General features: G+C 43.5%; 1 protein-coding gene across 1 annotated transcript; it reads left to right on the top strand.

Moving 5' to 3' along the window:
- Positions 1-35950: 35950 nt before the first annotated feature.
- Positions 35951-62204, top strand: ISX (intestine specific homeobox). Its single transcript, XM_037387895.1, has 5 exons — positions 35951-36122; positions 43902-44144; positions 56537-56688; positions 61190-61306; positions 61968-62204. The coding sequence occupies exons 1-5, from the start codon at positions 35951-35953 to the stop codon at positions 62202-62204; spliced, it is 921 nt and encodes a 306-aa protein (XP_037243792.1).
- Positions 62205-72089: the final 9885 nt, after the last annotated feature.

Genomic DNA, 72089 nt, shown 5'->3' with positions numbered 1-72089 from the left:
AATCCTGCTTTCTCCATCTTTCTGTGGGCATCTCCTAGGACAAGGTGCTACCTCCAGCTCCAGGCTGTGCTCACCTGGCTCAGCCCAGCAATGGCTCACACCCCGCGCCTCACAGCAGGCTCCCATCTGCCTGTGGAGACATGCTTTGAGTGACTGGTCATCACGCTGACACAAACAGTTCCAGCTCCTGATGGGCTTTATTGCATATACAGAATAGGTGGTGTACAGCACAGGATGGCTTTTTTTTCCTTCCACTCCTTAATCTGGAAGTGTCTTCCCCACCCTGTCTCAAAACTGTTCATCTCGCCCTCCTTCAGAAGCCTGCTCTGTGATCAAGGGAGCTTTGTGTCACATTTCACTGGTGCCCAGTTGAGGAATCCAGACTGGGATCACTGAAGAGGAAAACCTCCATTTGTTCTAAAGGCATCCCTCCAAATCTCATCACAAGCAATCAGACAAGCCTGGCAGAAAAAGCCTTTCCTTTTGTGTTATAAACAGAAAGAAATAATATAGCATCTAAGCTCCTAACCATGCTTAAATCTGTTTACTCTGATGTCTCCCTCAGCGCATGTCATCAACAAAAGATCTGTTAGTCTGAATATTTTTCTGTCTCTGACTATCTTCCTGTCTGTCTATTTTTAATTATATGAGCATTAGGTGATTGCTGCTGTAGATTAGGTTTATCTGAAAAACACCCACTGTGATGACTATATTTTCATACCTTAGCATAAGCCTTTTGGCCTAGTACAACATTAAAGTCATGAAATCCAGTACTCCAAAGGCAAGATATCCCAAAAAATAATGTTGCAGGTCTGCAACAGCAACTAATCTGTACCCGGACACTCTCTACGTTTGAAAGTAAAGCATTAACAAAAGCTATAAAATGACATCTTATGTATAACAAATTAATTTGGAATAGAATATAGTTCATGTGTTCAAACTACTCTGGTTAATATTGTGAAGTTATTTTTTGTCTGATGCTTAAGCAATTCCATACCACAACCCGAAGACTAGATTATCGACACACAATAAAAGAACTAGCACTGGTTTGTGAAGCCATGGCCAGCTGACCCTGGCTGGACACCAGGTGCTGACCAAAGCTGCTGTGTCACTCCCCTCTTCAGCAGAGAGAAAATAAAACAAAAGGCTCATGGGCCGAGAGATAAGGACAGGGAGATCACTCAGCAATTACCGTCGCAGGCAAAAAGACTCAACTCAGGAAAATGAATTTAATTTATTACCAATCAAAATCGGAGTAGGATTATGAAAAATAAAACCAATTCTTAAAACAACTTCCCCCATTCCTCCCTTCCTCCTGGGCTTAACTTCACTCCCGATTTCTCTACCTACCTCCTCCGAGGGGCGAAGGTGGACAGGGAACGGGGATTGTGGTCAGTTCATCATGTCTTGTCTCTGCTGCTCCTTCCCCCTCAGTGGGAGGACTCTCCACACTCTTGCCCTGGTCCAGTGTGGAGTCCCTCCCACAGGAGACAGACCTCCATGAACTTCTCCAACATCAGTCTTTCCCACAGGCTGCAGTTCTGCCTGAACTTCTCCAGCGTGGGTCCCTTCCATGGGGTGCAGTCCTTCAGGAACAGACTGCTCCAGTGTGGGTCCCCCGCAGGGTCACAAGTCCTGCTGGCAAACCTGCTCCAGCCTGGGTTCCTCTCTCCATAGGTCCACAGGTCCTGCCAGGAGCCAGTGCCAGCATGGGCTTCCCACAGGGTCACAGCCTCCTTTGGGCATCCACCTGCTCCAGCACAGGATCCTCCATGGGCTGCAGGTGGGTATTTGCTCCACCATGGACCTCCATTGGCTGCAGGGGTGCAGCCTGCTTCACCATGGGCTTCACCATGGGCTGCAGGGGCATCTCTGCTCCAGCACCTGGAGCACCTCCTGCCTCCTTCTGCACTGACCCTGGTGTCTGCAGGGTTGTTGCTTTCACAAATTCTCACTTCTCTCTTCTGACTGCTGCTGGTGTTGTGCAGTTGTGTTTGTTTCCCCTTCTCAAATATCCTATCCCAGAGGTGCTATCACCATCACCAATGGGCTCTACCTTGGCCAGCCAGGTCTGTCTTGGAGCCAGCTGGCACTGGCTCCATCTGACATTGGGGAAGCTTCTAGCAGCTTCTCACAGAAGCCACCCCTATAGCCCCCCCACTACCAAAACCTTGACACACCAAAGCCAATACAAAAGCTTATAAAGTCTGTGTCAGATGTGGAACAAACCCCAAAGGCAGTGACATTCATAAAGACAAAGAGCTGAACGTGAGCTGTTTGGGGCAGCAGAGCTAAAGCAGCCTTGGTGTATAACTGTAATAGAAGAGTGAATCATGCATGGAAAAGACTTCATCTCCTGTGCATGAGTAGTAAGCTAGGAGTCTTGAAGCAGATGTTCTGAATGTGGAAGCCCTTGCCTCTCCCTGGGGACAAACACAGAGCTCACACCCACTCCAGGTGAGGCAGGCAGTCCCATGCTCCTTGCTGAGTCCTTGAGGCACTGAGGAGCAAATCCTTGCCTGCTGGCACGGCAACAGCTTTCAAGTCAGCTCTGTCCCACACCAACAAGAGCTCATAAGAAATCAGAGCCCAGCCTGGAGCAGCTAACAGGTGATAGCTGAGTATCTGCAGGAGTTCGTAGGGTTGTTTGGTGTGTTCTTTGGGTTTTTTTTAATAAAAAAAAAACCCAACAAACAACCGAAAAACCAAACCAAAACAAAACAATAAACCCCAAACAAACCAAAACAAAACAAATGAACCAAAAACCAAAAAGCCCCACATGATACTGTTTACTATAAAAATATTAAAATTAAAAGTTCTGGCATGTTTAATGACTCACTATGAGCATCACTGACAGAAGAACACTGAAACATGTTCTACCACCCATTTGTTAGAAAGGTACTACAAAACTTAGGACAGGACAGAGAGAAGAGTCACAAAATGTAATTCAAAGACTAGGGCTGAAGAATGAACAAAAGAGCCTGCTGCCTTTCAGGGAAAGACTTAAGAAGCTCAATCTGTTTTAGTTAATCAAAAATAAGATTGAGAAGCAGTGTGGCTACAGGGTATAATTACCCACATGGAGAGAAAATACTGGCTACAAAAGGGATCTTTAATCTAGCAGAGAGAGAGACATAAAAAGAACAAATTACCAGAAGGTGAAGCCCAGCAAATCCAACGTAGTAATGGGACACAGCTTCTTAGGAGCACAGATGATTAATCGCTGGAACAAAATACCCAGTGAAACAATGGGTTCTCAATCTGTAGTCAGGTTGAATGTCTCTCTGTAAGACCTGCTTTCAGTGTGAGATGTCAGACTCCATAAGGACACTGCAGGTGAAAACCTATGGCCTGTGCTGCACCAGACCAATTTTGGACTCTTCTTTCATCTCACAACCACTTTCCCTCACCCGCTCTTCCACACAAATACCCTCAACTCCATACCAATAAAAACACTTTCTCACCCTAACTTTGCCACGTTTTCTGCTGTTTCTTCCATGGCCAGTGCTGGGAAGAAGGCTTGGATGCCCAGCCTTTTGCTGCTCCTGATCTCCATCCTCTCCTTGCCCTGGACATCTGCCCTTATTTTCCCCACACCATACTGTGACATCTCTCCAGTTCACTCCTTACAGCCTGCTCTGTTTCTCTTCATGCATCTCTACAGAAGCTGCCTGTGCTACCAAGCAGAAGGAACCAGGCAAGGAGCTCCAGGACAGAATCTTTCACTATCTGCTCCCACTCACAGGCCACCCATGTTTCCCTCATGAAACTGTCCTTCCTGCAGTGGCAGCTACCCTCTGAGGGACACACAGATCCAGAAACAGCTTCCCAGGCATAGCTACCTTTGTGCTACCACACATCTCACAGCATTTGGCCTCAGGGAAGTGTCTGCTCTGCCCCTGCTCTGCCTCCCCCTTCCCACACCAGCAGTCTGACCCAAGGCATGGGATTCAGTCTCACCACTGCTCCCACTCTCTATTTACCAAAGTAGTTATTCCTCTTTTTACATCCAACCCGCATACACCGCTTCTCTGGTAATATATTCACTGCCACAGTTAGAGCATTTGTAACCTGCAGAGCCCATGCCAGTCTGGAGACAGGAGGTTTCACTGAATTGATACAGCTTTGTAATAAAATGACCCACCTGCTGGCATTTCAGGGCCAAAGATGCTTTGGGGGTGGCTCCACTGGTGAAGCTCATTTGTCAAGAATGGTGCAAAGCTCCAGAGCCCCACCAGAATCCTCACGAAGCCTGGGCAACCAACTCACATTAATTTCTAAAAATGTTTTTTTTCCATCTTCAGCTTGAAAGGCCACTTTATCTCTTTCTCCCAGGAGTGGGACATGGCTAATGCAATCTATGCATTTTTCAGCATCAGCACGGATTATTAGAAGCAGCCATATCTGGTCCTCAGTTCAGGTTGGCATTCAATTCCAGCTGGTACAAAATGTTGCCTTCTGTATGGTTGAAGCCACTGCAGGCATGCAGAGCTTCTGCTGTAGTCCCTTCTCTAGCTCACAGGTAGTCTGTGACATCAGTTCAAAGTCTCATTTTTCAAAGAAGCTGAAGGATTGAATCCCTGCACCATGAAGGACCAAATTTCAATCTGTGACCTCTGTTGACAGCTAAGCTCCTCTGAGAACTGCCAACAAAACAACTCTGATCAAAGGGAAGTCTGTGCAAATTATTCGAGTGGGGAGCAAGTGCAGTCCCAAGCCTGGGGGGCTCTGAAGGTTGTCACTAGGCTTTCCTTGGAGACAACTTTACTGCCACCATTGACACAAACAATACAAAAACCTTTATTCTCCCCACCCCATGCCCTCATTCCCTCCTCCCCTCCAAAAAGAACAGTCAGCCATGCAGAGTGCTGACCCCAAAAAAAGGAAGCTGCCAGAGGCCCCACAAACTCTATGTGGGATTTAATGACTTTCTTTACATGAAAAAGTTCTTGGAGGCTGCACTACTGGATGTGATTTAAACTCTACAAAGAAGCAGGAGCACTTGACCCTGACTTTCTAGGTCAACTGTCAAAGAAATAACCCTAATTTCTTGCACTCTGGAAATGAATGCTGAATAAGACAACTGCACCGATGAGGAGCGCAGCTTATAGATGCAGATGAAGATAAACCACCCAACTCCAACTTAATTCTAACATCAAATACAGTTCCAGAGCTCACTCCAAAAGTAGTGTCACTATACCTGTGTCATTTTCAGTGCCCCGGGGAGAGCTATGTAAAGTGTTGCAACTGAAGAATTCACGTGCAAGCCTTGGGTTCTCCTGTGGCTTTCCTAACACCAAAATACCTGATCTTACACCTTAATTTTCCCTCCAGTGTTGGAAGGATTAGAGGGAGTCATGAAGGAGCAATAATTCAGTGGATTAAATATACATGCATGTGTGTATATATACAGAGAGAGAAAAAGAGAAACTGCAAAATCCATGAGCCAATTACAGCTTACTTTTTTCCACTTCCATCTTTTTCAATTTATAATGTAAAATAGGCCTTAAGCTCCAACTCCAAAATACTCATTGCAGTAATTCCCTCTAGCAATGAATCATTATATTCTGCTTGCATTCTCACTTCAAATGGGAGGTATCAAGCTGCAAACATAGAACTGGGGTTAAAGAAAGGTATTCCCATTTTGCTCAGAATGGCATTCCTGGAAGTATTTTCTGCCATGTAAAAGCTGTGAATTGTATTTGAAATTTTCACTGAAATTTCAGCGTGGAAAAATCTATTATTTCTGGAGCCTTTGTAGGTGATATTTTCTCTTGACTCCAGTATAAGGCATGCAGTAAGACCACAAAACCACAAATCGCAAAATCACTGAGTGCTGGTGGGAAGCAAGGAGAGGCTGCTGTGATGAAAAACTGAGAGATACCAAAAAAGGACCATCTTGGTAACAGGTGTGACCTCACTTGTGATGTCAGCAGCCAAATATTGGTGATAATCTTCCACTGAAAGTTAATAGAAATCAAGCATCAAAAGGTAAAAAATTGTATTAGGATCATGCTTGCAGCTGCATTCAGGATAACACACTGATGTTTTTGCCATGCTAACAACGCTAATCAATTAACAAATGTTCCAGGCCAGACTAGCAACTGAAAAAAGAGATGCTAATCCAGTCTCTGAAGTGCTGCAGTGCATGAAGTGTGGGCTCACTCCATATGTTCTCTCCCTCCTTGCAGAGTAAACGTCAGCGTTGCTTTTTGCATGTCTAATGACAGTTTTCTACAACCCACTGAGCCTAGGAAATATTAGAGGAGCTATGACTGATTAAATTCAACTGGAGTGAGGCCAACTCATCCCACCATTCTTCAAAATTGGTGGAGAACGTACACCAGTAAGAGGTGCAGGTAGTAAGTTTGGCAGCGCTAAACAAGGTTGTCACCCTGCTTAAAGATTTCCCCAAAGAGGCAGTCCCACGTGTGTTTGTGCCTCAGCCCCTGCCACTCCACCATCCCAGGCCTTAACACTTGTTGCTGGCCCCTGCACTACACCCATCCTCACCCTGATCTCCCTACAATTGGATTAAGTACTTTACAGAGCAAATAAATTACAGGAGGCTATGAATCATGAAGCTATTATTCCTTCAAGGGTTCCTGTTCTAATTCAGAGCAGAAACCTTCTAATGATGCCATCAGCTGCAAGAAAGGAAGCCTGAGTCATCATAGTCCCTGGATATAATGATACGTGTGCAATACACAATTGCCTTTTTGTTTAGATAAGCTGGATTTGTTACTCGTGAGCTCTCTGACTGCCTGTAAAGAGGAGGAATTGCTTTGATACTTGCCTCCACTGCAAGCTGAGAGCCAACGTGCTGTAATGCACCCACTCTTTTCCTTCCACTTAAGTGCTGCGAGATGGATCACAAATGGCAATTTGCAAATCATGAAAAATGTGCCTTGTTTGTGCCCAGCACAGTTCTATCATGCACCTACTCCATCTCCACAGACCCCAGCCCATCTCCCTCCCTGCCTTCCTTACTAGGAGTGGTTATGTGAGTCAGGAACGCAACAGCTCACGCACAGGCTTTCCATGCTCAGCTCTGCCATGTGGCTCTGCTGTCTCTATGGTCCAGTACTGGGAGAGGTCATAGCAGCTACAGCACCAAACTTGTGGGCTGGCATCCTCAGATTGGCATTCAAAACATGTGCTAAGGGCCCATGAACTCCATGTCTCATGGGAAGAGGAGGTCAGTATGTCAGAACAGCCTGAATATGGCACTGAGCAATGTAGTGAGCATGTGGCTGAACGGGGCTTAACACTTTGGGGTTTTCTGTTTTTTGAGAGAGTAGGAGTGGTCTCCCCAGCACTACAGGGAGAAGTTCCCATTCCCTCTTTCCAAGGATGTAAAGTAAGTTTGCCCCTATCCAGTGGTGGCTTTGGGGCATCCTTTTCCTGGTGGAAAGCCCAAGTTTGCTTCCCTGCCTAGTAAAGACAGAATCATATCTATCTTTCTTTCTCAACAGTTGAGTTGCTTAAAAGTGTGCCCATCTTCAAGGCTTTCCCAGCCATTATCCAACATAGGGCACAAGGCAGATGGGAATGGTCAATCATCAGGACAGACAGAAAGGAAGTACAAGGGACTGTTGCTCTCTACTCCACTGATCAGAGCATTTGCCTGGGCGGGGAGAATATCTGGATTTGGCACTTTACCCTAAACAGTTGTTGAAACAGTAGGTAACAGTTTCCCAAGGCAGAGCTAATTAGCTTGGTCACATTAATATGACTCGAATGCCTTCAAACTGGAGCTGGCATCTCAATGCGGTGCTGCATTGTGGAGACACCCAAATGGCAAACAGCTGTCTCCAATGCCTCTAGGCAAGTCCATCATTGTTATAGGAAGTGCCATACAACAGAAGAGGACAGAGCATGTATGGAAAACATACATGTTTTTCCTTTGCTCAGATTCCCCAAGTGAGTGGCAGTGCTCCAACAGACCCTCTGATACATGCTTCTAGGGGTCTTCTAAAAAATATGTACTCATGTCTTTCATAAGCTTAACTGCATTTTGTTAAGCAAATCCTTGCTTACTACTTACCTTTCAATGTCTGTTGCTTACTTCTTGCCTTTTAATGTCTGTTGCTAACTTATTGTCTCTTGTCTGCACCTCCTTTTGCAGACGCCCACAAGAGTTGCTCAGAGACTGGGAGGCAATGCCCAGTAGAAAAATTTTCCCTACCTTTTCCTTGCAGTAGGCAGCTTCTCGACCACCTTTAATAGCTGTGGGATTGGACCCCTTTTTGTTAGTGTTTTGACCAGGCTTGCCAAAAGCTTCAGCGTAGGAATTGCAAATGTTCATCTTTTGATCAACTGCCAAATGCTTCTTCAGAAACAAGGAGAGGGCTGGCTGTTTAGTGAAGCCAGCCTGCATGCTGAACTGCAGCTTTTCAGTGCCCACATTTTAGATTGCACCCTTGTTCAGAGTGCGGCAACCAGAGGCCATAAATTACAGAAAGCTATGAAGCACAATCCCAAAAAAATCAGAATAAAATTCAGGAGTATTTTTCTTCCCTGCCCTGCGTATGTTTCCTATAGATCACAGCAGTAAGAAAGAAGCATGTACACCCTAAGAACAGTCCTTCTTTTGCTGAGAGTCTAAGTCCTTCAAACCTGTTTTAAATTGTTAAAGCATTTGAGATGTAGCCAGGTCATTATGCACTGAGATAAGTTATAGGGTATGTAAATAATAAAAATAAAAATATAAGTGTGTAACCCTATTTTATAAAGACCTGCTTTCCATACAGGTTGTACGCATTGTGGTCATTCTGTTGGAGCCAAGGGAACTGCTCAGAGCGTGCAAAGTTAAGCATTTGTGTAAGCCCTTCCAAGATCAGGGTTTTAAGGCAAAATTAGGGATAAAAAAAGGATGAAGAAAAAGCCTTTACAGTGTGTGGTTGGTATGGGATTTTCAAATATTCATATCTCAGTTAAATAAAAATCAATTTCCTTCACAATAAGGCTGGGCATTGCAACTTAGGCATAGCTATTTCCATGGTAAATCACAGTTATCAACTGTCAGCCATTTTGCCTGTAAGAGTTGTTGAAAAGGGTCAGGAGATACAATGGGAGAAATATATTCTTCTTCTCATTCTCACTAGAAAATGGTCTGAATACTTTATATGTACACTTTTCAAAACTATTCACCAAGCATGGCAAATTTTAGCCTAGAAGGTGGATGTTTCAAAGGCTACAACTATTGGAAAATACAGTTTTATAATAAAAAATATTTTTCCATCTTAAATACAGAACTAGTTGTCACTTACCTTAATACCTGGTATATGGTTTTGTAAACACACAAATAACATATAATTTTGAATCTTGTACTTTGATTCTAGGCTTTTAAGATTTCTAGGAAGAAAAAAGTAACCAAATATGAAGGAATATGATGCGAATTCAAGGGCATTTTTCCATTCAGTTCTAAAGCACAAGAAGCATAAAGGTATCAGGGTTCGCACGTGCTGTAAGAACTGATAAGGCATTGGCTTACTTGGTTTACAGTGGGGTCATTCTGCTATAATCTTGCAAGAATTTTAAAGTGATAAATGTAAAGGAGTTTCTCATGCCTTTTTCTACACTAAACAAGAGACCCCAACATCACAAACCGTATTCTTCAATTTGGGCACAGGTCTCTGCTGTGTTGCAAAAGCTTCTTTGGAAGATCAGCTCTAACAGCAAAGGAAAAAAACAGTGCCTTAAACTCCAGAAGGAAAGCTAGTATTCTGTCTCTGAGAAAGAAGCCCTCACCACCACAGAAAGCAAACACTCATCCTCACACCGAACTCCATCTGGTTAGTGCTCAAACTAATTTAAATCTTTGGGGGGTTTTTACACTGCAGTGTTCCAGCTAAGTTATTTTCTGTAGTCACAAGAGTCAATACACCTGCTGAAGTCAGTGGAAAACCTCCTACCAACTGAATGGGAAGTGGTCGATCTTACGATGAACGCTGGGGGTGATAGGATGAACAGTGTGAAATGGCAGCAGATACGTTGGTTACATGTGTCACAGCCACAGTTAATCACAGTAGGATTTGGCTCACTGTGGTATCCTGAGGTTGTATCTGTATGTCTGTATACATGTAGCTGAACATGACTTTTAGTCCTCTGGTCATGATAGCTCCCCTACTTCAAGGTGATGTTCTGCCCGCTACTTGTTATGAACCCATACAGTATTTGGTAGGAATTCTTTTTTTTAATTTTAATGGAAGGTACAGTGTGATTCCTTGCGGCAGGAGATCTGCTCCATAGGAAAGCTTGGTCCTTTGGAAACATAGGATTGCAGGAGCGGGCTGGAAATTAGGACCATGCGTGGCAATCAGTTAGCTGAGGGGAATGTGCTCAAGCTTGTAGGTCACTAACCCTGGGAGGACAGGGAGTGTGAATAGACACAACGATTAACATGATGAGTCATGCTGAGAGAGCATAGGGGAGTGGGGGACGGATGGGCCAAGGAAAGGTAACACCTTACTGTTAATTGATGGTAGTTAACCACCAATCGGGGATTGCCTAGTATGCAATGCTTAGCTTCAAGAACCAATCTGTGCAAAATGTGCAGCTTCTGAAAGTATATATAAACTCGTGTTTCTGTACAATAAATAGACATTTGCTTGCATCAAGCTGCGTCCTGTCTCTCCATCGCAGCATAGGATGGCCACTTTTCAGAATCACACACAAACTTCAGCTTCTGCCAGATACAGTTTCTCAGCCAGAACCAAAGTAGCTATGGAGAAATGACAGAAATGGCAACAAGCTTGACTGTCCTTCCTAATGACTCGGCAGTACACAGGACCAGAGGATATAATTCTAAATCTGCTCCAGGGAAACAGAACTTGCCTTCATTTGCTTTGTATGTCAGGAGAGAAATGCTACCTTCTTTGTCAAGATATGTAAGTCCACCTGAAGTGCCAAAGATTTTCTCTGCTGATCTTTGATTCCCTGTTCTCTCAGAATAAATGTATTCTGTAATGTCAAAGAAAAATGTAATTCTTGGCCATTTGCACATTGGCCCGAATAACAATTTCATGCAGATAGGTGTGAAATACAGGAGCTGACACAGTAGAGCTGCAGTCCGCCTAGTCCACTGTCCTACACCTGACAGTCATGGATGCACAGTTGTATCTAAGGAGGCAGCCCCAGTCCCACCCTCAGCTCAGAACCATTGCACCTTTCTTCCAACAATGCCTCAAAGCTTTCACAGGCACTGGGGATCTCACACCCTGCCTGCACGAGAGCTGCATCCCTCGCTTATATTATGCAAACAGTGGTCTCACAGACTCACTGCCAGGTGACAGGATGGCAGGGAAAATACTTTTTCAGAACAGAGGTTCACAACCAAAAGAAGAAATATCACACTGTACAACCTTTGGCAGGTACCACAGTAGCAGCCATAACACTACAGCTGTCAGTAGCATTTTTTTGCTCTCCACTAGACCTTGTACTGCTTTGGAGTGGCTAAGGTGGTAATAATGGCACCTCTGTTGCCATCTGGGAGTATGAGGAGTTTAGCATGTGGCAGACTTTGCACGGATGCAAAGTGACATTCAAGTCAGATCTAGCCCTAGGGTAGAGAAACAGAAAGTCAATTCAGGCAAATAATATTGAGTGATTTTAATACATTTGTTGTTCTTAGTCTTTTTTTTATCCTTGTTGGTATAATTGATCCTTTAGAAATTAAAAAGGAAAGATTCAGCAAATTCATTTTGGGTTATAATGAATAACAGCTTTTGGGATGATTGCAAAGTGACTGAATTAGGACAAAATATAAATTTGCAGATGCACACAGAGAAAAAGAATAAGGAGAAATGGAAATTATGAAGTAACATTTATGATTTATGAAAAATTCTTCATTTTACTGCTAATCATAATGGACTCCTGCTGCTTATAACCTTATTGTAATCAAAGGGGTATATTCATTTCTTGCATAGTTATGTGCACATAACTCCTATTGAAGCTAATAAGTGTTATGTGCTTGCTGTGAGGGGCAAAGAGGTGCCACACAATTAAATCATTTGCTATAGCTGCATTGTAAATGGTAAAAACAGCCTAGAATGTTATAGTTATAGATAACATTGCCCATTTTTAATTTTAAAAAGGATGTATAGCATTGGCCCTTTGGCCTTGTGCTTAGGGGAAGACAGAAATGGTCACAGGCATTGGAGACAGTCGAAGAGTAGGTTTCTGTGCATGGTTGAGCTCTCCACAGGCTTCCAGCAAGTCTTGCTACATGATGTAAGGAGACTACTTAACCAATTTTCAAAAAAACTTTCTATGGGTGCCTGCAGGGCTGAGTAAAAGTAAAAAGTAAAAAAAAAAAGCTTCACCATGCCATGGAAGAATTGGATCTTGGTGGGACCAGACACCTTGCTGAAAATACCATAGGTTGCAACTCTGAAGAAACAGCAGAAATGTCTGCATTGATCAGCAGGAAATGAACATCCTCTTTTCAAGGGTATTAAGGAACCTGCAAGTAATTGCATATCTTGGTTTGTTATATTTTAGATGTGATCCATTGGTCAGGGTCTGACATGAGAGCTCAAACCAGTGGCAGGCATTCACCTGGAACAGTTATTTATGTGTTCCTTTCTGGGAAAAGTGTGTGCAGTTTCGCTTTGACAGTGTAACCACAGCTGCAGGTAAACTGGAAGAGGATCATATTTATATATAAATAGTGCCATTTTGGACATATCATTTCAATTTGGTATGGCAGGCTGAGTTGATCTTTCAATATTAAAAGCCAAAATGGGGTAGCATAGCTATTTGATTACAGCTAAAAGTTCTTTTGATAATGCTTAACCAAAATACTTCCATCGTGCTGACAGATCATTTCACACAAGGTGATGCAGATGGAGTTAATACATCCTAAAAAAATACTTGGATTTTGGTAAATTATTAATTTCTAAAATAAAACCAAGTAATAGTCTCCAGTCCTACAGCAGTATTTTCCAAACTTTTGTGTTTCCTGAAAGTAAACAATATAAAAAGAAAATAATGAAAACTTCACAAACCTGGACAAGGGACTATGCGCTTAGATATAACAGATAGTGAAGAAACAACTCATCATAGTACAGTTTAATGTGTATAGAAGTGTTTGAAGGACCGCTATCTCAGACTGCTGTGCTTCACACAGTCCCAGGATGTCCTGACATGAGTATTCGTGAATACAGCAGTCACAGGGCACCTTAGGAAAGCAGATAATGCAGAAACCAGAAAAAAGCAGGTTCCAAAGGTGAATTCTTCAGAAATTTGGTGACCTTTTTGAGTTTAGACAGCCTGATTTGGAACAAAAGCCACCTTGTGGTGTGATTGAAGTCACAGCAGAACTACCCTTCCCTCTTCTTCGTCTTAGAAATCAGCATCATCGTCTTCTCATGTGATACACAGCATTTAATGAAGTTGTTTCTACCAGTAATTAAAGCAGCCAAATCTTCAGTGCTTACATAGCACAGACAAGACCATGAATGTTACAATCTGGAAATAAGGACAAATATCCAAATACCTGTTTAGTTAATGAAATAAGTGGCGCTTATTCTCAGATGTGCCAGACCACCCAAGGCTCCTGTTCAGTTGCTTTCAGAGGCTGTGGACAAACATCCTCCTTCAGATCCAGCTGCACGGCTGGATGTCACCACTGCAGCTGCTCACCTGTGGTGTCCCCTGTCCTCCTTTTCCCACCCCTTCCCTCCCCTAGTGTTAAGCCCCCTTTTGAACCAGGCTACACCGCAGTTTGTGTCAGCATTCCAAGCAAATTCATCCAGGTTAGTTCAACCGGTTTAAACAGGAGGTGGCAGTAGTGACTGTAGCCCTGAGAGGTACCAGTCTTTGGACAGCAAGGTAAGGATGATGGCCAGCTGGCAGCAGCCTGGGAGCTGATGAAGAAAACTAAGAAGCCCAGGTGCAGAACAAAGGTAAAGTACCAGTTCAGACCTAATTGATCCTTTTGTGGTGCCGTGTATGGAAAAAAAAAAAAAAAAAAAAAAAGCAAGACTATCTGCACTGCTTGCTCCCACAGGTCAGACCTGCTGATCTCATGCCATCCTGGTTTTACAGCTTCTCCCACAATCTGAGGTGTCTCACCTGCCATGAATGGAAATACACAGTTCAAGTATGGCTGCCATTCTTCCACAATACCTGGAGAACATCTTTTATTCCTCTGCCTGTAAATGCTGTACCAGTGACCTTTGAGATTCTTGTTTATTTGATGTTTTTCAGACAAACATAGCTAGCCAAGCATCATTGCTTAACACAATCAGTCCAGAAAGAAGTGGATTTGCTGCCTCCAAGATACACACTTAGCACCTGTGATGCAACCAGGGAGCACCTAACTCCTCATGTGTGGTGCCTTCCTGTCCAGGAAATCTCAGTCAGAACTGTGGCAGCATCACCTGGATAGCACATACAACTCAGAAAGCTTGACTGGTCCCAAAACCACTGGTTGTACTACATTTGGGGATGCAGCATTTGCACCTGCAAAACATATTCTGTTTTGGCGGTGTCTTTGAACAGCAAATCCTGTATCCCTTCTCATTTAGGAGATGATTCAGACTAACTTTCTCCTCCTCTCTCCCCTTTGCCCAACCCCAGCTGTTTGAAGATGCTGTCATGCAGCATGTGCTAATCAAATAACATGTCAAAACGGTGACATGACAAAATAGTAGCACCCATGTGACAAACTCCCCATCTTGCATCCCCATCTTTGGGGAGCTGTGCTCAGTGGTGCATGAAGCATAGCGGCAGCTTTCTCATCAAGTGAAGCTCAGCTGCAGAGACGTTGGGAGTCTCCATCTAAACCAGCAGACCAGGCTGAAGAGCTGGGGTGTGGGAGGGAGTGCAGTCCATGAGAAATTGAATCAAGAACGTATTAACTAAAGTCACCTTGCTTTCAGTGAGGACAGGTCATAATCATCCCTGAGTCCCAGTGGGAACATAAGAGCTTAAATAATGAATCTCCAAGTCTCCTCAGTGAGGTACAGTAATGTGACACCTCTTTCTCCTCCCCAGCTTGTCCACTGCGGCAGATTGATTCCCAAGAAATTGCAGTGAACTTACAGATTCTTCTCTAGTACAGGGAGGGGGAAGGAGCAAGCACCATGGAGCTATCCTTACATTTTCAATCACCTCCTGTCCTGCCCCAGACAGCTGTGCAGTTGTGATGGAGACTGTTAAAAAGTGACTGTATCCTGCTCCAGAGCTAGCTGCATTCAGAGGCGAGTGAAATCTGGGCTTCTTTCAGTCTCAGTGTCCTCTGGATTAAAAATTGAAATGTTAACTTTTCTCATAACCTCAAGAAAGATTTAAACAATTTGAAACCTCAGACAGTTTCAGAGAGGGATTTTGCAATTGTGCTATCAGTCACAGTTACTCCTCATAACCCTAAGGAAGACAGGGCAAAGGTTTATAGTAACAAGTAGCACTTTTGTGTATAGAGACATTGATTCTTATTTCCACTGCCCTTACAATGGTCAGGATGTTGAAGTGAAAGTAATATTATTTTTGCACAAATTTTCCTTGCTGCTACATCAGGGATGGACTTACAGGGCGAAGAGTTGATGGGACTGTAGCTCTGCTTACAGCATGTACTGGATGCCCTGTATACCCTTAGCCACAGGCTGAGGAGTGGCTGCTCCTCTTTCCCCACTTTCTTAGACTGTGGTCACATTCCACTCAACGCTACACTGCAAAATTTTCAAAAGACCTTTCTGTAAATGAGAACAAAAGGCCACATACTTGTTCTTTAGATCAGTCCCTCTTTTTTGGTTTGTTTGTTTGTTTGTTTGTTTGTTTTGCAAATGGCAATGAAAAACATTTCTATAGTCACAATTGTGTTACAGAGTTCTTCTTGGAAACTTTCTAGAGAGGGATTAGAGAGCAGAAATTATCTTCTTGTGGTCGATAGAACCTGCATGTTCCACGGTGCCTTGAAGGCTTCTATCCCCATTATACAAAATGATGATTCTTCTTTAAGAAGCTCTAATAAATTCTCTTTAAGAAGCTCCAATAAATTCTCCTCAAATTAAGATTTTCTGCTGTCCATGTACAATGTTACTAATTTCCTTTGTACAAGAAGAAAAACCATTAAGCAGAGGTATGAAGGACACCTACAGTATTCCTCCTTTATGACTCATGTCTGCCCATCTTTACAACCTTTTCTTCTGGACTCACTATTTGAAGTCTTTTTTGCTCTTCCCTTTCCAGAAAATTTTCACACTCTCAATGGCCTGATTTGCTAGGGCAAATTCATCTAATTCACTGTAATTAGGAGCATGGTAAACTTCTATTCGTGTACAAAAGATGAAAGGTAACAGCTAGCAAGTGATTATTTCTATCAGTAGGCTTCTGTATAGTATTTCAGACAAAACATTCCTGCTCTTAATAGCTTGAATTTCACAAAAGAAATCCATGGTAACTTGATCAACAGTGTCTGAATCTTTTCACAAGCTGGATGCTTTTCAAGAAATAATGATATTTGAATCATCTTTCTTAATGAAGAAGACAGCATCAATACAGTGTGCCAGTTCTGTTGCTTAGCCACTAAAAGCTGGCACTGGCTCCACGTTAGGGTTGCTCACTTGTTGACTGCAGGGTGCTGAGGCCCTGATCCAAGAAAGTAATGAAGCACGTGTGCCTAAACATAAGCCTGAAGGTAATCCTTCAGACTACCTCATGTTCAGTGAACATGAGCTCCTGCTCCAAGTACATCTCAGAAACAGGATGGGAAAGCCAGGAGGGAAAGGAGATGGGTGTTACTGCAAACACCAATGGATCCCAATGTGGGAAGAGCTGACATTACGCAGCACCTAGAGTGGTGGCCTCCTGAGCAGATCCAGGATACTCAAATCATTCACATCAGTGTTCTTAATTGTCTGGAGGATCAGGAAGCCCAAAGCCATTGTACTGATCTGCACTACACTGGACTGCTCTAACTGGCACGTCTAAGCACAATAAGCCCAGTGGAGCAGGGATCCTGTTGCTAGTTCTGCTATTCTTCCAGTGAGATCTATGACAATCAGCCTGAAATTGCTAATTTAAAAGGATCCCTGAATCTTTTTGAAAAAAACTTTGGCTTGAAGCAATGGGGTTTGGCCACAGAAACCACAGACCTCAAAGTTTCCAGATTGAGGAAAATCTCTGATAACTGTTGGGAGCTTATGGCTCTGCAGAGACCCGGTAAAATGGGAGTATGCCTGTGCAACATCAGTCTGCACAAGAGGGAGCATGCAAATAGCTTGGATGCAGTAAGCTAGGCACACCTCAGTTTGTGGGGACAGTCTTAAAGGAAGAAATTGTTGCATTTTATTTCAAGTTAATTGTGTGCGTATTTCTCATCAGTATCCAATGGTCAGACTAGAATATTGGAAACTTCTCCTTTCTTTTTTTTTTTTTTCTGCTCAGCTGCATTCCTATTCTTTGCAGAGGCAAAATCACTCATGAATCTTAAACAGCTTTTGCACAGAATCACTTCAACTAATGAAAAAACAGAGAAGATTGCCATAATCTCTTGAAACTAAGGAGTAATACAGAGCACTGATTCCATCAGGGTGAGGAAGAAAGAAAGGCATGAGAAAGATGGTCAGGTGCATGATGAATTTTTTGCAATATATACCTTTAAAAAATGTGGGGGAGGGAGAAATGACAGTATTTTAACAATACCATTATTTTACATCATCCTTCTCCTCATTATTTATGGACAGGCTGATGCTGAGATTTAGCACAGGAAACAGTTTTAAGAATCCATATATTCTTGGCTACAGTTCATGCCCTCAGACTGTGCCAGAACTCGAACTGAATGTTAAATATCTAATCTACCTATGCATTTTTAATGCACGCGTTACCAACATATTGAAATAACACTGAGCGCTAATGGCAAGTCTTTTTTTATTTTTTAAACAAATAAAAGGAAGCACCCAGAAACTATATTGAAACAGTAAGTGTGGACAAAACTGGCATACACTGCAAAAACATATGATTTCTTCCCAGAGCTTATGTGCACAGTATAGTAAAAAGCATGGGGTTAGATATGATCACATTTGGGGATAAGGTTTGCTGGACTGGAAGCTCTTCATTTGGAAGATTTAGGCAGGTCTGCAAATTATTCTAGTGCTGCCCCTCTGTGTGCCTTCAGCTAAGCCACTTTAGGTGCATTTGTCACCAAAAGCAGGATGAGTGATGGCTCTTCTGCCAATGCTCCACAGGCTTGCTGTGGAGATGGAAGCCACACCAGCCTGTCAGCTCTCCCACACCAACCTGGGTCAAGAGGAGGGACTCCGGTACAGGCACAGCATCCAGTCTGTGAGGCTTTTCTGGATCCAGACCTTGTGCTAGAGTCCCTGCACAGTACTGCCCTGCACAAGCAGTGCATTTCAAGGCACTAGCTTGGTGAAGGATCTCTAGCCAAGCACTGCTTTAGGTAAACATTTCTTCAGAAGTTACAAGGATAGTCAGAGAAATTACACAGGGGAGGCATCTGTTCTTTCTTCTCATGGTCTTTCTTGTCTAGTTAAGCACTGATGTCTTCAAGGCTAGAGCTCTTCCTTAGTGTTTCTGCAGATAAAGTGCAAGGGATCTTCAATTTCTGTGGCAGCTGCTAAGCACCACTGCAACACTTACTAATTAATAAGACTTAATTGTGTGTATCAAAGAAACTAGCTGACTGGCAGACCCTATGTACCCACTTCTGAAAAGGTATTTACCCCTCTATTATTCTCTCTGCTTATAAATACATATATAAGTGTATATACATATTTCTTTTCCACAGAAAAAGATCTGTGATGGACCATTTAAAAAATAAGATATGTAAGGCTTGAGGCCAATGTTCCTAAACCATGACATTTTCTAGATTTTAAAATGCTGTCTTCCATTTTTAAAATCATTTTGGGAACAAAAATACTACATTTTCATTACTACTCAAGCCTCTAATCCATTAAGCTTTCTTCTTTTTTTTTAACCAGAAAAAGACTTAGTACACGAGGAAGAACTGGAGATCATCTGCTACATAAGCAACTGAAAAGGAAAAAGAGAGAGAGAATCTATATCTCTGGAACGGATGCCCAAACATAGTCCCTTCCTTCCTGCCTTCCTAAAACATACAGCTTAAAGTATTCTTTCAGTTGTATTGCCTTCTGCAATATTCTGCTTTGGTTTTGCCTAATTAATTAATTAATCTAAAACATGCTTGCTCCAGTAGTCAGGACCCAGTTCTTAAGAGTGATGCTTCCTCACTGGCAGAAGGTCTTTCTCCGATAGAAGGGGATGAAACCTTGGCTGGATGAAGCAGTTACAGCTCTGCAGCAGTTAGTTAATGACCTAAACTGGGATCCCTATTCAATAATCCATCACCAAACAGAAATATTTATGCTTCTAATGCAAATACTGTTTCTGGGGTTTTCTTACTTGTTCTGTCACTGAGACACCTGGGAAGTATGAGTACACTGTTACATTTGCATCCCAAAGACAAATGGTATATTTATTTACCTCAGGGAAATTAAGTTCTCAGCTCCTCTCTTTGCCCCAAGGTGTTCAAACCCCATCATCTTCATTTCTGATTTTAGGTGCTGAAAACCTGGCAAGGTGACTTACGCTCCTGATGTTTTAGTTGGATTTTTTTTCTGGGAACATGATATGTATTTTGTCCTTGTTTCCTCTGGCAAACCTGGTACCATGAAAACACTGTGACAGGAAGAAGTACCCCAGTTGCCTAAAGAGTAAGCACCTAGTTCTCAGCACCAGCTAAAGTTACCTGGAATGAATCCCACCGTAGTCACTGCTTCCTTCTGGGTAGCTCAAAGCTACCTGTTAGAAGCTGTTCACGCTGTGCTAGCAGTCTCACTTCAATCAATGCAACACCTCACATAGTGAGACATGACCCAGCTAGAGGCAGAACTGATTTCCCTGTTCTTTAAATCAATAAATTCTGCCACTGATTTTCCTTAGGACCAAAATATTTCTTTATCTTTAGCATAATGATATAAGCATGGCCTTGCTGGGTAAAAGCAAAGGTCTGAGCAGCTTGACAGATGAAAAACAGTGTGTTGGAAGCAAGGCCGGGCTACAGTGATTATCCCCATATGCCTTTCCAGCAGCTAGAAACTTTATTTCTTGAGCTTATAGCTGTGCCTACATCACTCAAAAAATACAACCTTTGTCTGGCCTAATGCCAACAGCTTTATTTAATTTCTGTTGATTTAATTTCATTACCTTTAGGTTTTCAGAATTTCCTGTGGCAATGAGTTCCACAGTACTGTTGTCTCATCAATATTTACAGTATTTCTTTTAAGCCTGCTGTCTAATAAATTGTTCCCTCCCTCCAGTGAACCTTGTCATCTTCATGAAGTTTCTGGTTCCATATTTTTCACACCTACCTCATACTGTATTTTTTATTCTGCCAGGAGACCAGAACTGCAGATAGCATTCAAGATGTGAGCACAACATAGGTTTGCATAGTAACAAAAAGTATGTCTTTTACCATGTTGTCTATTTCTTTCCTAATAATTTCTAATAATCCATTTGTCTTTTCAACCACTGCTAGCTTGGAGCTGATGTTTTTGAAGAGTTATGTGCAATGATTCCTATATCTGTCTTCTGAGTGGTAATAGCTCATTTAGAGTCCATCACTGTGAACGTATAGTTAAGGTTGTTTTCCTCCATGTGCATTACTTTGCATTTATTGACACTGAATTTCATCTGCCATTTTATTACCCATTCACTCAATTTCTTGAGCTCCTTCTGCAAGCCTTCACAAACAGTTTGAGCTTTGACTGTTGTAAATAACGTGATGTCAGCAGCTGGCTATGCCTACTCACTGCTCACCTCTTTTGCAAAGAGAGTGTTCAGAGGCATGCTGTGCCTGTGGGACCCCACCAGCTACCCCCCTCTCCTGTGGAGCTGCCCCTACTAAGGTCTCCAAGCTGACAGTCTCCAAACTGCCCTGTACCTCAGGGGCACCCAGACTGCCCTGCATCTCAGGGGCACCCAACCTGCCCTGCATCTCAGGGACACCCAGGCCACGTCGCTTTCCCCTGGTCCCCCCAGGGACCCGTGTTCATCCACGGCTTCTCCCCCTCCTAAAACTCATTCTGGCCATTCCCACAGCCAGGCCTCCTAGTCCCAGCGCAGCGCGGGGAGGCGAGCAGCACAGGTATAATTTGCTTCCCGCCCGGGCCCCCCGAAGAAGCGCCCCCGGCCCCCGGCGCCCCCTCGGCCCCAGGACGGCGCCCCGCGTTCTTGCTCGGCGCGGCCCGGCCGTGCGCACGGCGCCCCCTAGCGGCGGCCGCCCTGCATGGCGCCCGGCGCCACCCCAGCCCGGGCCGGCGGGACCCCGGCGCGCCTCGGCGGGACTTAGGGCGCCAGCCGGGAACCGGCGGCGGGGCGGGAAGGTGGCGGGGGGGGGGGTGTGCCAGCCCTGCGGCGGGGGGGCGGCATGACAGGCCTCCGGGATTGCACGGGCAGTGCTGGAGGCACTCCGAGGCGAACGTTTGGAGCTAAGTCTGTTGGCGCTACTTATCTTTCCGGATCCCTGCGAGCAGCATCCGCCGTTCCCTGCCGCACTCGCTGCCATAGTCCTTCCCCCGCCATGGCACTGTCACTGCGCTTTGCAGTTTATGTGGGTCCCAGCAACGGTGGGAGATGAATGCTTTTACGGGGCCAGGGGGACCCAACAAATCCGGTTTGCTGTTCTGTTCCCATCTACCCCAAAGGGAGGTGGGAGAAGAAAATTAAGCCGAAGCTCGAAGAAGAGGAAGCCCAGGATCCTGCCAGGGTAGTACTTTTCACCTCGGAGCTTATGTGCCGTAATGCAGCGCGCAGTGCTTCTGTTAGCATGCTGCTAACTGCTGGCAGGCGCTGTCTGTGCTGTACAGACCGAGAAAAGCTGAGAAAGAAGCAGCATTCTAGTTAATTCTTCATTTGCTCAGAGGAAGGGCACTGAGAATGGAGGGTTCACCTCTCTCACCCTGGGCAGCACTGTATGTTGATGCAAAAGCCAGTGTTTTAAGAGATAACTACTTCAACAGGCTCACGCTATGGAACAGGACCAAGTAGCCTGCTTGGGAGTCTGTGTTGACTGAGAGGATAGTTCCATGGGTGTTAGAAGCAGCACCTCAGTACAGCAAAGTTCAGCACAATCCTACCTGGAGCATGTTAGCCCATACATCTCTGCATTGCATGGTGCTGACATGCCCTGATGCACCTAGAAGGAAGTTCACATACAAATGTTTAAACTACAGCCATGGTTTAGCTCGTCTCAGTACAACACATTCCACCAAGGGCAACATGAAGACATAACAAGATTTTTGCAACATATTTTTTTTTTCATAAAATCACACATGAATTGAGCACCTCTCATTTTACAACAGAGAAGTGTCTCCTGTACTTTTATAACACCTAGCACAAGGAGGTTCTTAGTTGCTAAAGGAGAGGTGAGCTGTAAACTCAGCCCAGTGCCTTGAGAAGTTCAGGTCGAAGATACATTTTTCATAATTAAATACAGACTGCAAACTCAGTAAATAATATGACTACAGTCCCCACATAAATAGAAAATTGCATTAGTTTGGAGAATGTTTCCAAGCCTACAGCTCCCAGCCTTTATTTGTGACTGCAGGATACTGGTCTGAAGGCTACATCTCAGATTCTGCATGGAAAGGACACACTGCAAGGTTGAACACAGCCATGATGTGAAGGAGGGCCTGTGAAGACACAGCCATTCCCTTTTCCCCTGACCTAGTGCATGACCTCAGGTACCAAATGAGGTTTTAAATCATCCTTGATCAGAAAGCTTTGTAACAGTTGAAATTGTAAGCTAAAAAGCAAAACCTCACCTGATCGATATCCCAGGCCAGCCAACAAATGAATCAGGTACATTGCACAAATTGCCAATGGCTTCACTCCATTTGTCTGTGTTCCTCCAAATGCTTCTATTGCACTGTATTAGTGTGAGGCAAACCCTATTGCTTTTCTCAGCCACGAACTAAGTCTATACGAGCAATGCAGAAAGTGCATTAGCCTTTTTTCCTCCACGTGTAAAGGTCTCTAGTGCACCTGGAAGTCCAGTACTTGAGCTGTGGTCCAGGGATACTCAGCCAGCACCCCAGGCAGGAATCTTGACTGCATGGATCATAAAAAGTACACAGGTCATTTGTTGATCATGTTTTGTCATGCGGAAGGTGGCAAAGCAAATGCTTGTTGTCATTCTATTTCTCAGGAAGCAAATAAAAATACTCTCAAGCTGCACTCCTCACAGCTTCCTCATCACAGCCACAAGCCTGAGCAAACCCACTCTCTCTGTGTCTTTAAAACACTCTGTATGTATTTGGTCTTCTAAAAGGTTACCAGAAAGATTCGTCAACAATTCACCGTGGAGACAGAAGGGGGAGGAGAAGCTAGCCATTGGGACTAAGGAGCAACTGCACACTGAGCAGGCACAGGTCAGGTTAAGCAACCAGCTTGCACATGAGGTTTAAGAGGTTGTTTCCCCATCTTTCTCCCTGCTCCAGCTGCAAAGAGAAGAGATAATGCAAGCTGGTAAAAAAAGTGGAGCCTGGCAGAGTCCACAGACTAAGGACCCTTGCACTCTCTTTGCACTGAAGTATCCTGGTTTGATCAGCTCAGTTACACATGGTGAAAAGTTCTTAATGGAAAGATTTTTGCGGAAGGCAGAGACTTTTTTTTTTGAGGGTGGTGCAGGAAATAAAAGATTATGCTGCAGTTCTCCTTCATTCTCTGTATGCCCATTATCTAGGCTGATATTAACTGTACAGAGCCACCTGTGGATGCTCCACATGAACAGCTACACTATTTCCACATCCAAAGAGGACATTGGCATGGTGATACCTGGTCCTGAGTGGGACATTGTCTCTGTTGGACATTGGCTGGAACACGTCTGCACTGACATGGTCTCTCACTGCATCCTCTTCTCTGCTGCAACCTGCCTGTATGCTCTCTACCCTATTTCAAATGCATTCAGTGCCAGCTGTTTTACTGCTTTTTGTGAATTGTGTTATGCCATCTGTATCACTATTACTTTGCATTATCAAGAGAAAAAAGTCCTTGGCTATGTAATGACTCTGTGGTTGGGGGTTTTTGTGTGTGTGTGTGTGCAATTTTTTTACTGCTGTGTAGCTGTGATGAATACAGGTGGAGCCAACTGAATATTTAGCCATTTAGCTTGCTACGTCTGAGGTGGATTTTTATTGGAATGTGATATTTCTATTATAAACTATAAGCCCCAAGTCCAAAATGTGCATCTTCAGAACTCTTGAATTCAAAATGCAGTCTCATAAAATTAATATTTCAGATGCATTTGGTCATTCTAACATTTGGGTATTAATGAAAAAGCACAGACATGCTGCAAGCTTGATCCAGTCACCATTTCAATCAAAGAAACTTCTTATTTGATTTATGGGAGCCAAGCTGGGCTTGTTTCAACCTTTTTTAAATGTTTAAGTGAAACTATAGATCTTCCGGTACAAGCAGGAGGATGCTTGAATGCAGCATTCAAACTCCTTGGCAGTAGAGTTTTGGTTATTCAGTACAATTTCTAAATAACCAATACCAATGAAACGGGGTCTAGGCATGCTTCCTATGTCACTATTGTTAGTCAAATGACCAATTACATGTTGTAAGCACTGATTTAAAAGCAACAGATTTGAAGATGTAGAAATAATATGATTTTGCATTCCATCGCCTTCACACTTCCTCAAAGGAGTAAAAGAAACTTATTTAAAATAGGACGTGATGGGTAATTACAAACTGACTCTTAACCTCATCCCACCCCTACCGTTAGTGTACTAGCATGTAAACAAAATTTAGAAAAGTATTAAAATAAAACCCAGAACACCAAAGCTGACAGTGACTGTCTTGTCTATTCACCCAGTCATGCCAATAGTGTAGAGACAGCAATTAGTATGTGGCATCTGCAGGGAAGTTCCTGTGGATAAAGCACATACAAGGCTGTACGTGCCTCTGCAGAGCCAGAGGAACAAATTTACGTGATGCCCAGGACAGATTAATGCACAGGCATGCGCCTGGGGCTCCAGCTCTGCCTTGATGACAACAACATCTCTGTTTTCATTATTGGTAAATGCTTTTAGCCCCCCTGGCCATGAAAGCAAGCTGAAAATGGCAACCTGCGTGTCACAGATAGAGCAACATCTGCTTGAATCTGCTGTCAGCAGAGGGAAGGGCTGTACCTAAAGCAAAAACAAAATTACAGGGACTTCCCCCCACCCCCTCTAAATAAATAAAGAAGACAGAAAACGTTTTTTAATTTTAAAAAAAAGCTTCTTTTTTCATTAATTTCATAAAAATAGCAGTGACAATCAGAAAATGTTTCCATTTCTCAAAACTTACTCTCATAGTAATACAACTAAATGGAACGTTGCAGCCATTTAGGTTTATTTTTGGCAGCCTAAACTGGAATAAGCTTCACTATTCGGTCAGAAAGGAAACTCACTGCCCTGTCACATTACCACTAGTGTAAGCAGGGGTGAGGGCAGGGGGACAGACCCTACACCAGCTGCCCCTAACGGCCCTCACCCATCCTTGACCAGATTTCTCTGTGGCGGTGCAAGGTGGCTTCTCAGTGTCTTGCTTTGGCCATGCACAGCTCAGCTGCTCTGCGCTCTGTTGACCTGTGGTGGGGTAAATTTTCATTTTGTCCTCAGTGAGCCGTGGAAACATTTACTGGATCAGAAAATAACACTACTTTTGTAGCCCTTTTCAGTGCCTCCCCAGTGACTGACAGCTCATCACCAAAGGAGGCTGAATGAGCCAGAAGCACACCACGGAGAGGGGTGACCTACCTAGCAGCTCCTGTCTCTTGCTTCCTGCGCTGAAAAATGTCCTTTTGTCCCTTGTCAGAGGTTGCCTGAACCAGGCAATCCTCATCTGCCGCCTGCCCCTCCTCTTCCCCCACCTGCAGCAGAGTGCCGTGACATGTGCCACAGCCACCCTGGCTTTGGTACCTCCTGGGAGTTACAGAGGACACACAATGAACCAAAATGAGCAGAGGGGAGGGGGTTGGGGGCCATGGCTGAGGAAGAAAGAGTTCATGCAAATGAGTCACTTTTCAGGTAATGCATCAGTCCTGCCAGTGAGACAGATCCTCCCACCTTCTGCAGGGGTCCAACCATCTACAAAAGCTTTTAGCATGTCCTGATGCGTCTTGGCTCTTAATGTATGAGCAGAAGCAATCTCAAGTCTGGCATTGCCTTAGCTTTCCAGTACTTGACTCTGCAGCCTCAGCTAATAATGTTCTTTAGATGGACTTTCCGGTATGTGATTTTACGGATAAAAAGCAGACAGTGCACTTGAAAAGAGGCCAGGTTGGCACACAAATACAGAAAGGTTTCTTTCCTACTACAATCTGCAAGTGAAAAAAGAAAAAAACGTGTACAACTATATAGCCCAATTTTCATAGCTTGTGGCAGTGGCACATCAGAAAATACAGAAATATTTTCAAATGTCCGTGGTTATAAAAACAGGGGATGGCTTCCTGCAGGAAATTTATTTGAAATGCATGAAATTGGCTACGTTGGATGTCACCCAGGGGAACAAAACCAGGGCTTTTTTTCTGCCCCAAAGGCATAGGCAGCTTTAGCAGCTAGAGCTAAACTTTGGCTAGAGTGTGTACAGTTCTGGGGCCAGACCACAGAAGCACCTGCAGTCACCTGCAGGGCAGAAGTGTCCATTCCTCTGAAGTCTGAGCTCTTGCACCACTACATGAGTGGAAACACCATGATTCAGAGAGCACCTTAAGACGGAAAAACACCCAAACCATACTTTTGCCCTGTAATTGCACAATTTATTCCAGTATTCAACTCAACCCCCCAGCAGACCCCCACATGCCTGTATAGCTTTGGAGATGTCCTGCCCTTATCCAAACCCTAACGCTGACTTGCTGTTCCCCTCCAAATATCCTGTAATTCTCTGAGCCACAAGAGCCTGTCTTTTCCCCTGCCTCTGCCACTTCAGCACTTGGCCTTTCTCTGGAGGGATGCAGCAAGGAAGCTCTTAATGGGCCCCGGTGGGACATCACAGGGAAGTCCAGGAGTGAGGAAGAACATCAGGCACATAATTCATGACCTGCCTCAGGCAGAAGGGGGCAAACAACAACAGCAGCAACAACAACAAAAAAGCTCTTCTCTCTGGAGTGGATTAATAGGAGCTCCCACTGGAGCCCATTAAACAAAACAAAATGCTGAAAGCCTAGGAATATTGTGCACTTCATCATTTTCTCAGGATCCGCAGGGAGAGGACAGGGAAAGTTGCAACAATACTGAAGTGGAGGGAAGCAGCCTGGGAGAGGGCTGGCTTAGGAGGGGAGAGCACTGCCAGGCAAGAGCAAGTCGTATTTCCTCAGTAAGTGGATGAATGTCTCCTTTATGTGCCTCCAGGTGATATTTTTCCTTCTCTAGTCTGTACACAGATTTCTTAAGCTCTCCCAAGATTTTGCAGGGTCTCAGTGGACAGTTTGCTTGTTTTGCCATACTGCCATCTGGCCAGCCTGACACAACTGTCCCTGGCAGAGGCTGAAATTTTGATGTATTGTCTGAATTTGGAATTGACATTTTCCCCAGGTTTTGTAAGCAGAACTAATGAATCACTGTAGTGCGATCTCTTTTACTCTCTCTTTGTGGAGTTTGACCTGAATTTTAGCATTGATGAAGATGATGTGTTGACAGGACAGGTTGCAAGGATAATATCTCCCAGTGTGCTCTGCTGATGTATCTTGCTCCTGCCCAGTAACTTCTGCTTATATCAAGACTTTTTTATCTACCGCTGTCACTCCTCTGTCAACAAAGAGTTTATTCTCCTCCTGGGACTCCCTTTGTATGGTTCTGAGGACACATCTTCATGCCCTCCTGCCATTCCTGTTCAGGGGACCTACAGAGAAATTCAATGATACAAACCATCCCACCTCATACTGAAATAATACTTAAGGTCTAGTGGGCAAGAGGCTACTTGGCCCAGCAGGGCCTGGATCAGGATCAGTTCACTCCCTACACTTCATGGGATAAGTAGGGTTTGGAGTATTCAACAGGAAAAATTATGAATTATTGTCATTTTCCCCATTATTATTTTTTTTAAACTGCATGTCTAGGTGCTGGGAAGTCTGAAGTTTAAAGAAGACAGGACAATGCTCAGCTTCTCTTGCGCTTTCTGGAACAAGTGACCCAAAAAAAGGGCTTTAGTGACTAGCCTTTAATGGATTTTAATTTACTGGCTTTCTTTAGAGATATTGTATGCTCTCTACAGCTTCCTGAGGAGGGGAATTGGAGAGGGAGATGCCAATTTCTTCTCACTGGTATTCAGTGATAGGATGTGTGGGAATGGTTCAAAGCTGAGCCAGGGAAGGTTTGGACTGGACATTAGGAAGCATTTATTTACCAAGAGGGTGGTCAAACACTGCAACAGGCTTCCTAGAGAGGTGCTCGATGCCCCAAGCCTGTCAGTTTTTAAGAGGCATTTGAACGCTTTAACTTGGTCAGCCCTGAATTGGTCAGGCAATAGACTAGATGATCATTGTAGGTCCCTTACAACTGAAATTATGCTATTCTATTCTGTTTTATTCTATTATGTTCTGTACTATTTCTGTAATTCTTTCCCACCCTGCAAAGCTTCAGAGCCCATATATGCAAAAACTCAAGGTCGTTCTTGGCTTGTGGTTTACTGTGTCAAGTAACTGCACAAGAATCTTTGTATGGAAATCAGGTGGGTAAGAGTATCTTTGCATTCTGCGGTGTCTTTTCACCAGGGGGATGACTTGACTTAAGGTGAAAGACAAGGATGTAAGACAATTTTCACATCCCCACCTGGGCTGTTGCAGCTGCGGTCTGCTGTCCCACAGGACACATTGCCTTCTCCTGCTTGGCTCCGTGATGCAGAAATGATTCAAGCCCTGATCACCTCATACTGGCTCTGTCAGCCTGAACATGGAATTAGTCACTGGCAACTAAAGCAGTTTCACAACACTATTTGCAAAGCCTGTCACATGGAGGGTGTTGACTGGTTAAAATCTATGCAGAGTGTCCGAGCCAGGTGGGAACTTTAAGACACAGTAATGCTTTTTTTCTTGTGGAGATCAAAGCAATTTTAGAGAAAGGTTAAGTTTGGCAAACTTGTATGCACTGAAATCTGTGACCACCCCAGACAGATAAAAGCCCTGTTATGCATGCAGTATAGAATTCCTTTATTCCCACATAAACTATCTTTGCAATAACTGCTTCCCAGGATACCTCACAGATTGGACTGCTGGATTTGAGAGAAATAGCTATGGAAATAAGAGGAAAAGCCTTTGAAAAAAGTGAGTTTAACAGTATAATATGACTAGGTAGTTAACTATGCCTCTTGTTAATCAGGACAGACAGCAGCCTTAGGAAAAGCATACATAATATAACTTTTATTGAATGTTTTTTAGCTAACAGCTGATTTTCCAGTTGCATCTAGGAGACCAGAAAACTGGGTCAATGGCAAACACATGCATTTGCTCTGCACACACAGAGCACTACACTACCAGGCTGGTAGTGTTTGGATTCACTATTCATTTAAAAGAAAAAAGATTATGAAAATTCTTCAAATTCTGGAAACCCGTTGTTCCAATAGCTTATAAAGGTTGTTTTTCATGTTTAAGATTATGTCTTTATTTAAAAATAAATTAATTATGGTGAGAAAATAATTTAAAGTTCAACACCAAGACAAAACATTTCTTATGATCAAAATGAAATGCTTTTATTGGGCTGAATCCCCACACCCCCACCCTTTTTTTTTGAGTCCTTGAGAGTTTGACTCTATTCTGATTTGGTGGAGTGGCATCTCTTGAAATCTCAAAATACTCCCAGCAGAAGGTTACTTCCCATGTAGAACCGCACCCAGGAGGTGAATGGCTCTAGACCAGTCTTCTCGGGAATGAGACAGGAGCTGGCAGCTCCACCCCGTTAGTATAGCACCAACCTTTCTCAAACAGCCAAGACACTGGTGGTCAGTCAGCTCAACCTCACTGACTTCTGCCAACTGCTAGGCTCACTTTGTGTGTGCTTTTCTTCATACGAGCACGTTGAAAAAAGCTGTGTACCAAAACACAGCATTTAAGAACACAAGACAAAAAGGTCAGTCTCACACTCCTAATCTGTGCATTGCATGGTCGATTTAAGGGGGGGTGAGTGGTGTTTACGATACTCTAGGCACCTAACTTTTAGATAATCTAAGCTACTTCTTGAGGCTTTCTCTCCTGAAAATGTAGAGAGACAAGAACACCCTGAGAGAGATTAGGAACGAATGTCTCAGGCATTTATCTGAATATAGCTTGAATTGCCCATTTGGAAGTGCCGGTCTCCTCCCCCATTGACAAACAAGAGAGCTTGCCATGGCACTGTTTAAAAGATCATCTTCTGCTGGGCATGGAAAATGGAGTGAAGGCCTAATTCTTTAATTGCAAATACTGCTACAAAACAACAGCCGTCCAGCATAGCGCTAGTGATTCATGGGAGGATTCAGTGCCGCCTTCACATCTGGGTGATGAACAACCACTCTGGGACACAGGAAGTTAATTTTCATGCATCACCACAGACATTTATTCACTACCAAACTACAACCAATTTGAAATAATGAGCTAGAGGTCATGGACTTTCTGTTTTGCTCTGTTATCAATTCATGGAGCCTTTCCCCCCCCGCCCCCCCGAATTGTTTTTATATCTGTACATGTAACCTCTGTAGCCTTCTTCAGTAGGTGGGGAAAGAATCATTGTTCTTCCCATGTTTGCAAGGATGGGCTACATTAAGCACATTCCTTCTTTATTTTTAACTTTCTGTCAGCTAAACAGCAGACAGATCAAAGCTGGTTTATAGCTGTGCCGGACAGTTCTCCATGGCAATTGCTGCTCAGAGGCCTGAATTGCTATGAAAAGGACAACCTTTGATCTCTCCAGCCCTTTCCACATATAACAGATCCTGCTCTGTTCAAAGCAAAGAGCCAGGCTCCCCATCATGGATTAACTAAAGATTTTTGATAGAAAAACCTCTACAAAGGGCTTGAGGAGCCTGGCAGGGGAGAAGAAGCATTATGAAATACAAGATTGGATTAAACAGAGGGTGAAGTTGCTAAAAACCACCTCCAAACTATGTAATCTGTGACCTGGACTCAAACTGTTTGTGTGCTTCCCCTCTTGCAGTCCTGCTGCTGCTGCTGTTGTTATTTTTGGCCTGGGAGAAATATCTTTCTGAGTCCATTTCACCTTGATGTATTATGATGGCATTTTAAATGTCAATTGATAATAATTGTGCCATAAAACCCCCATAATAAATGTTACCAGTTTAAACCTACAGTGTCCCTTTTATTAATATTTGTAATTTATGAGCTTGTTGAGAAATCTACAGAGACAACATGGCTAATAAATCTGAGGTTAAAAGGACTCCAGGAGGCAGGCTGCATGGGCTTTCTGCTAGATCATTGCCAGCTGTTGAACTCTGAGAAGATCAGAGCCGCTGAGCTGTCACTGGGGAGATTGTCAGAGGCCAGTAAGGTGTAAAGGATGGAAGACAACCTACAAGGACATGAGGCTCCAGAGGTGATGTGGGAATTTTGCAGCTGGCAACTGCTGGTGCACCTACGCACCGGTGCCTCTGCCTGCCTGAGCTCATAGGCTTGCACTGCACAGCTGACTGAGCACAAGCCCTCAGCCGTGAGGTGTTTATGAGCTGCAGCATCCATGCTGTGCATAACCACTGGGCAGCTCTGACTCTGAGTCACACACAAAAGTGGGAGTTTAAAGGAGATGTTTCAGAAGCGTCAGGTGGAATATTGTCCCGTTATCGTCTTTATCCAGAGGAAAAGACCAGTGGGGCAGGAACAGCCATGCTTCCTGACTAACAGCATAAATACAGTTCTTCTTCCTCTTTGAGACAGGCAATATAAGACAAAAAACTCCGAAGTATTGATCCCAAGTTGATTTCGAGTCTGCACATTCAGGATTTTTCACTTTCTGAAAGCACACCATATTTTAAAAACCTCACAGGCTTTCTGGGCCTCTAGCTTTGCCTGGCACAGGCAGGACAAGTTGAGAAAATCAACATGGCATGATTATGCCCTAGACACCTGCATTCTGGTGTAAAGAGTTGCCTTCAGAGCTCAGCAACCCCAGGGGAAGATATGTTTCCTGCCTCAAGGAATTTATAGACTAAATTAGACAGGTAGCACAATAATTGTAACAAATGAGAGTCATCTGCATTTCCAGATCAAGCTAAAATGTAAAAATAGCCCCAAACTACCCTACAAAAGCCATCACATTAGAACTTGGCAGAAAAATAACTTCTTCATTCTTTGGTAATTTAAAAGTAAATCATTTCTTGTTTTGGACGTAAATAATTTGTTACGTTTCAGCAACTCAGTCATTTGAAAAAGGGGGTCAACTGAACTATTTTAATTTGCAAAATGTTCATTTGCATTTCAAGCTTCTATTTTTTGCTACTCATCTTTATTTTAACATAATACAAAGCAAAGAAATTCCAAACTAGCAGTCATTCAAAAGAAAGTATTTCATTTTTGTAGTTAATGAAATAGTATTTATAATTATTTTTCCATTTATTTATTAAAAAATTGTTAAAATGGTTGAGACTTTTGGTATTACTTAAACATTTTGATATCAAATCTACTTTTTTTCTGAAAAAAAACCTTTGTATTCAAAACATGGGGTTTATGCATCATTACACTGCTGCTTTCTAATCCCCTTTCAAGAGTTGTCAGTTATTCATTCTATTTCCTACTTTAGTGCCTGTTGTGTTTTTCTATATAGAAGAACTAAAATATATTTCTCAGTTGGCATTGCCTTCAGTTTTAATAAAAAGAACAATACAATAAGACAGAAGAAAAATAAAGCCTTCACAAGGAAGCTTTCAAGTTGTAAATTTGCATGTGAGCATCTCATTTAAACACACACAGAAAATCAACTTGTCCCTGTGAGCAGCAGGGAGGTTTAAAGTCTCAGACTAAGGCAGAATTGTTATACAAACATGCACAACTTGATTTTGTGACATGGGACTACAGTGTTGTCTCAGCAGGTGCCTACCCAGAGCAAGCTGGTGGCAGTGGAGACAGACAGCACGTTCTCTCTGAATGCGGAGATACTCTGGTACATGTTGTCAATGTGATCATTGAATAAAGGTATTTCACTGAGATGAAAACTTGGGAGTATGCCTGTCTCAGCTCTCTTTTTCTTCAGAATATCTTTAACATGGATGCACATGTATTTCTTTGGGAGCTGGTGTGAGTGTTCATAGAGACATAACTGCCAGAAGGCTACATTTCTTTCTTTCAAAACTGTGTGTATTTAACTCAGCAAAAATGGAGCTGGAGCAAAGAGGAGGGATAGGAAGTATATTTTTTTGCCCTGAGAGTCTCTAGGCTAATTTACCCAGCTAGTGACCTCCAGAGATATGAGTCCTCTCATAAGGAGTGTTGGGACCTATCAGACTTTCCCATGAAATCCTCCTCCTCCTCCCCCTCCCCTGCAGCAAGAAATTAGCCCCTTGAACACACAGAAGCTTTAATAACAAATGAAAGCCAAAGCATTCCACAGCAAAGGAAAATGTGTGCTTTCTTGGGCTTCACTTGGCAAATGAAGCAGACGAATCCATGGGCTTCGCTTAGCTGCCTACATGGAGCCCTTGGAAAAACACACAGCAGGGGAGGCTTAAAAAACAGAGGCTCTTGGTCCCCAGAGTTGCCCTGTGCCTGAAAGCCTTCAGATAAAAGGTAGCACAGTAAGTATCAGAGTCCAGACACTGTCATATATGCTAAATTAATACACTGAAGTTTGGGTCAAGGACATGCGACTCATGACATAGGGGAAGTGAGTAAGGTTTGAAGCCAAAGCTGTATAGGAAGCCAGTAAAAGCAGGAGTGGTCCCTTTTTTAGTGCCTTAGGCAAGCTGAGTAGGGAAAGTAAAACATTTGTAAAAGAATGCACCAGGATTCTTGTGCTTTTTCATGGGTTTTAAACCAGGAGTCATGAGGAAAAAGGGAACTCTGTTATTAAATAGGCAGGTTTCGTCCAGGGCGTAGATTCACAGCATCTTTCTTTCCCTTCCCTCTGCATACAGATGACGCACTCACCTCTGCTCAGCTCATAAATTACCTACTCTGTCATTCTGCCTAAGCAGAGAAGGGGAAGGCATCCCTATTTGTGTGCCCAGCCAGAATTACAGGCATTGGCAGCAAAGCAGGAGAGGACAGCTTGGCCAGAGCAACATTCCCCTGCACACATTGATGGAAACAGCAAGGTGTCCTGGCTTACGGAGAGGGCCACAAGACCTGATGCACCCACCCAGCAGCTGCCAACTCATCACACAACCAGGAAGGCACGAGATCCGCCTTTACACAAACAGCTCCACTGAGCCACCGGGCAGAGGGATGCGAAGGGAACAAAGAAATGCAATTCCCACTCTCTACCCCATGCATTTCATCGGTGTAAAAGACACTCGCTTGTCTGCCCTGTCACCTGGGGAGAAGTTTGGTTAATAAAATCAGATAATTAAATATTCTTCATCATGACTAGCTGCACCATTTTTTAACCTCCTTCATTGTTCTTTTTCCCACCGCCCCCACTGCTTTTCCAGTATCTCGAATACGGAAAAAGCTGAAAGCCTTTCATCTTATCAGGTGTGGTTTATTGCCCCCTGGTTACACAGTAATTTTGGTCTCCGCTCCATGAAGAGGTCATATGATGGGATATCAGCTCAAGAATTGTCAGCTCATTGGACAAATAAGGCAGGGCCTGCCAATACAATTATAAGAGCCTGATAAGGAAGGCACAGAGGAGAACCAGCAGGAGTGGGAGATACAGCCATAGCAATTTAAAAGGTGAGGGGCAATCCCAGAAGAAGGCAAGAAATGCCAGTGGGGGCAGGGAGAGGGAAGGAATGGGAGTGTATCTAACCACACATTCTTCCCAAAATAAAAATTAACGAGAAGATAGATGTGGCTCAGGAGAGGAATTGCTGGCCTTTATCCGCATTATCCAGGAAATCTCCCCCTGCAGTGGACAGCTGACTAGGAGGCGCAAGCAACTGGTGGGACGATTATCAAGCTAGCTTGCCTCATTAGCTCAGGAGAGAAAGAAAATAATGCTTTATCTTTAGGAGTATAGGTGGGGGATAGAGGGCACTCATTCCTATTCCTAAGCATGTTGCAAGGGCCATTTCTTTTTCTCTTGTGACTGATAAGATGGGATGATGTTGAAAAGCACTTGTTTGGAAAGTTCAAAGGATTTCCAGAGTAGAAGAAAAGAGAATCTGAACCTAAGCTGATGGCTTGGGGGGGGGGGGGGCGCTGCAGGGTAACCTGGGTATTGCTGGTGAGGGAGGTTTTCACGTGAGACACCTTCCTGTATGTGAGAGAAGTTTATAGGGTGTCTCTCTTGCTAGTAAGTGGCACAAGGGACAGGACAAGTATTCATCCTGCCGATTATTTTCTTAACTACATAACAGTGCAAATCCAGTGTGCTTGTCACAGATTTCAGCCTGAAAGCAGAAAAGGAGGATAACTGCCCCACAAACGGGATTTGCCAACAAGAAACAACTCTTCCCAGGGCATTTTTCACCTGGGTCTGTGAGGAGCACACCTTCTCCTCGGATGGCCGTGCTCAGAGCTCCATAAATCTGTGCTGGCTGGGGGATGTTCAGCCAGTGGAGGGGGGTTGGTAAGACTTCCCCCCCTACACTTCTAATTCTGTCTTCCCCAGACATGGGAGCACAGGTCTTGGTCCCAGGCTGATCAGCAGAGGAGCAGATGTGTGTGCTTACTTGTGAGTCACTTTTGTTTCTCCTCTTGCCCGGCACTCCTGCAGGTCGGCCAGGCACAGGTGGGGAGAGGCACACACCTTCCCAGCTGCATGTTTCTTGGGGTGCACCGAGAGCTAGAAGAGTAGAAGACTCTCTGCCCTGTAGACACTTTGGCGGGAAGATGATGGACCCCCAGCTGTGTGTTGGCCAGGGGAAGCCCAGCCTGTCTTTTTCCATTGAGGAAATCTTAAAGAAACCTTCTGCCAGCACCTCTCTAAGCAGTGAAACCAGGTACAGAAGTAACTATGCCGAGAGACCTCCAGCCCTAAAAGCAGGGTCACCACTGGCCTTTGGTAAGTACCAGTTATAAGACTCAATAAAAATGCTCCTTTGTTTTTAATCCTTAAAGCTATGTCAATTGATTATGTAGAATTTTTATTCTGTAGCTTTTTGTAAGAATCTGGGGTTTCTCTAGTGAGATGCGAATAATTCATTATATATACAGAAATAAACTTAAAAAAATAATGTGTTTTCAACCTCGCAGTAGACTGGGCTCTGCTGCCAGCCTTTTGTGGGATTTTGTACATTATGAACCTGCAGTGTCATTGGAGAGGTGGGTATGCAACCTGAACAGTTATTGCAGGTAGCTTTCTTCAGTAACAGTGAGAAGTGCTTATTGTAAACAAATACAACATCCTGGTTTCTTTCCCTTTAAAAAATAATACTCATGTTATAAAAAAAAATAAATAATTGCCTGTCATAAGGAAGGACAGGCATTCAAACTCAGGAAGCTAGCCTCAAACTGCTGCAACTTAATGAAGTTGTTGGAGTTTCACTTATATCAAGAGCTGACTGTTGCCTGGAATTACAGCTAAATCTCATAACAGTGCTGTTTTCTGATAAATCTGACCACTCATCCTCAAGCAAGAGAAATGGTCTGTAAGGGTAATGGTAGCTAAGGAGTGTTAGAACTCAATTGCTGGAACAAGAAAAGAGAAAGCATTTGTGTTTAATCATTTCTCCTTATCATCATGGACACTAGGTCCTTTCATAAACTAAATAAAACAAGCTAGTGGAAGACTAGCATGACTTTGATCTTAGCAAACCAGCAAGTGCATTAGCCTTTTTGACTTCGGTTTCCTCCATTTAGTTACTGTGGCCTTGAATGAACTTCTACCCTCACAGAAATATTTTTTTTTTTCCTTAAACAAAAAACAATAGCTCACGTTTTCTGGATTTAGTATTTCTTCTTTTTTTTATCTACATCTTCCATGAAAAGGAAATGTTTTATGTATACAAACACACCCAATTAACTGAAAAATTACCTGTAACTTTGACAGAAAATTTTTCACTCACCTCTTGCTCAACTGCTATCAACAAACCCTAATGCTACACTTCATTTTTTGTAACACAGGGATCCTTTCATAGATCAGGACCCCATTTCCCAGTTCACTGGATGAACCACCCAGTAGTAAGGGAGAGGGTCTTTTTCAAAAACCTGACAGTCCGAGCAACCTTTGCTTATTCACATAGTTTCAGCTTTTTTTTTATGTCCAAACTGTATACTGACCTGGACTGGAAAGCAAACAAGACCTAAACTGGGAAGGAAACTACAGTGAAGTGAGCACCACACTCACCAGCGTAACGTTAGTCACCAGTTGGGTTTGAGCCCAGTCCTACTAACGCTGCCTCTCAGCCATGCTTTGCACAAGATTTGCATTTTCTTGTTCCCTTCTGGCATGGGGTAACTTCACTCACTCTGTACAGAGCTTGTTTCCTGACCGTGGGACAGAGCCAGCCCACAGCACATCTCACAGCCGTGGGAGACCCAAGCACTGGGGCTGAGTATCTGACCGCTGCTTCTGTGCCATTACCTGCAGCTTTCCATGGAAACCTGTGTATGGGGATGAAGCACAGTGTGCTGCTGAATTTTCACAGAACCATAGGATTACTGAGGTTGGAGGGGACCTCTCAAGGTCATCTGGAGGTCCAGCCTGCTGCTCACAAAGACAAACAAAGTTACTGAAGGCCACGGCTGGTGTTGCTTAGTTGTTTCACCACTGGTACTGTTGGAGGACTGCAGCATTTAGAGATTTCCTAAAGTTGCCAGTGCAGATCAGACCTGAAGAACAGCAGACTCAGGCCATGTTTTAAATACAGTCCTGAAACAAGCGACAGCTTTGTAACTTGTAGGGTGGACAAGGACATAGCTAATGCTGGTGCAAGTGTAATGGGGACAGTGTGCTGAAGGAGCCCAGGAGCCAGATTGCGAAGGGGAGGAACGTTGGTGTGAGCTCCGTGGCAGTGATTTTTTGTGAGCTGAAAGTCTTTTCCAGAAAGCCCATGGCAGTCATTTTTTGCCACTGGATCTGAAGTGAGACAGATATCACCACTGAAAATTTAGTCAGCGCTGTTCATAAGGTGGACCATAGAACTGCATTTTAGCAACAGGAGACTTTTCCAGGAACAGAGAAGTGTGGCAGAGATTGGACCTTTCTATATTAAGTCTGTTTCATGATCAATATGTTGAAGCCCTGTTGCACTGTGTGTCTTGGTTAAGCATGCTGCTCTAAGCACAAGGTCTGACAAATCTGTAAGCAGGACATGGTATGTTCCTCCAATTGCATTACTGCACCGCCAGTAGTCTCATCCCAAATTGTTCCACCTGAGAGTACAGTCAGTTTTTCACCTTGAAAGCAATGCAGGCAGAACAGCCAGACCTTGCCTTTAACTTAGCTTCATCACCTAAGCAGAGAGAGGTAGCAAGAGAATATAGTAACCCTTCTCTCCCCTGCTAGAAAGTAAGGTTGGATTAATAAACTTAAAGCAATGTAAAATGTTAATTAATGAAAATAGTATACACATGAAGATTCACTTAACTGCCACTGGAGCTAGGAAAACAGTAAAGCTGTAGAGATACTCCAAAATGTTGTTACACATTGCTTTTGCAATTGGTCAAGGATATTTAAAAAAGAGAATGAAAACAAAGCTTTTTTACTGTTGGTTTCTTACTACCACCAAAGAGATACCTAAACTTACTACCCTTTGCTTTTCCAGCAGAACTGCCAATTTTGGCAGATAAGGTTTATTTATTTCAGAAGTGCAATACTCTATGCTGTACAGCTTGGGATAATTGCTGTATTTCATCAAAGTCTTTCAACTTCATGCCATGTAACACTGGCATTAAAGAAGTTGTGTAAATAGTAAGCCATACCTCATTTGGCTCAGTGCTGGCCAAGGTCAGGGAACCGAAATGAATTAAGGAACTTGTTGGAAATTCCAGGATAGGACACAAATCTATCTGCTTTCCCAGAACAGCAGCAGCAATGAAGAAAGCACTACAGGTCAGGGCTGAGTTATATCTTACTATGAATTTTAAGAACATTTTCCACACCCCATATGGTATGTATCTGAGCCAAGCCATGATCCGTATGAGAGCAAGAACTGGCACCACACACATACTTGTGGCTACCATAAGGTAAATGCCCAAGCTAAAAGTTATCATCAGGTTCGTCTGCTGATCTAGGCACTCTTAAGTATCGCGATCACACTTGTCCTGAAGTCTAAATGTAGCCATTAAGAGCAAAGGAGACAGGTATGACCAGAGGACCAGGTGGTGTGGAATATCAGAAGTGAGGGACATAGAAAAAGCTTACCCTGGAGCCCTTTCCCAAGAAAACCCAGGGGTGCTGGACCAGATGACTTCTAGAAGTTGCTTCTAACCTAAATTATTCTATGATTCTTTGAAAAAAAGGATGCTGTGATGTGTAGTGTCAGGCTTTCGTGGAAAGCTGGGGAGGACTTGATCATGTATGAGAAGTTCTCTGGGCCTGACTCCTAAGTTCACAGGTTTTTTGTGAGTATAATGCCAGTGGGACTTGGAATAAGGAGTATGCATTCTTCCCAGGAGTGTGCAGACTTCCTAGTTGCAGTGAGTTTGTCCACAAACTGATTTGTGAGTTCACTGCACAAACACAACTACTGGGTGATCTGGAACTCCAGCTGTTGATCTGAAGTCTACAGAATTTTTTGAATTTTTGAAAGACTTTCACCCGGTTAAAAAAAGGAGTAGTGAACAAAAAGACATTTTAGTATTCAGTCTATGCTTTTCATCTTTTTGTCACGGTGCCTAGAAAGGGTAACCATGGCCTTTGTAAGGGACACAAATAAACACCGAGCAAGTGCTGATCTCCTCCCTAGTGCCAACTCTTTCATTTTAAACAGAGAAGACTAGCAGGTCTATTTCAGAATAAATCCTTCTTCTGAAATCCCTGGGAACTTGACTTCAGTGTGCTTGAAAATACATGTGAAATAATTGTTCATTTCTCCTCTGATTTCTGCCAGTGAGGTTCCACCAACAGGAGGTCCTTTATCAGGTCAAGGAGAGCTTGGAATGAGGAATTAATAGTAAAAACAGTAACAGATACAGAAACTGTGTCATTCTTCCTGTGTTATGCCCCATTACATTAAGGATATGCAAAGTAATATGAATACAACTGCCACTTCATGCACTAATATCAATAGGTGATTGTTTTTTTCACCCGTAGCAGCACTCCACCCAGCTTTATTGCAGAAGAGGAAACAGCTGAAGGAATATAACTGAACAGACACCACCTGGCCAATATCACCAATTCACCCCACCTATTACAAGGAAAACAATCCACCTAAAAAAAAAAAAAAGGGGGGGGGGCGGGAAGAGGTATAGAAGGAAGAGAAGAACAGCACAATAAAAAGATACTTGCATTTCTCAGTGGCAGACTCTTCCCTGCTCACAGCCTTAGTAAGATCTAAAAATCACAAGCTGTATGCCTACAACAGGTCTTTCTCTCCAGTGATTACACAAAAAGGCTTAAATGGAACTTAGGCTATCTGAAATAGCCTCCTACTTCTAAAAAGAAATTTATTTTACTATCTATCTGGCCTGAAATTTCCCATCCTTTCCTATGTAATTGAAAGTCAAGCCAAAAAGACAATTTTGAGTCACAAGTAAAAGTCATTTCTTTGCATGACAGTAAGAAATACCTCACTTTGTGCCAGGCTGAAATGTCATTGCCATCCCTGGGGAAAAAAAACAACACAAAAAAACCCCCAAAAACCCAAACCTGCATTCCCTGGAGGAAATTTTACCCCATGACAATTTGTAGATATTTTTCAGAGATCTCTGCTGGAGTCACATGAATAAGCACCAAAAAATACTGGCTGGCCTAAAGAGTTACCACTGCGGTCTCCTTGCTTGTTCAGGACAACAAGGACCAGAGAAGGTTGTAATGAAAACAGGACTAGACCTTGGGAATCCTAACTTTCAGATATGTGCTTTAAACTCAGTATCACCTACTTTCAATCTGATCCTCCAGAAAACTTCCTTGATTTTTCCAGCCTCTCTTTAAGCTTCATGCCACTGTTGTTTGCTTCTTTGACCTCAAACAACAGATCCTCCCACTCCTTTTTACCATTTCACAGAGATATTTCTATCTGCCTGGGACAGTCTTTCATTCCCTGCCTGTTTTCTCTTCTTTAGTGTATAGTTATTCTGTCTACTCTCATACATAAGTTGTGTTCACTGCTGAGGTATGTGAGCATCTCAGAGAAAAATTTTGGGGAGGAAAGTTGTGTAAGAAGGATGAAGACGTGTCCTCTATGATTTAGAAAATGCCAGTGTTATTCTTAGAATGCTTTAATCACTGCCCATAAGAGCACCTTGCTTGGGTACCCTTATATTCTTCATTACTGTAGGGTATAAGCACCATCAATTCCGTAACATACTAATTTTCACAACACATCTAGCAAGGAAGTGCGACTTGTCCTTAATTTAGAGACAGGGGACTGAGATAAAAATCCGGGGTTAAGAACCTATGCCAACACTGATAGCCTGTGAGTTCTTGAGCAAATCATCTAACCGAAGCCCCATGCTAGTGACCGATCCCAGGTTTATCCTTCTCCTTTATCCCACAAATACTGTTCAAAACCTCCCTGTTTTCTCACCAGAAAACTCAAACCTAGTTGATCCTAAAGGAATTAAATGAGTCCCATTTTGCACAATATGCCTCAAACACAGAGGTAGTCCCCGTACCAGGTTTTTAAGGTCAGCACGGCTGGAGACATGCAATTGTGTTTAGGAGTTTACCCAAAGATTGGTGATAATTTGAAAAGTCAACATTTGAACAATCATCCTTTGTTGGCATGAGGTTTTGGCTAATTTCCAGAACTCTTGTAACTGTATTTTCTTCATGTCAGTGTCAGTCCTCTGTAAAATTCCTATTGTGTGGGCTTTTACTGAGGCCAGAATTGGGCATTTTGTCTCCAGATGTTATAACTGTCATTGCTTCAAGGCTGGTTACAAACAGAACTTGTTATTTGTTCAGAAAACAAAAGTCTGACAAGTCTAAAAAAGTAGAGGCTTTGCCAATGCTAGATACTGCACCAGAAGTAAAATATATATTCAAAAAATTGAGTTTCTTCCAGCATAACCTGTTGGAGTTCACACTTGCTGGTATTTAGATATGAGAGGAGAGAGGGGACCAGCCACAGGTGCTGCAGACCCCGAAGCCTAGATGTGGGTGACTGCTTAGGAGTGCAGTCCATTATTCCGTTAAGATTTTAATGTTCTTTGGTGGTAAAAGCAGACAAACCTGTGCTGTCATATTCACTTCAGGGTCACAATAACCATGGAATCTAAATTCCCCAGTGGATCCATTATGCTTAAGTGTTGCCTTTTACTCTGCCTTTCTAAGCAAAGAAATCCAGACATGGAGGAAAACTAGAACAAATTCTAGGTTTGCCATTAAAGCAGCACAGATCCAGTTATCTTGTCCGAAGAGTCAAGCCTGAGCCTTGATTGCATCTACCAAAGGCAGCGCATATAGCCCTCAGAATCAGTGTTTATGGTGAGGCTTTAATGTAGAAAAGAGCAGGTAAGAGAATGGGAGTATTTCGCATACCTCTGTTGGGATGCTAGCAGCCACAGGCAGCCCACTGCCTTGAATCATGAGGCTTCCCAGCATGTTATGTTCCAGTCCATAGCTTTGCAAGGGCCGCTTACATTTATCAGGAAGAGTAAGGACTCATAATACATTCCTGAGGGCTGAAAACTAACCTGAAAGGTCTTTGCAGTGCCCCTGCTACACACAGAGGTGACAATGAGAGTAATAAGGCAATACTATGGCAGAAGAAAGATTGTGGCTTCTGTGACCAATTTCATCGCTAGTCAGGGTCAGGTGTCCTAGGACATGTCACCACTGGTTACTGCTGAGATTAGCTTCAGCTCCTGCTGAGATTGATTATAGCACCCATGCTCAAATCTAAACTAACTTTATGGCTGCACTTCATGAAAATGGGCCAATATGCACTTCTCTTATGTTTGTCCTGTCAACAAGAGTGTGCAGGTGATTTCATGAAGATGAGTTGGCTGTCAGTACCTTCCTAGATATCACCGGTGTCACCTGTTACAAAGGTAGATGGTAAATGCTGACAGCCTGGGCAAAGGCTGCCTTTAGAATTATCCAATGCCTAAACCTGTGCAACAGGCAGCCCAGATGTAGAAGAAAGGACAAATGGACCTGAACCGGGGAAGACAATGACCTTTGGCCTATTCTTTGGCCCATCTTCCTATAGGGTAGAGGTACCTATGGAGACATTTAAGAAAGGACCAGGTTTTTAAAAGCATTTGGCATCCAGCAAATTCCACGGCAATCTTGCTGGCAGATTTTCAGAGCAGCTCCACATGTACTGTACTTCTGACTTCTTCAGAAAAGGCAGCCACTGATTTGGATACTGACAGGGAAGCTGAGCTTTCTTTATCATTTCGTTGTGCCTCCTTACTTCTACAGTCCTTTTTTGAAAATCTCCCACGAGGACCATTAGAAGTTTTAAGGTGGAAAGAAGCAGAGAACAGGCTAGATTTTGGGGTTAAATTCACCAGGATCATGCCCTTTGCAACCTGGGGTCATCTTGGCACTGATGCACAGCACAGAATGATAAAGGCCATTCTAAATATGATCAGGTTTGAAAGGTAAGGTATCTAGACCATACCTACACTTCTTTTTTTTTTTTTTCACAGAAACTGGAAAGTGCACTGAATGACAGTTGCTTTATTCAAAAAGCACATCACAACTCTTGTGCTGTGTCCTTCACAGATTCCAGCAGCTGGAGTCAGTTAGCCTGTGACTTACCTTCAGCTAAAGTGCTTCTCCCTGCCACATGTGCTACACCCATGTCCAGGGCAAAGAGAGTGCAGGCAGCTCACTGCAGGAGACCTACTGACAGCCCAGCCTCCCTCCTGGGCGAGGACACAGGACAGGAACACCTGCAAGGCAAAAGAAAACATGAGGAAGAGGAAGATCAGCTATGTGATTTCCCAGCAGAGCATCCACTTCACGGTGAGTGCCTCTATATCCAAACTTTCTCCCAGAGTACCCAAAAACACAGCTGTTACCTTACAATGATGTACATGGCAATACCTAGCAACAGACGCCAGAGATATTTCTACTGCTAAGCTCCTGGCGGAGTTACAGGGATGGTTCTTCAGTCTCCCCACCAAAAACACGGAGACCCACACTTTGAAATAAAGATTTAGCTCAGGCCTGCCAACCCTACCAAATTTAGTGACAGGGACTGCTTTGGGTGTTTATTACCCTCCTACTTGGGGTGGCAATCTACCGAATCACCAGGTTCCACAGCCAGGCTGTGCAGCGCCCGTTTCCTGGTACATGGGTGCTGCGCAACAGGAGGAGTGAGGCAGCTGAACACGCCGAATCAGCTCGATGTGTTCTGTACACCTTGGACCCACTGTACAGGTGATGAAAAGGTCACCAGCATGTGCGCAGGCAAACTGTCGATGTGGAATAGGTCTGGCACGCAGGATGTGTCAGGCACAATTTTCAAGCCTGGCCCATGTTGATAGGTCTGCTAGTTTTGTTGCTTGTGAGCACTGGTAAACAGAAGTCTTATCTCTTTCACCAAAGCAAAGGACAACACAAATATACTTTGCCAATATGTTGCACAGAGACTTTAAGCTAGGTGGGATACGTGGTACCTGAAAAAGCCAAGCTCCTAACAGACAGACTGCAATTTATTTGTAGCATGTGGCAGAAACTGCTTTAAGTTCTTTGAGTTTTAGGAAAGGTTAATACGGATGATTGTACTACACCCCAGGGAACAGGTTCTCAGTAGCAGCAGTAAGGTGTTTCCTGCATAGTTTGTTATTATTCATTCCTTTCTGAAAGAAAAAAAAAAAAAAAAAAGCAATTTCAGTTAAGTGCTAATGGGCTCGTATGACCGCAGATGCAGGGTTTCTTAGCTGGCTTCACTGAGATCTGCACATCTTCCTTGGCTCATACTCTGCAAGCTGGCAGAGGAAACATTTCTTTCTGTGAAATACATTTGAAAGAAAAGCCTTGTTCCTGCTGCTGCTGCTGCTGCTGCTATGGTACACATGAGTCTTGTGACAAGGTGCTGTCACCTCCTCCAACTGCACAAGACAGCGTCTCTCTTCATACGGAGAGAAGCCTTGTAAGATAACCAGGTATTTTAGCCTACCTCTGCCCTGTTAAGTTGCACCAGGTGATGGCAGTAGGGCAAAATAATGTTGCGTCCTTGCAGAAGAGCCAGGGCTGTATGTATCTGGCACTCGAAGTTGCCTGTGAGTGCTAAAAAGGAGTGTATTTAATGCAGGGAGGGAGTCCTCAGTCACAGGGATCACACCAGAGCTGGGAGGTGGCTTTCCCAGGGTGACAGAGGAGGGAGGTGGCTGTCCCCACTCAGCACTTAGCCTCATTGACCAGCGCAGTGACTGGCACCAGCCCCGTCAACAAAGCAGAGGGGACAGCATGTAATTATCTGCGCAAAACTGAGGTAAACTGAACTGGCTTTTTCAATAACAACTTATATTGTAAAGGCATTTTAAACAAAATCCCTCTGTTCACTGGTGGCAGTGGGGTTTTGAAAGCAAGCAGAGGTTTAATGATCTGCCATTTTCTAGGCTACTGGCTCCTGTAGTTGCTGAGCCTTTGATAGAAACTGGCTGCGGGAGGGGGGAGGATCCCAAAGCACTGGATTGGCATTTTCCCTGTGGTGCACAAACATTGATTTCGGATCCTGTTCGTGCACTGTGTCATTCTTAGCAGGGACCTGGAGGCCTGGGTTTAAAATCCTTTTGAGCATCATAAGCTTCATCCTCTTTCCTCTACTTTACATTAGGGGGAAAGAGCTGGCTGCTCTCTTTTCTCTGCCTCTGGCTGTGGCTGGAGTCACCTTTCCCAGATGAGGTCAGCAGCAGCACCTGCAGGAGAGGTAGACTGCACCATCCCTGGAAGCAGCCTGTAATCCTTACACCTCGAGCTGATAGCAATTTCACTTCTGTTTCCATGCCTATTGACTCTGCAGTGTTTCAGACATGTTTTTGGCATGGTAGATATAGGGCAGTTATGGGTCCTAACAAGGCACCCCCAGGCAGTGCCAAATGCCCATAGCATATGCCATGGGTGTCCCCAGGACTTCCCTCGCATTCACACCGAGGATGCCTACAAAGACCCAGGGGAATGGCACCAACCTCAGCCACGGCAGTGCTGTCTGATGTGAACAGTATCCAAAGTTCTTGGCTGGGTGTACCCCCACCTCTTTCTCACAGGCTGCCTCTCTATCTATAAAACACCTGCATATTTGTGAGGAAGGGCACTAGGCTCTGACTAAGCACTCACATCTGCATAGTTGTCAGGGAGCAGAAGAAATCAAGCGTGCTATGCAATCACCTTGGAGGTGGGAGGGCTGGGGTTTGTCTGATGTTTTTTTGGATAGGAGAAGGATGAAGAGGAGGCTGTGACAATATGCCCTTCATGGGCAGGTGCTCTGAGATAGCAAGAACACCCTGACTGTGACCCTGAGTGTGAATTTGGAGCATATTTCCAGGAAAGCCTGTAACACTGCAGTGTTCCTAAAAATTTGCTTTTCCCACAAAATGTTTTCTGCAACTAAGTGGTTTAGAAAGGCGGTGTCATTTAAACTAAAGCGATTTATGCCCTTATCAGAAACCATTTACAGGAAGCAATGCCTCTAGCACTTTGAACTTAGAGGCTGCATTGTAAGCAAAAAAAGAGAAAAGCCCTCATATCCTAGAGACATGCTGACAGCTGGCATTTAGTTTTGCAAAGCCACCATTTGAATTTGGAAGCCTTCATTCTGAATGTTGGGTGATTTCACCTGTGGCCTTCTGCTCAAAAAGCTCAGTGGAACTTTTATGGAAAACCTGGTTCTTGGGAAGCAGCACTGATAAAACCCACTTTAGAAGGAGACCATTCTGAAAGAGGACTGGCTTTGGAGCTGTAGGTACAGACTGTGTTTAGGCCAGCTCTCTGTGAAATGATTAATTGCTGTTTTGCTATGTGCAACCACTGTCGCTGCCAGGGTCTTCAAAACTTAAGACCAAGCAGGGCAAACTCTTGTGACTGTCGGTCAGCATCACAGAAACATGTTCACATAAATGCCCATGTTAAATCCTGAGCTCAAATTTCCTTTTTAATTCCTTCTCTCTGCTCTGTGTGACACCCTTGGGACTTGACCAGTTGATGACAGCCAAGCAGGAGCCTGAGAGGATTATGTGCCCCCATGCCTGCCTGCCCTATGGCCACCCCTGCTGGAGACTGCCACACACAAGATCCCAGCTTAGTTCAGATGCTCTTGGGCAATTGTTTTGCAACGTCTTTGACATATGCTGGGTCTGATTGTATACATTTGTGTGTGCACTGTAACTATTTACATCCAAAGGCAATGATGAGTGTGCCGTCCTGTCCTCTGCTCCAGCAAGGGAGCAGTTAGTGTCTTGGCAAAGCCAGATAGCAGCATCACCTTAAGACACTGGCAGATGCCTGGTCTTACGGGATTTCTTCTCTGGGTAATAATTCAAGTACAAGGTAAATCAGGCTTCAATAAATGGAGATGACTCCTAATCCCACCAGAAACAGGGAGTTTCAGGCCATGGGAAAAACTGGACTATGTTATTTCCTGCAGCTCATGTCTTCATTATTCACTGTAGAGGAAGCTGCCATAATGAGGCAACATCACCCAAACGCTTCTATAGCAAAAATTATCTGCACATTGCTGACCGGGAGCTCAGGCATCTTTTTATTAATCTAATTGTTATATTATTACGATAGCATCTTTGATCCCAAAGCATATTGACAAATTCTGGTGGGAATTATCATAAAGACAACAGGAAATGTAGAGATTATCTCAGTTCTGGAGACCTTCCAGTGTAAGTCATGTCCCTCTGTACCGATGCCAGTTGCAGGCATCTTTAGCTTAGCGTTTATGTTTTCTCTGAAGCCATAAATTCATTTGTACTGTTCATTTGTAGACAATATGGTCAAATCCATGTACCCCTGTGAAGCAGCATGGTTTATCTCTCGCAGAACAGTCTTCTCCCCAGTATGGTGACTTATCTTAATGCATTTATAAAACACCCAAGAGACAATGAAGCACTGTATAATCACAATCCCAGATAAATATCGGCTGCCCAGAACACACCAATGGGACTGTGAGAAAGGGCACAAGCATCCCATTGTCCTGCCAAACAAAAGGAAGCAATTCTAAATGAAAAGGGAAAGCAGGAGGAAAAAAATAGATGCCTATATATATAATTTGGCTGCCATTAGCTTTCTTACCAGTCTTCTGTTTATCAGTGTGAGTAGCCCCTGCAGCCCTGTGTCTGTGAAGTGCAGTATTCCTATATACATTTGCAAATGCAGGAGACCATTGACCTTGTTTTGGTGAGTTTACCTGAGGCATTGTTGAAGGCTGGTTCTTTGTTTTTCTCCCTATTTGAAGACTGACTGTTTATAATCATACTCTGGATATTAAATGAAAGGCATGAAACCTGAATCCTTTATTCCTACCCTTCAGACTCTGTTCACACAGAATTCTCACTGATACAAGTACTGAAGAAAGCAAAGCTGTCAGCAGTTGGGGGACTATCATAAATTCTGTTTGTGTTGTTTCTTCATGGTTTTAGGGTTTTGGGGATTTTTTAGTTAAAGTAAATGTTAGCATTCAATGCTTTCCCCAAGCAGCTCCTTCTTTCCTGGGAATTTTGGATCCAAAGGGTACCTTACACAGGACTCAGAGGTTAATTTGTTCCTGTTAGTCAAATTTGCATAATGTGACTACTTGCAGAGTTGGTGGCACATCTTGATAAGTTTATTTCAAAGGTATTACAAGCACTTATTGGCTTTTCTTAAATTGTCTGAGAACTTTTCATTAAATCTCCAGGATTTGGTACTTTTAATTACTGTTCTTTGAAATTGAGGGCAGGCCTTTTACCTATTGTATTAGCAAGTGTTTTATGCTGAAATGGGAAACAGCAGAGACTACGTACTAAAATAATGATGGAATTATGCTTTCTAGGAGAGAGTGCAGACTCTGAGGCAGGGAAGTAAACAAGCATGCCTGATTGATGTCTAGAGGTTTGCAGGTACAAATAACCACAAAGACTAGCAATAAAGTAGAAAACAGGCTGTCTGTGCAAACTGCAATGAGCTCAGTTTTGTCCATGGGCAGATGGCCAGCTTCTGACAAAGGAGGCTGACTACAGAGTCAACTAGAGTGGTAGGGAACCTGTTTCCCCTGGTAGGAACCATTATTGTATTAGGGTGGCCACTGCTTTTAAGGTGAAAGTTGACAACGGTTGAACATTCACAGAAAGTACATTTCAAACTTGAGATTTAGCTGAACAGGGAAACTGCACACATACCTACCCCAAATCCACCTTGACCTGAAGGATTCATGAAGGTGCAGGTCTGGATACAAAACTGATATCAGGTGATGGAAATTAACTCACACAGCTGTCAGTTGGGGTCCCTCAAACCATGGCCTGCATGCTTCTTCCTCCAGATACTTCACTGACCACTGGCTGTGCCAGAGTTATACACAACACCATTTCAGGGCAGCAGCATTTGTAAACACGATCATAATTTTGCTGGCAGATGGGAAGGGTTAAATCACGAGGGGCTCAGGCTGATGGTGAGCACCATCCTCCGCAATGAACTGTCCACCCGAGTGGTTTCATACATACAATTTACTCCTTGCCAACTCCTCTGACAAGCAGACTAAGAAACTCCCCTGGCCACCACTGTACAGCTTGCTTAAACAGGTTTCTAGCCTGGTATTTTTAGCATTCCTGTTCACACCACCTAAAGTCTGAACCTCTCTGCATTTCAGCCTTGCTGTCAGGTAATTAGGCACTGTACTCCGTGCCAGGGTGAAAGCAACTCTCCATCAAGGAATTGTGGACTAAGGGAGGAAGTCAAGCCTTTAAAAGTTCAAGTCATGCTGCTCTCTCTTAACTTCAGCAACGCCTGAACGGCCAGCAGCTGGATGCTAAATGCTGCATTTTACTAGCAGGAGGCTGTATCCAGAGCACATTGTACCTATCCAATTAGGATCAGTCTCACTAGCTACACCAGTCCTTCTTAATGAAGGCTGAAAAAACACTTCAATAAAGATTAGCCACACTGCCATACTCCCACCTAAATATTGCAGTGCAAGCTCTTTTGAAAGCCATGAGCCACCTCTTTAACTAGGAGAGGGACTGCCACAGGCATATCTCTGTACACAGACAAGCACGTTTTGTCCTGATGCCATCAGCACTCTGCAATAACTCTTTGATAGAGCTGCAGTTGTTGGTTGTGGGTTTTTTTTTGCTGTGGGCTTGGCTGCCATGACCAGAATGTCACCTCACAAAAGAGCAACGTTCAGAAAAGCCACTAGAAGGAACCAGCTGGGAGACCTATATATCTGTAATTGGCTGAATTAAAAAGAAGAGAGAGCAGAACTTATTTTAAAGAGGCTAAAAGAGAAAAACAGAACTTAACCAGATATAATAAGGCTCTTTTTCAATGCTCCTGAGTTTCTTTCTGAGAAAAAAATGATACAGTCAACTTTGTTACATAGAGAAAAACATATTTCTGAGGATATGTAGATAAAGCCACTTGCTTATGTAACTGCTTTCTCTCTTCTTGTCAACAAAGAAGCAAAATCTTTGGATCTGGTTATCGCATACCATGAGAGGGTGCCTGTCCAGAAACGACAAAGAGGATTGCAGCAAGATAAACTGATCCTACCAATTTTCATCTACCTAGATTACATGCTTCAAAGCAAATACGTCCCAGCACTGACTTCAAGCCCTTCTCTTGGGTTTTCAGTTCCTCATGCCTCTAGTGTATGCACCCTTGTAATGACCCCAGCTAGGCTTTATACAGTCTTAGGCTGCTAATGAACTAAGCACAAGTGGGAGGTGCAATCGCAGAGGTCTCACTGAAGTAGCATTTATCTAGCTGGTTCAGGTATGCAGGACAGCTGAGAAACAGCAGTGCAAGGTGTACCGTAGGCTATTTGCCTGCTACGGACTATAGCCCAGAATAAATCTGCCCCGGTATGGCATTGGCAGCTGCACATCTACGAAAGTCAGGTGCAAGCAGTAGTCTTTGGTATTGATTTGTTTGTGCCACTAATATCTTGTAACTGGCTATACTGGTTAGTGGAAATAAGCTGTAATATGCTAAGCTAAAACTGTGTAAATAAGCTATCAGACTCCTTGAGCTGTGCGTAGTATTAAAGCCTTAAATTCCCTTACTTTTTAGGAAAGGAGGGATGGGGGGGCTTCAGTCCATGTAGATATTTGGAGGTCAGAGATCACATGATAAAGTAAGTTGGGAAGGACCTCTGGAGACCACCTTGTCCAGCCCCAACTCTAAGCAGGGCCTGCTTAAATCAGATTGCTTAGGCTTTTGTCCAGTCAGGTTTAGAATATGTGCGAGGACTGAGACTTCGCAACCTCTCCAGGCCCATGTCAGACTACCTTCATGGTGAAAACACTTTTTCCTATTATGTAATCAGAATTCCCTTGTTGCAACCTGTCCCCTTTGATCTCGTCCTTTCACTGGCACCTTCAAGAATCTGTATTTCTACAAAGTTCAAATGTTTCAACTTGCTCCAAGTCCGACCTAGTAGTAAAGCCAGATCTGCAGAGGACAAATGGAGCCTGTTACTAAATTTAAAGGAGCTATACTGCTTTATCAGCATGGAGAATCTGCCTCTTCCAATGTCAACAGTAAGGTAATGTATAGACAGCTGTATCTGTAAGCATCTGCAAATGCTGACATATTTAGCTGCCTGGTATTTTCAGGCTTGGTTTCAGCAGCCAGCTAACCTGCAAATGACTTTCACAGAGCATAAAAGTACACTTGAATATCCGCAGCTTTTACATAGAAAATAGCTCAGGAAACTCAGGCAGAGTCTTATTTCCCCAGAGACTCTAGAGCCACGTTCGTAAAGCCAATGTTACACTTCCAACACTTTCTAGTCTTATATCTTCCACCCACATTCTTTATTAGACTGTAATTCTGAATGCTGTTGTTTGCTATGGGATCTCTAAGCTAAAGTCCCAAGGCAAAGGGGAGTATCAAAACTACAGTCAGAGAAAGTTTCATCTTGCAAGAGAAAATGTTAACACAGTCCCAGATTTTTTGTACTTTTTTATAGTTTTTTTTGTTTTAAAAGAAAAATAGTATTGCAGATTACTTATAGAAAAAAAATGCACTTTTCTAGATTTCTACTGACAAAAGCCTTGATTAGTTCACAGGAGTCAATTTTTATAGCAATGCCATTTCATTTCCAGTTGAAATCAAAGCCTGTTCTTCAGTCTCCACTGGCCCATAGCTGATCTCAAGGTATTGTATTTTGTTTAATCTGACGAGATTCAGCTTTGAAAAATCCGGGTTCAGTAGGATTGACACTTCTGAGCACTGTGTAAACCCTTCCCTTACATAAGAGTTGTCTGTAAAACAGTTCACTTTTCAAGAAGGAAAAATGTGTAGGATGTAAGAGTGAACTGATAGGGAGTTTCTTCTGCCTATCACCAAGTTATCTGGGTCATTTTCACACCAAAGAAGCTGATATGAGACAACAGAATCTCACAAGCCTATTCTCTCTGAAGCCATGCTCTCTAGTCCTGGGCACTTCTTAGCTACCAGTGGAACAGTACAGTAAGAGATTATCTTGCAGATCCATTCCCCATCCCATCTCCATCCCAGTTTAAAATACTGTGTAGTTCAAGGCAATGGATCCAGCTCTCAGGCACCACAAAATGTTCCATCTCAGCTAAAAGTGTCTTCCCAAAGTTACACTAGCTATGCACAGCCTTTGTCTTCTCATTCTCGTATATTCTTTTTAAAGTAGACTTCACAGCTCGTTCTAGACTCGTGATCTTTACTACCGAGTTTGTTCCATACCTTGGCCCTGTAGAGATGGTATTGCATTGCTTGTAATAGCTGATTTTTGGAGTCTAAATTGATTAATCCAATGAACTCTCTACCAATTATCCTGCCACCACCCACAATTTCTTAAGTTGGTAGCCAAGGATAGATGTCCACATTATCATCTCTGTCTCTGGTATGCATGAACATACTTTGTGGAGAAGTCATGCAGCTAGCATGTTCTAATCATGTAAATCACTCCTAGCTCAGCTAGCAGCCTCTGGTTTGGGCACTAAAAGTCTTGCCTTAGCTTTGGTTCCCCATTACAAAAAGAATATGATAGCTGTCATCATATGTGCTTACAGGCAAGAACTAATGGTTGCTGTTTGCATGGTGCCTGCTGCTATGAGGTCTGATACAGCTGGTCTTTAACATTTTCAATGCCATTATGGACCCAGTTCAGTCATCCCAATTCTGCAGAGTCTGGTTAATGCATGAGACAGAAGGGATTATACTGGACTAGATCATTATATGTATTCTGATGGAATACAAAAGTTTACCTGGGTTTTTTTGTTTTTTTTTTAAAAAAAGTACATTGGGGCTTTTTTGCTAATTCAGAAATCTTCCAGGAGACTGCAGGTTTGTTCTCTGTCTCCTGAAGGCTTTCTTATTGCTGGAAGGTACATGGACTGCCTGAGCATACAAAACCTGGCAGGACAAGAACCCTGCCAGCATCCTAGATGTTTATGTACAGCTGGGATAACAGGAACAAGGAGGAAGTCACACTTTGAGCTTGGATCTCTTGTTCCACTCTGGAAATGCTGGAGGTAGACTGCAGCTTCTCCCAGGTTTGTGGAGCCGTTCTTCTACTCTGGATAGAGGCAGAAGCTCAGCTCAGTGTTCAGGGAGACACACAGGACATCTCAGGGAGGCCGCAAATTTCTGAGACCATGACAAGGTCAGGGAAAACTTCACTTGTTGAGATCTGCTATACGAATTGCCCTGTGCTAGAAAAATATAAACGCCATACATTGTAATGATACAAATACAACACAGAGATTCATTACTGTATGACAGAACGTGAGGCGCTTGACGAAATATCAGCTTGGTACTCAATCTAACCTGCCTGCTGTATCTTCCAGGAGGATATGGGGGCCAACCCCCACAGAGAGGCATGAGGTGAAAATCTTGCAGATAAGAGACACCATTATGAACTGATAGCTCTATTATATCTACAGGGGACATAGTGTCCTGAGATTCATGTTGTCAGCATGGACATTTCCCTTTTAATCCATATAGCAATAAATCCCCCTTCCAGACATCTTTTGGGAAGGTTCAAGTAGATGCAGCTTTGTAATCAGAGCTTCTTAGGAGAGGGTGCTCATTGCTATCCTCAGCATAAATGCAAAAAATATTTCTCATTTCAGATCTCTGCCCCAGCAGTGCCAGCAAGATTCAATGTAAATAACATTTTTCTCTTGGGGCTGAAGCCAGTGCTGCAGTCTAATGAGTAGTGCTTTGATAGGTCAGTGAAAAGTCTAATGATATGGATTTAACTGTGTTGGACATCAGCTTTATTAGGCTGTTTCTGAGATATGGGAGTATTGACAGCATTTATGATAAATGATGCTCCTCAGTTATTCTTGCATGACCGGTTTCCTTTCAAAGTACTCAAAAAGTTTAGGAAAGATTAAATATTCATAATGGAATATATTCAGTTACTGGTCCCCAGGTATCATGTCCTAGGCATCTTCCTACCAAGTCAATGGGCAGAATTTTTTATTCCTTATTTTCTGTGTCAACAGAGTCACAATGAAGTTTCAATTAGAGAGTGAAAAACATCATTTTCTGGTTGGCACAGAGCCCAATTTATATTGGCTGAGGTGTTTAGTTACCTTTTTCACTGCTTTAGCACCTAAAAGGAAAATTTTATGCTAACCGTCGAACAAAAGGTGGGGAAAAAAGTGCAAAGTCTCTTTGAGGGACTAAGCTCACCTTCTCTGGTTAACTGTTCCCATTAGGAAGTGTATGCATCTAGTTACATAGTATGAACCGGTAGTTGTCATCAGAGCATGGAAGACCAAAAGAGTTACTCAAAAAGGTCATTTTGCCAAGCAACATGGTTTCATTGCTAATTACTTCAGGTCATCAAGTAGCAAGCTCATCATAGTCACTAGGGATATTACAATTTTTATGCTCCTATCAGGCTTCAGTTTTCCAAGCTCAGTAGAAAAAAACATGACTCACAACATTTGAAGCCTAGCTTTTTGCACTGGTCTTTCAATAGCAGCTGGAAGAGACTCAATTTGTGCATCAGAGAGGATTCCAGCCTTGGAACAAGGCTGAATTCCACATTCTACATAAACCTCACTTCTGCTGCTCCTTTCTCCTCCTCCTTGCAAGATACCAGCCCTTCAGCATAATTTCAGAGTGACCTAGCCCTTACTCTAACTTACACCAAGCAGCATACAGAGTTCATGATCTAAATAAAATGTCCTGGTGTAAGAAGGCATTTTCAAAGCTGTAGGAATGCTGAGGGAAATCTTTAGTGTGGTCACAGCACAGTAGGTGGAGGCATACAGCAATCTAAGGGTCCCCTTAGGAATTCACAGCACACAAATTCCCCCATATGCTGCTCCATGGGTTTAAGACCTTACAGTTCTTAAGGTTAAGCTTGTTTAAAAGTCCCCACACCACAACGGTGCAATCAGAATACCATGGCTTTTCTTTGTAAGATAATATTTCTAATGCCACTGTCACACTGCAGTGCAACTGCTGGCTCTCCGTAAATACTGCCAAAGGAGTGGTATGGGAAGAGAACAGTGGTCAGTCAGTCTGGAATGGTTGACTTCCCTCCACAGTGTTCACGCATTTTGGGTATTCTGATCTTGCTGGCATACAGGAGGAGAAAATTAATCAAAACCGATACAGTGATGATGGAATAGAATAATACCTCAGAGCTTGAGGAAAGCTTAGTAAGACCAGTATGACAGGAAAAGATAGGGATGGAAAATCTATGAGCTGAGAGAAAGATGGTGATTTATTACAGGCATGAAAACACCACGAAGACAAAAGGGAGTATGTATTCTTTCATTCCGTTTACATTAAGGGTTTCTTCACAAATAGCTAATAAGGGATTATAAGTTAGCAACAGATGTGTGCATGTGACAGAGGCAAAAAGGGGTCAAAGTTTGGTCCAACACTACAGGAATTTGATGACAAACCCATTGCAGGGTTAGTGTGGTTAAAATACATTGAGTTTTGTAGCTATTGACAAGCTTTGGATCCATGGAATTAGCACTGCAAATGGGCACTTCTGACTCACTCCTTGAATGATAAAGAAGTTCATTCACATTCACTGCTGGGTCAGGAGACAGTCACCTATGGTAAGTACATCTCTAGAAGGTGTTGGAGGTGCCAGACCAGCTGCATAGCAATTTACAGGAATTGCTGGATCTCTGAATCATCTTGTGGCCCCGTGGCCTTTTCCTATAAAATGTGATATACACCTTTCCTTGTTTGCACAGTTGAGAGGAAAGGGAAACGGAGAATCCGGACGACGTTCACAGCTGAGCAGCTCCAGGAACTGGAGAAGATTTTCCAAGTGACTCACTACCCAGATGTCCATATTCGCAATCAACTGGCAGCAAAGATAAACCTCCCAGAAGCCAGAGTTCAGGTACACTGTGTCTCCAAAAGACTATGCTCACTGCACCAATTCTTTCTTCAGAGAACATTCTTAATAGTTTATGCCTGGGTGACAACGCTAATGAAATATGTGACCTCTCTGTTACCTTGCAGAGGAGGCAAGTATCATCGTTCTCCTTTTACAAATAGGGAAAAAAGTATTTGTCACCCAGCTGGGACTAACCAAATGGGATTAATCAAAGGGTTAACAGGAGCTCTAAGCACACTAAATGCATAGCAAATAGGGGTTCCGGATGGTTATGAGCAACCTGTTGGCCTCTGTAGCAACAGAGCAGCCATTTATGAAAATATTTATTAATCGTTTATCAACCTTTTACAGACTAATGTACATCCAGTACAAACTGTTATCCACATCCATCTTCTACAGGGTCTCAAAAAAAAGTGAAAATTATTGCCCAAATGAAAATGCTTTCTTACTGCTCTGTATTTTGATATCATAGGCTATAAATGCCCTGGCTGTAATTTTAGTGCACGGAAACTAACCCAGTTCCCTCCCAGCTGTAATGTAGTCTTACTGACTGAGCTCAAAATTGACCCCAAATGTTTACTGCATATGAAACTGCTACATTAAAACATACATACTGCTGTGTATTGGAATTTGGCGTTGTTTACCAGGCACTGTTGTGATAATTTTTGCACAAGGCAGTTTCTGTACTTGCCATAATGCTAGAGTCATCAGTGTACTGTGATGCACATATCCCACTAACAACCAAAGTTCAACACAGAGCAGCTTATTGGCTATGACATGCCTGGGACTATCGACTAACCATGATGATATTGCTTCATCGTTAGGTGACGGGGAGAGTTGGAACAGCGTATCTGTAATACGCCCAGTAGCAGTATCAGGGCACCCACAATGCATTTCCAATGGCATAAAGCACAACCTGGGCTACTAGTCAGTGTTGCCAACAAAACAGCAAATCACATGAAAGAACAGGAAAATCTTCTGTTAAAAAGATTATTTATAATCTGTAGGGGAGAAAATAAAGAAGAGTTATCACGGGAAACATCAATCTAAGATGTACATGAAGAAAGTAAAAAGCCCCTCATGTATGAATTGCAGATGGCAAATTCCCAATTCAGACAGTGTTACATGTGACATAGGAAATTCTACATTTGACCTCATCTTGGCTGGTAAAGGGAAACCGGCCACAGAACTAAAAGTTAGCAGGAACTTTGTTACAAGCTACAAGTTGTTATAATTTTGGTTGATTGCATTTATCACATATAAGCAAAATAGGATGCAGAGAATTTATATATGTTCTTCCTGCTTTGAAAGAATAGTTTTGACAAAGCTAAAAGCAGTGTAAGTCAAATCACCTCAGAAAGGTAATTTTACTGGGGAGAAAAAAAGAGTGAGCAACCATTGGGTAACCAAGTGAAACATTTCATAACTGTGAAAAAGCTTGTGTCCTCCAGTCAAGAAACAAAGGTTATGACTGCTGAGAGGCAGTTTAAGTGGATAGATGGAATCATATCCCTGCATGTGTGCATGCTACATGCAACACAAAAAGAAGAATGCTGGATGAATAAACATCAGAAACAAGGGATTATAAAGAATGAATAAACAAAGCAGAAGGATACAGACCAAAGCTTTGGTCAGAAAAATTAAGGGTCATCAGGAACTCAAAAAAAGTCCATTAAGAACAAACAAACAAACAAGTGAACAATTATATTGATCTGTTACTTTATAGAAACAGTGGGACGGTCAAGGATAATGCAGAAATGGCAAAGGTGTTCAGTCATAATTTCTGCTCTATCCTTGGAAATATGTCAGGTAAGGTGGTAGTATCACACAATGATGATGAAACACTTTCCATAAGGACAATGTTGAGCACCAGCTGCTACAGACAGATATTTTTAAATCCAGACATCTAGGTGACTTACCTCTAGTAGTTCTTAAAAAGCCGCTTGAGAAGCACTTTGGGTCATCTGTGTTGATATTTAATCATCCCTGGAACAAAAGACATTCCAGGGGCCTTGAGGAAATCTAATGTTGTGTCAGTATTTAAAAAGTAAAAAGAACAGCCAGATAATGACTGGCCTGTCAGCCAAACAATTTTTGGCAAAACAGTGAAAAAGCCAGTATGAGTTTCTGCTAATGAAGAATTAAAGTAAGGGTAATATATTTAATGTTTATCGCCAAACTCATCTTTTTATGATGAGATTATTGGTGACAGTTTTAAAATGAAAGATTTAGATTGGAAATAAGGAATAATTTTTTTTTATTATTAGGGTGGCAAGACACTGGCACAGGTTGCCCAGAGAAGTTGTGGATGCCCTGTCATTGGAAGTGTTCAAAGTCAGTTCAGGCAGGGTTTTGAGCAAGCTGATCTGGTGAAAGATGTCCCTGCCCACAGCAGGGAGGTTGGACTAGATGATCTTTAAAAGGTCCCTTCCAACCCAAACCAGTCTGTGGTTCTATGATTCTATGTTTCTATGTATTTGGTGGTAAAGGTAATCAAATTCATGGTGTGTCACTATAAGGGCCTTGCCTTGGTCCTACACCCTGCTTGTATTAAGAAAACAGAGCAGATTGAGTAGCATGTGCTAGCAGGCAAAAAGCTGGGTCTGGAACAAGTGCCCGATAGCAAATGGGGATGTTTCAAAGGTGGTCTCTCATAGGAACCATTTACTGACACAGAGGTGCATTTGAACTACATGGTCAGTAAAACCTTTAACAATAATTCTATAAAATGGCAAGAAGGTTAGAGGACTGGAAAATAATGAAAAGGCTGATTCAGCAGGCTTCAGATCATTGTTCATGTGTCTGCAAGAGAACAGCAAATGGACAGTCTTACAAAGCACCAAATGGAGGCCATTCCTACAACATGGGGCACACCACCCTCCCCTACATTCTGGTTTAGTTGTCATTTCCTTGGACAATCTGCTGACCACTGAGAAGGCAAATGAGGCTTTTGTGAAATCTCAGGCAGGGTTAAGGAGGCACTTGTCCCTGGATTTAGCACTGGTGTGACTTTTGCAAACACACACGGGAATACTGTGCTGTGTCTCAGTGCCATAGCTCAGTAACACTGGAAAAGTGAAGGTTAGTAGCATGCAGAGAATAAATTCTATCAGTAGCTTGATATCTGTGGAAGACAGAGCGTGGAGTAATTGTTTTAAATCCCAGTAACAGAAATTATGGCTGGGCACTGAGAAATCATTTTAAGGATAAGGGTGTTGGAGAACTGGTTGAGCAAAAAAAGAGTAGTTCAGTCTGTGAACACAGCTTTGCCTTTATTAAAAAAAAAAAATAATAATCCCTGAAGTGAGGACTTTATCCCATGTGCAGACTTTGGAGGGAGTACTTCAGAGGTTGAATTTTGGCTTCAGTTCCCTCTCTGCCCTCAACCACTTTGTCGGTGTTAAAGAGGAGTCATTTTTATGGTGCTTTTTCACCATGTAACTCCTGTGTGGTAGAAAAAGAATGGAGCAGTTCATACTGACTAAGCAGTTCTCAAACACATGCAAACCCAGATAAACAAAACTGTCCTTTCAGTAACCTCGGCTACTGCTATCAGCAATATAGCAGAGGGCTCCTGACATTCCCATTACTTTCTGGCCATGACATGCAGAAAGAATTGAGCTGATTCTTATTTGGTTTAAAATGCATACATATTTACATCCAGCAGCATCTGGTTTTGATCACTAATACCTCCTGTTCATGAACCACTCGCTTACATTCAAAGAGCAGGTTCCTAAGCCAGCTAGAAATGACAATGGAAGGGGGATTCAACTTTTGACAGCAATACAGCAAGATGAATTACTGTGGCTGCAGCATAAATACTTACACGCCTCAGCCAGAAGCCAGGCTGGTCAAATCAGCTGACAAATGAAAGAAATTCCCCTAAGAATATTAATTGTCTGTTTTCCAGTGCAAAAGAATGGTGGATAACATACTCGGACTGCTGAGTGATTCCCTTGGGTGTTTTGCTTAGGTCCCTTATGTGAATTTCAAAATGTTACCAGCCAAATACGAGAAGAACCCTGTTACTACATCCCCACTGTTGCAGCCCAGCAAAACATCTAGGTGGGTCTTTTCCCAGCCTGATCACTTGGGAACAGGGTGAAAGAGCCCTGTCATGCAACAAATCACACCTCCTAAGGAAAACAGAATGTCGTGTGCCTTGACTGCTGCAAAGCTGTGACTGCAAAAGGATCTGCTTTCCCCGGAGAGCCCTGGAAGACTTGCTGTACCTTGTACTTGCTGAACAGGGAAATCCTAGCTCTTCTGTGAGCTGCGAGGGAAGAGAGGCTGTCAGAATAGTCCAGAGATCCCACATGCTATGCAAAGTGTGAAAGGTGCTGTGTCGAACCCAGTGTTTTCCCTTAGATTCAGCCGCTGGCTCTGCTGAGCTGGAGGTCAATGTTTTCTCATGCTCAGAGAGTAGGGAAAGTAGTTGGATGTGAGGAGTTCCTCCTTTATCTCCTGTTCATTTCTGTGCCTTTTCTTTCTTGCCTGTATCCAGATCTGGTTCCAGAACCAGAGAGCAAAGTGGAGGAAACATGAAAAATTTGGCAGCTTTGGTGGCCTTCAGAATCTGACAGAAGTTGATTTCATTCCTGCTCCCAAGTCAGATATCACAGTGAGTATCAGAGGCTATGTATAAAGCCACTGAGGGAGAGAGCTGTCCTTCACCGGGTCACCTCTTCACATGGTACTATCCCAGAGAAGGAGGACTGGAAAAGACAAAAATGGCAATATGATGATGAGAAATTCCAGAAAATATGGTCAAATAACATATTTTTTCATGAAATTAAACCTGTTTTGTAAATATGTTGTGAGGTGTCTCTTGCAGGATGATCCTTCCCCATTTTACTTCTAAATTGCTTCCTTGTAAATCATACTTTGGTTCAAGATATCTTTACCATTATAAAATTCCTGAACAGGAAAAAATATGACATTTGCAGCCACAAAGCCATGTTTCTTTATGGACAGTATCTCTTTACAACGTCCGGCCTTGTTAGGCTGACCAGCACTTTTAGTACTTGACCCACATCCTTGCCAGGTTCGGGACAGTCAATATTATCTAGGCTGGCACACAGGCTCTTTCCTGTCAGTTTTTCCATGGGTAGAAAAAACGGTATTTTTGCCTTGATCACACCACTGGGTTTTAAGGAGTCTCTTCTTCTAAACTTTTCTTCTTAATTATTAAGAACCAGGGAAAGAAATAAGGTTGATCATAAATTGTATCTAACTAAAAGTCTGTATTGATTCACCTGAGACTGCATTTTTATTCTTGAAAGGCTCCTAGCTTGATGCCAAGAAAGCTCACCGCTATCATCCCTGCCGCAGGATACTACTCACCGCTGCAAGGGCAGCTGACACCTGCCTGGCTGCCCAGCACACTCTCCTTCATCCCCCACCACTTGGAGCTGCTACCCTTCCCAAAACCATATTTGCTCTTCAATGTCCTTCCCTCTTACGGCGCGCCGCTACCCCACAAGTTTGAAAGGAGCACTATCTGTGCCAGCTCCACATAGAGGAGGATACGGGGGAGTGGGGGACTTTGGGGGCTTGCTTTTGTCACCCATAACTATTTGGGGGGTGAGGGGTGGAGGTGGTGGTTCCTTGAACAAGCCTGCTGAGCCAATGGGTGGCCTGTGGTGCAAGGTCACCTTGCTGCAGGAGTGCCACCACGCGAGAGGCACCACGGACCAGGAAGGAGCTCCCCATCTGCCTGAGGAGCAGTATGCTCTGCAGAAACCCAACCACTCAGCTGAGATCCTCTCCCTGGGGGGGATGGTGCACTGAGCAGCCCTGCAGAAGGACTGGGTTTTTACTCAGCCCTGAGACAATGCTGGATGACCTTATTGCTCTGGTGGCTTGAGGCAGACAAGATGCCTGCGATGAGGTGTGTGTCACACCAAGGTCCAGTCAAAAGGGCTTTCCTCCACAGGTTTAGGCTGCTTTCCTCATACATTCTGATCCTCACACGCTGGGAGCTGCAAAGAACATGTTTAGGTCAGAAGTCAAACTTTAAAGATACTTCTTTTTTTTCAAACAGTCAGTGAGGGAGGGGGGTGGGTTTGATTTGCTGTCTGTGTTTTTGACTTGAATAAAAGGGCACAAACACGATTTGAGCTGAAATATGACAGTCTGAGAGAGGTAACAATGCTGAGCTCTGGATTTGGTACTCTAGGGGCAAGAGAGTTCCTCAGCTAGTTAATTAAAATGCTTATAAGGAAGCCTCTAATTTTTTGACCTGAATTAAGAAAGCTCCAAAATTCCATCAGAAACAATAACGAAAAGAAACAGCCTGAATTTAATCTGCTAGACATAATAGGATGGTATGACCCCATGGTTTGGTTTAATTGTAGATCAATAATGAGATCAGCCTGCCCACTTACAAAATATCAGTATGCCTTATTACTTACATAATATTCATCTCCTTCCAACATATGATGCTTTTTTCCCTCTCCTTATTCAGGGCCCAATCCTGCTTCCACTAATGTCTCCACTGGCTTTCACAGGGAGCACTGTCGGAAAGCCCTGTTTAAAGGGTTGCACCACCTTTTGTCTGGCAGCCACAGCACATACTGCACACTGAGAGGGGAAGCTACTGAACAAAGCCATTAAAATGTGATCTCCCTCCCAGACATATCACTTCTAAGGGTGGCCATTTGTGACAGAGTCCAAAAGCAAAGCAAATCATGACCCAAAGGCTTGCTGCCCCGTCACAATGGCAGTGCAGGTAGGTTAATGACCAAATTAGGTTGCTTGCTTAAGAAATCCCTCCAGCCAGACTGCAGCTGCCAGGTCTTCAGCCTTCTTCTAGCCACTAATTGTTAGTTACATAGTGGATCACAGTGAGTTGATATCTTTATTGTTGTCTGGCTGGTACCAGCTTTTCATTGGTTTGGGAGACCTGTAAGGGGGAGTAGCTGATCATTGCAGAGGAAAAGATAAATCCTACCCTACACGGGCTTCATTTCTCCAGGCCACAACTGTTCATCAGAAGTCAGATATACTGTGTCCTTCCTCCTATAGGTCTTACAAAAGACCTTTTTCCCACACCTGCTTGGATCTTTACATCCTCTTCATCCCTGTCATTTTATCTGTCATCTGAAGGACAATCCAGTCAGATACAGAACTAAACTTCAGCTTCAGCAAAGGGGTTTAAGCGCCTAACTGATAAAGATCAATAGGAATTAGCTATGGTGTTCACCTCATCCAGCTTTGGGTGACTGTATTACAGCCACTCACACCTGAATTAAGCACCCTGGGCTCGCTTTAAAGAAGAAAAAGCGATCCCGCTAAGATTTCTAGGTTAGATGAAGTCAACGCATTAGAGCAGTTTCCACGGTGTGAATTGTGCCTATTAGCCTATTAGCTTGAATATAGGCACTGGCATTGTAACTATGTAAAGCTAAAGGGGCATGACTGTGCACAAATAGACAAGAGCTGCGATCAAGTACCTGCATTGGGACAGCTTATCCTGCAGGAATATTTGTGCAGCGTAGAGAAGAGTTGTGCAGTGATCATAATGTGACAATTTTTCTTGGTCAGGATATGAGGTGTTTTAATTTCACCAGTCTTTTATCAGAAACCAAGCAACTTTCCAGGGTTATTGCTTACTTTCTGTCCACTCCACATGTCTGTCAGATAACGCCACGGCCAGGGTTCCTACACACCATGACATCTGCCTAGAATCTGGAAGCTCTGCCTCATGCCTCTGAGGCCCTCTAGAAGCCCTGTTTTGGACCAGAGAGGTGAGAAGCCAAGCTGCTGAGCAAACTTCATCAACTTCATCTTGAAAAATCAACACCTTAAAGTTCCTTTTCTGCTAGCAGCTTCAGTACTTGGAGGGTTTGTTTTGATGTAGAACAGCTTTGCTTGAGCTTTCTTGTTTATTTATTTATTTCAGAATTTCCCACTGAACAGCAAACCTACATGTCAGGATATATGTAGCATCTCCATCCATATGCAGATGGTCAAATCCCCGACAAACTTAATACTATGACTTTGTTTCTCACCAGTTCCATAATTTTATTCTAAGGTGCAGTCAGAACAAATCAGCATGGAGTGGGGCAGTTTCTGGCATGGTCATCTTGTTAAACTCCAGTACCTCCTAGTCTTCCAGTTTTCATCCCATCTCATCTAATAGTGGCATCCTTCCCTTCCTCTGCACCTCTTACCTGTCTTCAAAGCAAGAAGTAAGAAAGTCCACTTGTTTCACAGCTGTGCTGGTCCTCAGGATGCTGGTTTTGCATTGTTCTATACTCCGATGTTTCCAGAAAATTCTAGGTTGGGCACACCAGTTTTTGGGCCGCCCTAAGTGCCACAGACCTTCAGACATATAGGATTGCTTTGGGCAGAAATGTATCTTAAACCTGACAAAATGTTGCTAGAACAAGTCATCCAAGGAAGCTGACCACACACTAGCAAGACCTGCTTACAGAAATGCAGTCATAGTTCCATCCTAACTTCAGAATAGTAGTCTGTGGTATTCCCTGAGCAGGTGGCTGGGGAAAAAAGGAATCAAATTTCTTACTGCCAGTGTATGGCTCCAGCTGTGCTGCCTCAGAGTGTACTGGTCCATCTGATCTCCCAGCACATGTGCTATGCTTGTCCCATCCAGAAGCACTTAGACCACCTCTCAGCAGACTCATCCCACTTCTCAAAAAAAAGTGTGGTTGTCATCTCTATGCAAAGGGCCTGGCAGAGCATTCAGGCTCAGATCTGGTCATGATAACATTTTTTTCCCCCAGCAGATCTTCCCAGAAGAATCATTTCTCCAGGGCAGTGGCAATGAGAGGTGACAGCATGGAGCTACACGCTCCCCACTGATGGACATCCTGGAAGGCTGTTGCCACAGTCTGCTGCATCAGGTCACATTAGCCTAATAGCATCTTTGAAACGAGTGATGGGAGAACCCTGTCTTGTCCTAGTCCCTGACAAAAATGAAGGGCCATTATTTATGGTAGATGCTTAGAGGTTTTGCCTCTCTTGATTTCAAGTGACTCAAATGACAGGGCTTACAGTCCCCTCAAGGTAGACCCCTCTCACAGCAGTCTCACAGCTCTCCATGACACTCCACTCACATTTTCCATATGACAGTTTCATCCTTTAATCCCCCATAAAACTCCTTGTAACCTGAAAAATTTCTCCCTCTGGCTTATGGCACTGATTTCCTTTTTCATGCTGACTTTTCTCAGTGAGCCAGGCCACTGATTTCAGGGAAATTAGTCCTCCTTGGCACGAGGAAGACATGACCCTGCCCATGATGTCTGCACACTGCAGACATCTCTGAGCCCTCAGATCACCCGGACTTGTTCTTTTGTTCACCTAGCTGTCTTATGTCCTTAATCTGTCCTTGTAAATCCCTCTGGGATATAGGTATTGAGGGCAAAATTCTCAAGTGGATTAAAAACAATTAGACGGATGACCAAAGTCCAAGAACTGACAGCAATTAGCACCAATCAAGAGGGTGGAGACTGGAATAAAGTCCAAAGAGGGTGGTAAATATGTGTGTGGGAGAAGGGGATGGAGGAGCACAGCAAGTTGGCAGGGTTGGGACCAACTTTGCCCATGTGTCAGCTGCCTGCGAGAAGGGACCCTGTGCTGCTGAAGGGGAGGAAGGCACAGGAGGAAAGCTGAGCTTAAAAAGGACCCAACATAAGAAATGGATAATGAGGTTACCTGACTTATCTAGACAATTTCATATGGAAAACTTGCCATATATCAGATTGAAATGTACACCAGTGGGCAGAGCAAGAAGACACATGTGCAAAGATAGCTCTTCTGATCAAAAGTTCATTTTGGGCATATTTTTTACTCTTAACCAGAGTTTCCAGATTGGATGGCTTTTAACTGTATCACAGTAAGAGATCCCAGGGGCCTCTAGAAAGCTTTTCTGTTATTGTCGCTGCTGCTATTTTGTGGGGGTGGCTAGAAAACAGAGCTATGGTTTGGAGGGGGTTGTTTTCTTTTCAAGGTTTCTTTTTTATTTTCTTTTTTTTCCCTGTGATTACCATGTGCTCTGTTCAGTCAGAAAGAGAGCATGCAGAGAGAGCACTGCCTGCTTTGCAATTCCAAACAGGTACACACTAGACCCTGGGTCAAAAAAGCTGTGATTTAAAGCAGCCAAACATCTGGTTCTTCATGCTTGTTGACCAAGCTCTCTGTCCTTTTCCCACTCTGTGCTCTGACCTGACTTTGGTAAATGACTGCAAAGTGTCCTTCCTCTGTTACCTCACGTCTCCCCTTTGCCTGGACTACAGGTCTTGCCTAAGTGCCTACTTCTGTTTTCTTGCTCTGCTCCCTTTTTGCCCCTTGGGAGTTTGGTGTGGGTTTGTGTTATGAGCAAATTCTATCACTTCTAGCTTAGGGAATCAAATAAGCCCACATCTGTGCACATCAGGGAGATAACCAAAAAGACTGGGTGTAAATAAAGGCTTAATTCAAAATGTAATGGTCAGTGAAATAATTCAGGTGGGCTTTTATCCCACCAGGAGAGCTTGGCTCTTCCAAGAAGCCTCTTGTGGCACTTTCTCCCTGCCCCTGTCTTCATGCAAACCTGCTCTGTTCCTTGGCCAGTTTTTGCCCCACTTCCATGGCATGTTCTTGATTTTGCTGATATTCATCATTTACAGTGTCTATCCAAAGATACGTGCACAGACTAATTTTCTTTTCAAGTGCCTGGCTATAAAAACTCACCCCCTGACCTCCTGAAGCCCAGCAGAATGGAGAGGGCGGGAAGGGAAAATACCTTTCATTCCAGCGCTTCAGAGCTGGAGCTTCTGAAAGGACTCCAGAGTTTGATCAAAAGTGAACCTAGTGTCAAAGCCACAAAGTGGGTTTGCATTAAACGTGTTAAATGGAAACCCAAAGAGGTTTTTTTTTTTTTAACTGGCTCAAAGGAAAAAAAAATAAATCTGTGTCTCAAAGTAGCAAATGATTCATTACTCCAACAACTGTTTTCACAGGCATTTCAAGGAAAGGATGTCCCCTCCTGAGGCAGTTTACGTTGGCACTGCAACCCCTTTCTGGGACCAACCTATCAAGCGGTACATGTGGTCTGATCTGCAGCCTGTTAAGGAATTAGAGTACCAGCCAGCAACTGCATGCCAGGAATTCATAGCAGCAGCCCCTTTTTCTGCATTTCAAAACTCTCCTGGTCACATTCTTTGCCATTGCATTCCTCATCTTTGTCACATAGCTGTTGTCGAGCTTACAGGACAGAAATTCACTGAATCCTTCATCGTCTTAGATTAAATATAGATGCTGCTATTTACAGCCTTACTGACCCCGGGCCTTGTCAGCTTTTAATGGTTTCAAATGCTTCCAATAGCAGAAAAGAGACATTTCATCTGCTCCTCAACAATAGGAAAAGCCAATTTAACACTTTTCTTTCTTTCTCTGCAGGAAGCACGTTCCTGACTCTGGGACAGTACCCTTTGCTTTGTTTGTGACAGCTGAAGCTAGGAAAACGTTTAGGGCTCTCAGCAATATCAGCCTTCCCTGTTACTAATTTTCCACTCTCTGAAGCCTTGTTATTCGCCCTTTCATTTCTTTTGTCTCCCCCACAGATTAAAAGAACAAATGCTACCGCTACTTTTGCTTTTTTTCTTTGGCTAATCTCTTTTTGCTGCTTAAACTTAGGGCTGTCCCATAGAATGCTGCCAGGGTTTTTCCAGGCAGGAATAGGTGCGTACCCTTCCAGGGGTGCCAGGCAGTGCAAAGCACCTCCTCACTGCCACGAAATGGCTGTTCGTGTAGCAAGATGCTCAGGAGAGGCTTTTTCCTTCGTTTGCCTCGAGGAGGAGTAGATAGGCATCTGGTGTTCAGGGTCTACCATATGATTCCCAGGATTATCCTTCTGAGAGCTGAGGAAAAATAGGTCCCCACCAAGGGGTCTTAAAAATCTCCGCCTGCACCGCAGGTGTTTGGGCAATCTTTTATTGATGGTATTTTACAGCACTCCTCAGTGCAATTCTCCTGTTCTCAGACACTTTGAATTTTACCAAATTTTAGCTCTCAAAATTTAACGTTTTCCTCTGTTATGTGTCTGCCTCAGGCTGATGTCTTAAATCTAAGCAATTCAGTCCTTGAAACTGGGGAAAATACGCTCTTTTGTGCATGGTGACAAAATCCTGGCGCCCTTTTGAGAACGGCACTTGGAGCAGGAGCTTGAAATCTGGCATGGAGGTGGCCTTTTCTGTTAATTGTGCACTTTACCATTGTCACAACTACTGTCATCTGGCTGAAGTATCAGTCTTTGAAAAGTACCAGTTTGCACAGGTTTATTCTGTGTCCTTCAGATTATAGCAATTACATTCCTTGTGGAACTGATGCTCCCTAGATGCTTATTCTGATGGCTCAGCACGACTTCACCCACAAACTCAGTTCCTGGCTTGCTGGGAATAACACACGGCCCACAGCCTCACGATAGTCATCAGAGCCCCTTTCTCCTGGTTTCTGAATGCCCCACCACCTCAATCGCAGGATCAGGACAGTGGAGCAACCTCTCCAAGCCTAATAGCAGGAGCACATTCCCCAGGGAAGGTGGGATAGCAGGGAGGGGTTGTGGCTGAAGAGAGAAGACCAGACAAGGACTGGCATAGGCAGAAGAGGCTGGCTGGGTGAGGAGACTCTGCTGGGGAGCCAGGGAGGTATGACCAGAGGTGATGCCATGGTTCATGGAGCCAGGATGAGTGGGTAGCAGTGGACTGCACCAGGCCAAAGAGCTGATCTGAGGCAGCGTGAGGGGTGGGTTTAGCCTTACCTGTTCCTATGGGATGTTTAGCTAGTGGCCTGAACTGCAGGTTTCACTCATGCAAGGCGCCTTTTCCACATACCCGGCTTGGCTGGATCATGCTACAGCATTATTTGGCGCTGCCTGCCTGCAAAAATAAGATCCCCAAAATCTGACAGTGGCATGCCAAACTCAGGAGTGCTCCCAGCCTTTGCCAGTCTGTGCCCCAGTTCCCGTTGGCACTATAGGTATTGCATACTCTTGCAAGACACGAGTCTGTGGTGTTCAGACAACCCCAAAGGGGAGCACTGCAGAGAGCCCAGTGGGCTGGGAATACTTCTAACACCAGAGCAGGCAGCAGCTAAGGGCTGAAAGCTCACAATTAATAATAATGAGAATTAAACAAGTCCTACCTAAGGCCACTTCTTCAGTAAGTCCTTCCATCCCGTGCATTCAATGAAGGCTGATGCCACAGGGAAAAAAGCATCATGCAGTTGTTCAATTAAGGACTCTGTCATAATACAAGCACAAAATGGGGCAGAGCTGAGGATTCACTCCACCCTTTTGGGGTTTCCTACCCGTTTCAGTACCCAATCTAGCTCCCTTGATAGCTTTTTCTATACTCAGCTCTTGCCTGTGGTGGTGTGTGGAGCATCACTGGAGAAGGGTGAATAGTGAGGAGGGGAAGAAACCTTTGTGCCATGCAGAGCAGAGAGCTATAAATTCTCATTGACAGAAAAAACTTGACCAGACCAGGATTTGTTTTAGTATCTAATTACATCATGTGTTACTAAAAGGCATAATAAAAAAAAGAAATATTGTGTAGCTATATCTGATGAGTGCATGTGTGTTTTTAAATGTGGGTGTATATGTATATGCGCATTTCTTGAATGAAACTATTTAGAGTCTACTGGGCCAAAAAAATAAATTCCATTGATAAAACTCCTTATTTTATAGAAATTGGGAGTGAAAGAACACAAAAACAGCCACACTGGATCAAACCTCAAATGAACACCCAGCCCAGTACCAGAGAGTACTCAGATGATCAGCACTGGATGTTTCCAGCATGTTCTGTTCCACATCATGTTGTGTGCATCAGGTTATTCCTGTGCATTCATCCAGCTCCGGAGAACAACCCCACATGCTGTCATTTCTCAATGGTGGTCTCCGTCTTTGGTATCATCTTCTGATGTCAAGTTGCGAGAGCTGTGTCAAGTGAGACAGTTGTGGTGTCTCCCCAGCCACCAGAAACCCTCAACGACTGAGACTATTCTTTTCCTTCTCCATGCAAAACACTCAGTCACAACCTCTTCCCTATGCCTATTTCAGAACAAAAAATCAGAATATCTCCTTATCCTGCATGAGCACCTGCCTCCCTGGGTAGTCACAGTCCACCCACATTTCACCCAGACTCTTTGAGGACTGACTGACATCAGAGGTGGATCCAAGATGTCTTACGTAAAAAGTAGATCCATTTTCAACCCACAAAAGGGTCCCCAGGTGTCATGAGCCTTTGCTGATTCTTGAAAGCCACAAACTACACACAAAACAAGTAATTTCCTATAACCTGTCATAAAATACGTAGGGTGCCATGTGGTAAATACTGCCTTCTGATCTATACCTTGTAAAAATCTGTTGTTCAGTTCTTTGTAACTGGGTGCTAGGGATGGCTCCAGGAAGAGTGGTGAGTTTGGCTGTGGGAGGCTGGTTCAGTCCCTGTTGCTATCAGCAGGAAAATAGGAAAACATTTATCGTCTTTGGCGGAACCAGAGATTGATGTATGCTGGAAAACAACCCTCTGACACCTACTCACTGAACAAAACTACAGCCAGAGGCTTGTTGATGTTGCACTGCGAGTTACTCAAGTGCAGACCAGCATTAGCACAGCATTTCAGGACTTAATATTATTCCAGGCAATTTATTGCTCTCCAATATTAAAGAGAGTCCTTTCATAAGTCCTGCTGTCCTTACGAAAACAACAGTGTGTGATGGCATCTCATATTTTCTGTGTTTAGCAGAGCTGCCTTAGAAATGCTGCTTCAATAAAGTTAAATTTGTACTTATGTTACAATGAACAATAGTGCTGAAGGAGCTATGAAAATTAGTATCTCCTCTTCTGGGAAGCCAAATCTTCTCAGTTCTTGTGGGGTCTGTTGCAGCACACAGCACTAGCCCAGGAAATGTTTTATTGCACTGTTATACAATTCTTACACAGTTCTTACTCAGTGTAAGTATTTAGAAACAATATTAATCTTGTGTCTTCATTTTCCATGGGGAGGGTGCTGATCAGGGAGACAAATCTATGTCCTGCTTCTCCCAGCAGACTACCCTGATCACTAGGTCCTGATTGTTTGCTCTTGATGTTTGCTCTCCTCCTGGCCCCACAGCCTTTGCATTCCTGCATGTACCATGACCCAGCCTGAAAAGGGTCTTGTCTCTCTTCCCCCATACGAGAGCTGTGCATCCCATCTTCCTCAAGGCAGAGAAAACTTAGGGCACACATCTTGGTGAATGAAAGCTGTAATCAGTAGGTCTGAGGTCCAGCCACGACTTTTTGCCTGGGAAGTGCAGCAGTGGCAAAGATTACACCCTCAGTGTTGGTGGTGGCAGATACCCTCAGCGATGCTGGCTGTTTCCACCTCTGGGATGGATTATGTACCATGTTGAAGTG

This window comes from Falco rusticolus, chromosome 5 (assembly GCF_015220075.1).
Source record: "Falco rusticolus isolate bFalRus1 chromosome 5, bFalRus1.pri, whole genome shotgun sequence".
In the NCBI taxonomy this organism is placed as follows: Eukaryota; Metazoa; Chordata; class Aves; order Falconiformes; family Falconidae; genus Falco; species Falco rusticolus.
The sequence above is the reverse complement of the archived record's forward strand: the minus strand, read 5'-3'. Positions and strand labels throughout refer to the sequence as shown.

Bases quoted from the DNA above. Each gene is read 5' to 3' on its own strand.
- ISX (XM_037387895.1), top strand. From the start codon at position 35,951: ATGATGGACCCCCAGCTGTGTGTTGGCCAGGGGAAGCCCAGCCTGTCT. The intron at 56,689-61,189 runs GTACACTGTGTC...GCCTGTATCCAG, and splicing joins TCCCAGAAGCCAGAGTTCAG to ATCTGGTTCCAGAACCAGAG. The intron at 61,307-61,967 runs GTGAGTATCAGA...TATTCTTGAAAG, and splicing joins CTCCCAAGTCAGATATCACA to GCTCCTAGCTTGATGCCAAG.